Below are 72,089 nucleotides of genomic sequence, written 5' to 3'. Positions count from 1 at the left end.
ACTGATGAAGTGGGAAACCTGGAACCCAAGATGGTGCATTTGAAGTAGATCCGACATAGAAGCATGAATCAACCTTTCTTTCCACCACATGTGGAACCCTGTTTCCTTGAACAATCATACCCTCGGGGGTGAACAAAATCACTTTTGAATCAATGAGATCTTGAACTTGATGTTTCATCGCCTTACAATTCTCAATGTCATGGCCAGGTGCCCCAGAATGGAACTCGCATCGAGCATTGACATCAAAGTTGGGAGGAAGCTTTTCAGGCGTAGCCAAATCTCGTAGCTCAATCAACTGAAGTTCCAGCAAGTGAGGAAGTAACTGAGCATAAGGCAACGGGATAGGATTGATAACTCTCTGAGGTATCTTAGGCTTTTTCCCACACATTTGGCCTCCTTGAAGAACAGATTGGCATGGAGGTAATGGCACATGGAATTGAGGAGGAACTTCCTGAGGCATTCCATGAGTGGGAAGGGATCCTACTGAAGAGAAGGGATCAACAACTTCTGTTGCAGCAGTAGGAACAACATCACCTTCCTTCCTTAATACTGTCTTCAGAACTTCCATGACCAAGCTCAATTGAGTCTTCAACTGACTATTCTCCTCTTTTAGTGCATCCTGATTACGGACCAAGTCTCGCATCTCCAACATAAGATGACCCATTTGTTCCTTCATCTCATCCATTTCCTCACGGAGTTGTTCCATAGTTGATCTTGGAGTTGTGGCAGTGAGAAGTCAAATCTGTTGTTGATCTTGAAATCTGGATAGAAATGGTCCCATAAGTCTTTGAAAGAACCATGAAATGCATGATGATATGAATGCATGTTTCATTTATGAGAGATCCTAAAGTCTTTTCACACACTTTCATTCTTCTTTTTTTTGAATTAAAGCTTCCTTTTTTGTATAGAATATCTTTTCTTTCCTTTTTTGCTTTTCTATTTCCTTTTCTTTTACATACCTTTTCTTTTCTTTTCTTTTCTCTTTTTTTTGGAAATAGACTTTAGGATCTTTCATAAATGGAGTGGACAAAGCAATGATGTTATGCAATGCAAAAGCATGGGATCAACGGTCCATATAATCTTAGTAACCACTGTACAATCCGCTGAATAACTGATACAGGTCAAATGTCACAGGATCAAAGGTCCGACACCTTTTTGAATACCAGGAAAACCAATAGTCACCAACATAACAGAATAGTCACCAACGGTACCTGTCATGTATATCCCACCCCACTCAGAGGTGAATCTAGGTCAAGGTAGGTCAATGGCTTCCAGCGTTATCAGTTCTCCTGAAACACCATCATTGTCGCAAATACATGCCAACAACGGTATCTCATTTGAACCTCGGCTGGTCGTGGGTCTCATGATCGCAATCAACAGAACCTGACATTCTATTGGCGTCATGACTATCCACTCTATCCTAGGTATCCTATGTGTCAACTCTGGCCTGGGTATTGGACCTTTTACCTCATAGAACATCCCACCCAACCTGCAAAACAAAACAGAAAAATATGTGGCCCCCACGGGGACCCATAATATAGTCCAGATGCATGCGGAAAGTAAACATGATATGCAAACAGGAAATAGACATGATATACAAACATATATACAAAGTATAAACACATAAACGAATAAATAAACACCCAATAAAAGAAACAAACAAAGGCTAGGATTGACTTGCTTAGGTAATCCCCAGCAGAGTCGCCAGCTGTCGCACGCTCGCGAAAAATGAACAGAGTCGCCACCAATATATTTATCCCATAAGGGAAAGGAATATCAGAAAACCTAACAAAGGAAGGAACAAGGTCTTGCGACCAGAGAATCTAGGTACGGGAGTCGGTTACGCAAGGGGAAGGTATTAGCACCCCTCGCGCCCATCGTACTCGATGGTATCCACCTATGTTTGTTTCTATCTAAAGGGTGTGTACTATGTCTATGTCTAAATGCGAAATGAGTGCAGAATGTAGGGAAAATAAAGAATTGTACTCGCACGGGCCCTACCCCGCTGCCTACGTATCCTTTTCAGGAATCAGAGTTACCGTAGCTCGGCTAAAGATTTTCTGTTTGTTTTTGTGTTTTTTAGTTGGGCGGCGTTAACGCTCGCGCTCTTGCATAAGGGACAGCCTAGGATGCAATGGAGCGGAGATAACGGTGCCCTTAGGCAAAAGAAATGATTGGTTTGTGTCTTTTAGGGTAGATGAGTGATGAACAGTTCCCAATACCGGGCCACTCACCACTTTCTCTACTTTGCTTTAGTCTGAACCATTGTTAGATGTTTTAAAGTATTTTTGGTTGTGTATTTTTTAAGGGAATTTACTTCACGATTCGAATCACATAAAATGTATAATGATCGAGAAGCAGATTAGGGAATGAATCCCACTCACTTCCATCCCATTATGTAATGTTTGAGAAACAGATTAGAGAATGAATCTCACTCATTTCTCTCCCATTAATTAATGTTTGAGAAACAGATTAGGGAATGAATCCCACTCGTTTCTCTCCCATTAAGTAGCGACCGAGAAACAGATTAGGGAATGAATCCCACTCGTTTCTATGTCACTAAGTGATCGAGAAATAGATTAGGGAATGAATCCCACTCATTTCTCTATCACTTGCTTAAGGTGATTCGCATCTTCCTTTTATTAATGTTTTGAAAGTTGAAAAGAAAAAGAATGCAATAGGGAACTAGATCTAACATTCTAATCTATGTCATTCTAATCTACAAATGGCCCTAAGGTCGGGGATAACTATCCTATCTCAATTCCTCTTAACAAAGGAGGAAGAGTCTAAGGGAACATGGCAAGCAATAGTAAGGAATAAGCAACATCAAAGCAAGAAATGAGAGGCTAAGCATGGAAACAAGAGAGAGAAGCCTCAAGTCAGTAGCGAAACAAGGGATTGAGTGTCCCAAATCAAATACAAAAGCATCACGGTATCACACAAAAGTATTCACAAAAAGTTACCAAAGTATCGCATGAATCGTTACTTACCAATTAGCGGACAAACATCAATTAATCAAAACAAAAACAAGTGAACACATGGTCTAAGCTTGAAGTCAGTAGCAAACTCATTCATTTAGTTCTGATACCCTATGTTAATCTATATTAGTCAATTAGCATGAAACAATACAAAACTCTAACCAAAACTAGACAACACTAGGTTAATACTAGCTAAACGGTTTCAAATTGCGAATGAAGTTAGAAACATGCAATCAAATGGTACAAGTCAGTAGCAAATAGCCTATACTAGGTGCCTAAACAACCACAAAGTCATGCCAAGAAGTTCCACACAAAATTACGGGTCATTTGTACAAGTTACGGTGCAATTGTCAACAAAAAACAAGTTATTTACATGTGCGAAAGAAAAATCGAGTAAAATAGGAAAACATGATTTAAAATTTTCAATTCCAGGTTTTAGGACCTCTAAACGTCCCTAATCATATGTACAAAAAGGAATCGACGCCATTGCATAAATGCATTTCAATTTGAGAGCACAACGTCACAAACATCTATTAAAAACGCATGTTAATCGAGTCGAACAACACTAACCAAATACCAATCAAAACAAAGAATTAGGAATTCATTTTTTTTACACATTATCATGGATTAGCCTACTGAAGCTATACAAAAATTGGTGGTTAAATTCTGTTCCTAAAGTGTTAAACGAAATTAATTTGCAAAATCTATCAAAACCGAAAGAAACATGAGCATACCAAAGTAAATGATTTATTTAAAATAGCAAACTAGTTTCTAAAAATCTACAAAAAATATCACAATTATGTACACACATAAAACTATCTAAAACATATTTTTATTGGTTTTTTATTGCATGGAAAAAAAGATTTAGTGAGCAAAAATTGGAGAAACAAAGCAATTGAAAACGAAACTAAAAATCTGTCAGCCAGGGGTGCATTAGCAAAAAGGATTTGAACTGAATTCAGTGTTATTGGCGCATTTGGGCCCAGAAGAAGGGGGTGCAGAAAGCGAAGATGCTGAGGCCCATCATATTGCCATTTTATTCTCACTTTTATTCAGCTTTAATATGCAGCATATTATTTTATCATATAGTCCTTTTTTAACGTGACATGTAAACACACACATATCAATTGGTCAGCTATTACTTAAGTCACTAAAGACAAAACAAGCCACGAGCCAATCACAAGCCACCACCTCACATGCCAATTGTTATCACAAAGCAACAGAAAGAAAAATAAACTCAGCATGCAACTCACGTGAACAGTACCTTGGGGGTACTGTTAGTCGTCTCCCCCTACAAACCACCGCCATCCTCGGCGGCGCCGGCGGCGGCCGGTCCCCTGAAAGCGATAAGCGAGACCACCCTCACCCTCGTTTTTTCGCGTAGAATTCGATTATGACCTTAGATTTCATGCTTGATTCCTCTAATATCATCACTGAACACAAATACAGAAACCAATTCTACATAGACTTCAATCTGAACGCACACTAAAAGCAACCACTACAGTCATGCGCGCAAAGTGAATTCACGATCAAGATTTACACTCATGGAAGCTCGAGTTTGTGTCATGAAATCATGTATTCAGATCCATGCAAAATACAACACGTACCACCATAACTACATGATTCTACCATGGTATCTAAAATTATGATAGAGTTCGAGAAGCTTACTTGAATAAATCTTGGATCGAAAGGACCAGAAAACTCGCTGCTACTTCCTTCTTCAATTCTTGGAAGTGATGCTGATACGAGTCGTTCTTGCCGGTGGTGACTATGAAGATCGAAAGGAGACTATGAGGTTGATTGCTATGCTGAGAAGATGACGATGGCGACAGCAGTGCTTGCGTAATGATGCCGGTTATGAAGCATGAAGGAGATTGTGAGGTTGGATGGAAATGGTGGCGGTTAGAAAGTGGTTGTGGTTGAGAGGTTGATGAGGATGATGATGATGTTATGGATCCGTGGCAGTGGTGTAGAGAATTGATGGAAGATTGAAGTTGTGGTGGTGGTTGTTACGGTTGTTGAAGTTTGGTGAAGATGATGGAGGATGCGGCTATGGTGGTGGCGAGTGAAGGGGTGGTGGCCGGAGTTTGTTAGAGATGTAACAAACTCTCACTTTGGAGAGTGAGAGAGAGGAGGACCAGAAGGTTTCCGGGAACGAGCAATGTGAAGTGTGGGAGAGTTTGAATGAGTGTGTGGTGAGGTTTATATATGGAGATGCATTTGAGTTATGGTGGGGTGAATGTAGTGGATGATTGCTCCACTTAATGCACAAGTTTTGTACGATTGGAGAAAGTTCTGTGTAAACTTTTATTCTCAGGATATTGCAAGGCTATTTGGAGAGAAATGCATGTTGCAAGTCGATACCATGTGTGGTGTGGTTCGTGCTACAGCAAATTCAAAAGGACCTTGCCGTGACCGAAATGCCCGAGGTGATGACTTTAAAGCTCCCTATTTTGACAAGCACATGACCAAAATTAATGATCCTTAGTTCAACGGGTAGAGGACATGGAGTAGAAGAGTATTGATGTTGAGGGTTGCCTAAAATAAAACTTGGAGGTGGGAGAAAGAATGATTGAAACATGGTGGAGTAAGGCTACATGAGGCGTGCGCGTGACTTATCTCTGGCCTGGTGTCTTGGTCAAGATGCAACTTGGCAAAGGATATAACTTTGGGCATTTATCTCAGCAACCACGTGACCAAACTTAGAGATTTTCAGTTCATTGGATAGGGGGTATGGAGGAGAATACGTTGACATTATGTTTGAGTTAAAAACGTGTTCGTAATTCTCTAAAATCAACCTTGAAAATGTCCCACCACATGCTCGATAAAATGCTTGCTGATTGCCCAGAAATTGTCCAGCAATATGACTTGTGCTTCAGTGAAAATCCTCAACTTCGAACTCAATAGCTCTTGATCCAAGCCTCCACAGAGGAAGATGCCAACTACAAAGTTGTTCACTTACATGAGGTGGACAATATCGATGTAGAACTCTCCATGAAATAATTCCTCTAAACACGTGTGATCAAGGCTTGAAACTGACTGCTCATCAAATTTGAAAAGTTACAAAAATATTCTAAGTGTGGAGAATTCATCATTTGAAACCATAAACTTTGATGATTTATAACTTTTGATCCAAGCATCTTTTGAAGATGACTTCAACTACAAACTTGTAGCATGCCATGATCTGAACATTTTTTATGTTGGGGATTTTCTACAAAAGAGTCTTTTGACACGTGTAAATCAGAGCTGAAGTGGACTGTTCATCATGCTTTTAGAAGCCAAAATATTTTCTAAGTATGAGAATTTCCATTTTTAGCCATATTTCCCAAAATGGAAACCTTGACCAATCTTCCTGATTTTATTATTCCTTTGACTTTTCTCGACTGATTTCCACCAAAAGTCAATATTTGAATAATTTTCCTGATTTTGACCCGAAAGTCAACTGTTCTGATTTTTCCGACTATTGATGAAATTCCCGATTAAATCTCTTCCACTCACATCCAGTCAAACAAACACATCCACACAGTCAGTATGAGAATTTTTCCACACATAGAAGCCACTTCTGATTAAATGTTGACCAGAAAGTCAACTGGTTGACTTTGGTCAAAGAAACCCTGATTTAAAGAACCAGATGATTTGCAAGCTTGTACCCTCTAATCGATGCCCTGATTTGAAGCAGAGAGACACCCCAATCCAGGAGGACTTCAATGAACATAGAGCCACATGATTATACCTCGGTTTTCTCATTCTCTGATCATACTTCTTTGCAATGGAGCTTTTTCTTGCTGGCCCTTGAATAACACCTATGATATGAATGCATGGGTATGGATTATGACCTAAGTGATGTATGTACATGAATGCAAAGCCTAAGCCAGTTAGAAGTTAAAGGGTAGGACAAATTTGGGGTATGACAGACCCGACATAGCATATGTAGTAAGTCTTGCAAGCAGGTACATGGAAAATCTTGGAAAGGCTCACTGGCAAGCATTGAAGTGGATTTTAAGGTACATAAATTGGTCTCTGAATAGAGTCCTAATTTATGGTGGAGCCTTGGGTGAAGATAGTAAAGCAGTAATCGAAGGATATGTCGACTCTGATTATGCAGGTTGTATGGATGCCAAAAAATCTATTTCTGGATATGTTTTCACTATGTTTGGCACATCAATTATTTGGAAGGCAACACTTCAGAAGGTTGTTTCTCTATCAACCACTGAAGCAGAGTATATTGCCTTAATCGAAGTTGTGAAAGAAGCACTGTGGTTTGAAGGTTTTGCAAAGGAGATGAAACTTCAAGGTCGAGGTATCACTGTTAAATGTGATAGTCAAAATGCAATACACCTGTCGATGAATTCAGCCTATCATGAGCGAACTAAGCACATTGATTTGAGGCTGCATTTCGTCAAAGGATTAATCGAGCATGGAGAAGTCCAAGTGCTGAAGGTTTCGACTGAGGACAATGTTGTTGATATGATCACCAAGACATTGCCGAGTTGCAAGTTTTTCCACTGTATGCAGTTGATAAAGTTGCATGAAGAAAGCTAGTTTGTTCCCTTGATGTTGTAGAGTTAGGTCCAAGGTGGATATTTGTGAGATATTGGATCAAACTCTAGTATGATCGAAGGGTAGCTTCTTGGTTCGACAGGTTTAAGCATTAAGTCGAAGGCTGCTCACATGCTTGTGTCGAAGATGCTAAGGTTGTTAGCATACTAAATTAGATTTTAGTGTTTAAACCCTAATTTGTTAAGTTAGCTTGTTTATTAAGTTGGCTTGTGTAATGGGCCTTGTGGAAAAATACCATTAGTTAGTATGTTAGGTTTTATTATAAATAGCATACTAGTCCCTCATCATTGCAACGCTGCTGTCGCTACCGCGAAAAATGGCTCAGAGTCGCCACTAATATATTCATCCCATCGCGGGAAAGGAATATCAGAAACCTAACTCGAAATAAGAACAAGGTCTTTCGACCAGAGAACAGGGCACGGGAGTCGGTTACGCGAGGGGAAGGTGCTAGCACCCCTCACGCCCATCGTACTCGATGGTATCCACCTATGTTTGTTTCTATCTAAAGGGTGTATAACTATGTCTAAACCTAAATGCGAATGAATGCAAAAGAAATACGGGGAAAAGAAGGAATTATTTACAAGTGTGCTCGCTTAGGCCCCGCGACCCAATGCCTACGTATCCCTTACCAGGAATCAGAGCGACCGTAGTTCGGCTCCATAGTTTCCATTTGTTTTGTGTTTTTTAGTTGAACAGCGGTTAAGGTCACAATCCACGATGCTCGACCTTTGGAGACTTATACGCCTACTTTTGGAAAGGACTTAACTTGTACTTAAGCGCCTAACAAGGCAAAAGAATGAACTTGGGTTTGTGTTTTTTATGTAACTACATGATGAACAAAACCCAATACAAGGTTTCGCACCACTTCGTCACTTTGTTTTAATTCGAGCCATTATTAAGTATTTTAAGTGTTTTTTGTTGGGTATTTTTTAAGGGAATTTACTTTGCGATTCGAATCACATAAAATGTATAATGATCGAGAAGCAGATTAGGGAATGAATCCCACTCACTTCTATCCCATTATATAATGTTCAAGAAACAGATTAGGGAATGAATCCCACTCATTTCTATCCCATTAATTAATGTTTGAGAAACAGATTAGGGAATGAATCCCACTCATTTCTCTCCCATTAAATAGTGACCGAGAAACAGATTAGGGAATGAATCCCACTCATTTCTATGCCACTAAGTGATTGAGAAACAGATTAGGGAATGAATCCCACTCATTTCTCTATCACTTTCTTAATGTGATTCGTATCTTTATTTGTTAATGTTTTAAAGTTGAAAAGAAAAAGAAAAATGAAAAAGGGAGACTAACCTATTTCTCTAACCTAAGTGTCATTCTATTCTAAGTCTAATATTAACATGGTGACTAATGAGATATATTCTAAAAGGAGCATTAAAATGGTATTAACAAAATAGGCCCAAGATATGGCCAAAAGCTAGCAACAAAATCACACAACAATTATACAAAAATAACATGGAAATGGTACAAAGAACAATTCAAGCATTAGTGCAAAATTAAACTAAAAAAATACTACTATTTTTATGGGTTTTTTTCATGAAGGAGAATTGAAAGGATTAATGTCAAAATTAACCAAAAAAAATCTACTAGTTTTATGAGTTTTTAATGTATTCTAACTCAAGCCTAAATTGTACTAAAATCTATTACCTAAAACTAACATCTTTATGTCATTTTTTTTTTTATGGGAAAATTCTAAAGACTAAAATTTCCCTAAAACCTAATTAGAATTAGCAAATTTTATGGTTTTATGTGTCAACAATTACCTAAAAAAAAGGGAAGATCTATGTGAAAAAAGGCTAAGTTCTATCATGAATTAATGGACTCAGGGGGTGTTAATTGGTGAGATTATGGTGCAGGAAGAAATTGAGGCGCTGAGCCCAAAGGAAACAGGCCCAGCATAGTTTTTATTTTCAGATTTTTGGCAAGAGGAAAATACCGGAATGGGCCAAAGGGGTGCAGTAGCAAATTCGGCCCATAGTGTTTTTGGTAACAGATTTTCTTGTATGCAAAAATGGTGTGTTGTATTGGGCTCAAGGGGCATGGATCTAGCAATTCGTACACAGCCCAAAGCATTGTTTGATTTCAGATATTAGATTCAGAATTAGTTAACAAAATTTAATTAAATAAAGTTAATAATAAAAAAATGAAATAGAAAGGGGAATTAGGTCAAGAAGTTGTGACCTTTAAGCTGCCCTTCAGAATCAATCTCTCCCTCTCTCACAAACGGCGGCGCCGATGTCACCCTCTCCGGCGAGGTTCCTCTCTTCTCCTCCGTCGATTTCAAGTCAGCTTCACCGTTAGACCACCACAAAGACCGCCTCCAGATGATACTTTCTTCATCTCGCTACCTCTCATCTCGTTCCGATCTTAAACGCCAGATTCGTAAAGCCTCGAATTTGGAACTCAGAGATGGTAAGTTCTTGCTTCTTCAACCTCTTCTTCTATCCTTCTTCTTGAATTCTTCTGTTGGATGACTCCTCGTGAACTAATGTGATGTGGTTGCTCTGCGAAATTGCTGAAGGTTACGAAGAGGATGATGCAATTGTGGCTCTGAAATGGTGAAGGTAGATGTCTTTGCAGAAGTATGAACACAGTTCAGAGGGACTCTTGAAAACCTTAGGGATATTGTGATGAAGAGAGTATTGAGGATTGAGGATATGGTGCGAAGTGGAGATCCATGGTGAAGTTGCGGTTAAAGGATGAAGATGATGGCTCGCAAGTTTGTTACGATTTGTTATCCGATTGAATAAAGAGAGAGAGAATTGAAGAGTGTGTGAAGGTTGTGAATGGGTGAAGGAGAGTGGTGTGAAGATGATTGGAAGAATGGTGGAGTGATGAATTGCAGAATCTGCGGAGGATTGAAGATTGGAAGAAGAAGGTGATGAAGAAGAATGGTGGAGAGGAAGAATGTGAAGGGTGAAGAAGAAGAGAGTGATTGTGATGATCTATGGAGAAGTGAGTGAAGAATGAATCGGGAGCCTCCATGAGAATGATGGAGAAGCTCTTATATAGAGGTTGAAAGAGGCTTGAGGTTAGTTCATCTCTGATTTTCTGTTATGGGTTGTAATTGAATCAGTTAGGTTTCTGTTAGGTGGTTAAGAGAAGTTTTGGAAGTTATGATTCTGTTAGGAGAGTTAGTTAGAAGGTAGTTACTGATTTGGTTGAGGTTAGTTATTCTGTAACTGAATTTTGAAGTTAGTTAGGTTGTTAGTTGTGAAGTTGTTTGGTGGTTAGATTTAGTTTGCGAACTGTTGTATGCTTATAACTGATTTTTTTCATGGTGGGAAGGTAATTGTGTGTGTGGCTGAACTGGTTTTGTTGTAGATGTGTAAGCTTGGAAGGTGTTAAGCTCGGTTAGTTTATGTGGATGATAGGATGTAAGCAGCATAATGTCTTGTATCTGTGAGCTTTGTTTTAATTTTCTGTATGGTGTTCAAGGTTCTAACAGGTGCTGGAATATGGAGCTGAGTTAGCAGGGACTTGTTTATCCTCTGATTTTTATTTGGACAATGGTAGATTTCTTGTGAGATCATTTCTGAACTGTAGTGAATTAGAACTTGTCTGAATAAACCTGAATGTGAATGTCATGCTATGAACTGAACCTCCCAGGATCATGAATCTGGATGTGAATATGGACTGCTTTGAGTTGTACGAACATGTATGCCCTTCCCTTTTTTTGAATTATGCTGAAGTTAGTAGCTTGTCTTGAATGCAGTATGTAGTTTATATGGTGTTATGCACTTATGTCTTAGCTTGAAATAATGTACACTTGATGTGAAAGCTTTAAGTATGACCTGATGCCTTATGTACTTTGGCTTATTCCGTCGATTAATTTCTCTTATGCATACTGACATGGAAAATTTGGTGCCATTGGTTACAGGCCCGATATAGGTACCTGCAGATACAAATGAAGGTACACTTTGGCCTTCATGGAGATCTTGACACGGATTGGAACTTGAAAACACAACCTGTGGACTTGCTGCCAATTAATTCGCAGAAGTCAGAAATGAAGATGACATGGAATTGGGATTCAAAATGAAGATGACATTTGACATGGAATAGGAATTCAGGTGGCACGGCCAAAGGATAGCACTTTGACTTTGGTCAAAAATGAGTTTTTTTCTTGTAATGATGTATTGATTTTCTTTTAGATTTTGTAATGGACTTTTGAATGGTGATGAATTGTATGAATTGGTTTGATAAATGGTGAATTTGACTTGATGAATGAAATCGGTGAAAGACCTTGAATGACTTTGTGTTCTCGTCTTAATTCTCAAATGAACGTGAATTCAATTTCCGAACGATTCACCTATGTATTGCAATCAACAAATCAATGAGGGAAATGATAAAACTTTGATCATCAGCAATCCATTCTTGCATCATGAATCTTAGCTTGAATTAAATTCTCGATGAACAAAATGCCTTGAACAAAGTTTGAATAACAAGGCCAATCAAATCATCAAATTCATCCTCAAATTATCGCGACCTTAATTCAATCTCAATCCCTCAATTCAAATCAAACCAACAACTCATTACGCATAGCTGCACCTTGAACACAATGGACCCATAAGTCTAACTCTCACATCATGACATGCATTGTACTTCAATCCGACATAACAACAAATCTTTGGGGCATCCTTGATGAAGATAAGGATTGAAGCATAGGAGACCATCTTAGCATGAAATCCAGTGAACCTCCACAAATAAACCTTAACAAGCTCGAACACCCTGAACGACAAACCACATCTCAATGGTCTTCAGTCGAAACCTTGAATGACGCACACCTTGTGACTTGGTGAAGAATAAGTCCCTGAATCAACCTTAATACACGTCATAGTGCATACATAAGAACCAATTGACACAAGCTTATCTGAGGTAGGAATCTCGAAACCATAGAGGGACCTTAGCACTAGAAACCCTTGATCCCATGTCGAATTATTGGTTAATAATGCATGAATTATGTTAATGACCTAATGGATGGTATGCAGATGAAATGAGAAACTTAAGCCAGTTAGAAATAGATTAGATGGGCAAATTTTGGGGTGCAACAGCTGCCCCTATTTAATCGTCTTAAACCTGAAGGTGAGATTGGCGTTAGCCTTTCGAACATTCGAGGTAGAAGAAGATTAAATATCAAAGTACCAGAAAATTTGCGCTCCAGGTGACAAATGGTTGTATTATTTCTTTTTCTTTTTGGATGCCTTCGCTTAACAAGCTTCAGCAAGTAACTGTGTGATATTCCCGTAGGATTTCCTCGAAGGAAAGAAGCAGCCTTGTAATGCCTATTTGCAACAGGCAAGTGCAAGAAATTGGTTTGCCATGACACTTTTTGGGAGTATACGACAAACGTCCACAACTCGAAGGTTAGGACAACCACGACTCGAAGTCGGAAACTCAGAACTCACAACTCAAAGATTGAAAGACTCACGACTCGAGGTCGGAAACCCCAAAACTCACAACTCAACGGTTGGAATCTCAGAACTCTCAAATCAACGGTTGGACAACAAAGGACTCACAACTCGACGGTTGGAATCTTCACGACAAAAAGTCGGAAACTCACGACTCGAGGTCGGAAAACAAAGGACTCACAACACGAGGGTTGGAAAACTGATGACTCGAAGGTAGGACAGCAAAGGATTCGCAACACGAGGGTTGAAAGGCTGACGACTCGAGGGTCGGAAAGCATAGGATTCACAACTCGAGGGTTGAAAAAGCTGACGACTCGAGGGTCGGAAAGCAAAGGATTCGCAACACGAGGGTTGGAAAACTCAACTGGATCTGAAGGGGTATGCCGATAACCACCGGACTTGAATGGGGAGGACTAATCAAAATTAGACCTGACCGAAGGATGCCCATAACCACGGGACTTGAAAGGGATGCCAATAATCATTGGACTTGACCAAAGAAGGCCCGCAGTGGCTAGTCGCCAGCTGTCGCTACCGCGAAAAATGGCTCAGAGTCGCCACTAATATATTCATCCCATCGCGGGAAAGGAATATCAGAAACCTAACTCGAAATAAGAACAAGGTCTTTCGACTAGAGAACAGGGCACGGGAGTCGGTTACGCGAGGGGAAGGTGCTAGCACCCCTCACGCCCATCGTACTCGATGGTATCCACCTATGTTTGTTTCTATCTAAAGGGTGTATAACTATGTCTAAACCTAAATGCGAATGAATGCAAAAGAAATACGGGGAAAAGAAGGAATTATTTACAAGTGTGCTCGCTTAGGCCCCGCGACCCAATGCCTACGTATCCCTTACCAGGAATCAGAGCGACCGTAGTTCGGCTCCATAGTTTCCATTTGTTTTGTGTTTTTTAGTTGAACAGCGGTTAAGGTCACAATCCACGATGCTCGACCTTTGGAGACTTATACGCCTACTTTTGGAAAGGACTTAACTTGTTCTTAAGCGCCTAACAAGGCAAAAGAATGAACTTGGGTTTGTGTTTTTTATGTAACTACATGATGAACAAAACCCAATACAAGGTTTCGCACCACTTCGTCACTTTGTTTTAATTCGAGCCATTATTAAGTATTTTAAGTGTTTTTTGTTGGGTATTTTTTAAGGGAATTTACTTTGCGATTCGAATCACATAAAATGTATAATGATCGAGAAGCAGATTAGGGAATGAATCCCACTCACTTCTATCCCATTATATAATGTTCAAGAAACAGATTAGGGAATGAATCCCACTCATTTCTATCCCATTAATTAATGTTTGAGAAACAGATTAGGGAATGAATCCCACTCATTTCTCTCCCATTAAATAGTGACCGAGAAACAGATTAGGGAATGAATCCCACTCATTTCTATGCCACTAAGTGATTGAGAAACAGATTAGGGAATGAATCCCACTCATTTCTCTATCACTTTCTTAATGTGATTCGTATCTTTATTTGTTAATGTTTTAAAGTTGAAAAGAAAAAGAAAAATGAAAAAGGGAGACTAACCTATTTCTCTAACCTAAGTGTCATTCTATTCTAAGTCTAATATTAACATGGTGACTAATGAGATATATTCTAAAAGGAGCATTAAAATGGTATTAACAAAATAGGCCCAAGATATGGCCAAAAGCTAGCAACAAAATCACACAACAATTATACAAAAATAACATGGAAATGGTACAAAGAACAATTCAAGCATTAGTGCAAAATTAAACTAAAAAAATACTACTATTTTTATGGGTTTTTTTCATGAAGGAGAATTGAAAGGATTAATGTCAAAATTAACCAAAAAAAATCTACTAGTTTTATGAGTTTTTAATGTATTCTAACTCAAGCCTAAATTGTACTAAAATCTATTACCTAAAACTAACATCTTTATGTCATTTTTTTTTATGGGAAAATTCTAAAGACTAAAATTTCCCTAAAACCTAATTAGAATTAGCAAATTTTATGGTTTTATGTGTCAACAATTACCTAAAAAAAAGGGAAGATCTATGTGAAAAAAGGCTAAGTTCTATCATGAATTAATGGACTCAGGGGGTGTTAATTGGTGAGATTATGGTGCAGGAAGAAATTGAGGCGCTGAGCCCAAAGGAAACAGGCCCAGCATAGTTTTTATTTTCAGATTTTTGGCAAGAGGAAAATACCGGAATGGGCCAAAGGGGGTGCAGTAGCAAATTCGGCCCATAGTGTTTTTGGTAACAGATTTTCTTGTATGCAAAAATGGTGTGTTGTATTGGGCTCAAGGGGCATGGATCTAGCAATTCGTACACAGCCCAAAGCATTGTTTGATTTCAGATATTAGATTCAGAATTAGTTAACAAAATTTAATTAAATAAAGTTAATAATAAAAAAATGAAATAGAAAGGGGAATTAGGTCAAGAAGTTGTGACCTTTAAGCTGCCCTTCAGAATCAATCTCTCCCTCTCTCACAAACGGCGGCGCCGATGTCACCCTCTCCGGCGAGGTTCCTCTCTTCTCCTCCGTCGATTTCAAGTCAGCTTCACCGTTAGACCACCACAAAGACCGCCTCCAGATGATACTTTCTTCATCTCGCTACCTCTCATCTCGTTCCGATCTTAAACGCCAGATTCGTAAAGCCTCGAATTTGGAACTCAGAGATGGTAAGTTCTTGCTTCTTCAACCTCTTCTTCTATCCTTCTTCTTGAATTCTTCTGTTGGATGACTCCTCGTGAACTAATGTGATGTGGTTGCTCTGCGAAATTGCTGAAGGTTACGAAGAGGATGATGCAATTGTGGCTCTGAAATGGTGAAGGTAGATGTCTTTGCAGAAGTATGAACACAGTTCAGAGGGACTCTTGAAAACCTTAGGGATATTGTGATGAAGAGAGTATTGAGGATTGAGGATATGGTGCGAAGTGGAGATCCATGGTGAAGTTGCGGTTAAAGGATGAAGATGATGGCTCGCAAGTTTGTTACGATTTGTTATCCGATTGAATAAAGAGAGAGAGAATTGAAGAGTGTGTGAAGGTTGTGAATGGGTGAAGGAGAGTGGTGTGAAGATGATTGGAAGAATGGTGGAGTGATGAATTGCAGAATCTGCGGAGGATTGAAGATTGGAAGAAGAAGGTGATGAAGAAGAATGGTGGAGAGGAAGAATGTGAAGGGTGAAGAAGAAGAGAGTGATTGTGATGATCTATGGAGAAGTGAGTGAAGAATGAATCGGGAGCCTCCATGAGAATGATGGAGAAGCTCTTATATAGAGGTTGAAAGAGGCTTGAGGTTAGTTCATCTCTGATTTTCTGTTATGGGTTGTAATTGAATCAGTTAGGTTTCTGTTAGGTGGTTAAGAGAAGTTTTGGAAGTTATGATTTTGTTAGGAGAGTTAGTTAGAAGGTACTTACTGATTTGGTTGAGGTTAGTTATTCTGTAACTGAATTTTGAAGTTAGTTAGGTTGTTAGTTGTGAAGTTGTTTGGTGGTTAGATTTAGTTTGCGAACTGTTGTATGCTTATAACTGATTTTTTTCATGGTGGGAAGGTAATTGTGTGTGTGGCTGAACTGGTTTTGTTGTAGATGTGTAAGCTTGGAAGGTGTTAAGCTCGGTTAGTTTATGTGGATGATAGGATGTAAGCAGCATAATGTCTTGTATCTGTGAGCTTTGTTTTAATTTTCTGTATGGTGTTCAAGGTTCTAACAGGTGCTGGAATATGGAGCTGAGTTAGCAGGGACTTGTTTATCCTCTGATTTTTATTTGGACAATGGTAGATTTCTTGTGAGATCATTTCTGAACTGTAGTGAATTAGAACTTGTCTGAATAAACCTGAATGTGAATGTCATGCTATGAACTGAACCTCCCAGGATCATGAATCTGGATGTGAATATGGACTGCTTTGAGTTGTACGAACATGTATGCCCTTCCCTTTTTTTGAATTATGCTGAAGTTAGTAGCTTGTCTTGAATGCAGTATGTAGTTTATATGGTGTTATGCACTTATGTCTTAGCTTGAAATAATGTACACTTGATGTGAAAGCTTTAAGTATGACCTGATGCCTTATGTACTTTGGCTTATTCCGTCGATTAATTTCTCTTATGCATGCTGACATGGAAAATTTGGTGCCATTGGTTACAGGCCCGATATAGGTACCTGCAGATACAAATGAAGGTACACTTTGGCCTTCATGGAGATCTTGACACGGATTGGAACTTGAAAACACAACCTGTGGACTTGCTGCCAATTAATTCGCAGAAGTCAGAAATGAAGATGACATGGAATTGGGATTCAAAATGAAGATGACATTTGACATGGAATAGGAATTCAGGTGGCACGGCCAAAGGATAGCACTTTGACTTTGGTCAAAAATGAGTTTTTTTCTTGTAATGATGTATTGATTTTCTTTTAGATTTTGTAATGGACTTTTGAATGGTGATGAATTGTATGAATTGGTTTGATAAATGGTGAATTTGACTTGATGAATGAAATCGGTGAAAGACCTTGAATGACTTTGTGTTCTCGTCTTAATTCTCAAATGAACGTGAATTCAATTTCCGAACGATTCACCTATGTATTGCAATCAACAAATCAATGAGGGAAATGATAAAACTTTGATCATCAGCAATCCATTCTTGCATCATGAATCTTAGCTTGAATTAAATTCTCGATGAACAAAATGCCTTGAACAAAGTTTGAATAACAAGGCCAATCAAATCATCAAATTCATCCTCAAATTATCGCGACCTTAATTCAATCTCAATCCCTCAATTCAAATCAAACCAACAACTCATTACGCATAGCTGCACCTTGAACACAATGGACCCATAAGTCTAACTCTCACATCATGACATGCATTGTACTTCAATCCGACATAACAACAAATCTTTGGGGCATCCTTGATGAAGATAAGGATTGAAGCATAGGAGACCATCTTAGCATGAAATCCAGTGAACCTCCACAAATAAACCTTAACAAGCTCGAACACCCTGAACGACAAACCACATCTCAATGGTCTTCAGTCGAAACCTTGAATGACGCACACCTTGTGACTTGGTGAAGAATAAGTCCCTGAATCAACCTTAATACACGTCATAGTGCATACATAAGAACCAATTGACACAAGCTTATCTGAGGTAGGAATCTCGAAACCATAGAGGGACCTTAGCACTAGAAACCCTTGATCCCATGTCGAATTATTGGTTAATAATGCATGAATTATGTTAATGACCTAATGGATGGTATGCAGATGAAATGAGAAACTTAAGCCAGTTAGAAATAGATTAGATGGGCAAATTTTGGGGTGCAACAGCTGCAAATCCTGATTTAGGGTGAGAGAGGTTATTTGGTATTCTTGTAAACTTGTAATCTTGTTTTCTAAGAGAAAGTGAAAGAGTAGCAGTATAACCAATTCTTGTGTTCTTCTTCCTCCTTGTTCCTCATTCTTCCCTTGCATTATACTTTGTTCTTGGCATTGAATTCACAACAGAGAAGAATTGATCTTGCTTTACATATTGTTTATGATTTATAGCACGTGAAGGTTGATCTTCAAATAGATACAATGAGGTTTATAAATATATCAACAAGAATGATTTTAAATTAAAGTCGGACAAGGCCACATTTCAACAGATTATTTTACTCCTCAATAGGGACAGCGAGGTTGGAATTTAACACATTAACAAAGAAGTCGATAGAAGGGTCAATGCATTGGAAAATATGAGCATCCATCATAATACCAAAACAATGATTTATGAAATATGTCCATTGGAGATTCTTGCAATCCATAATTCTTGTTTATATGGTGAAACTATCCCCGAGTTTTCATGTTTAATTTGTTTGTTTTTTTAGCTTTTACAACCCGCCTTTGTATCAAAATACATAACAATTATTAATAGTAAATTAATAATATTTTAAACTATTTTTATTCAAAAAGATAATAGTATTCTAAATTTTATTATATTAATTGTTAAGTTTTGAGAACAAGATAACTATTTTTTTTCAAGTTGTGTAGGGACTGAAATTCTTTTAAAGATGAATATGTTGGATCTCGCAGATTTGAATCCACAGTCATATATTTGATTTTATAATATATATTTTATAATTTAAATATAAATTATAATATATTATCAATTTATAAGATATCTTTTAATTTTTATTTAAAAATAAGAGCCCCCAAACTGTTTGATTTGATGAAAGAAAATACACTAATTTGATACAATTTATTTAGAGGGAGATACATATTTAAAAATAAACTTCATAAATATTTTTAAAAAATAAAATAAATTTTTTTCGATAACTTTTTTTAAAAACTTTTATATAATGACGTGTATTGAGTTAAAAAAGTGCTATATAATATTTTAACAATGTATATGAAATTAAAACAATTTGAATGAAATATTTAAGTTTTTAATGTTTCTTACAAAAAAAATTATATTTAAATATAATATAGAGAAGGTATTAATTAGTAATTTTTAGATAAATTTGTTTTTTATTTTATTTTATAATTATTGGATGAAAATTGACTACCAATACTTTTTGGATCATGTTAATTCAAAACTAGTGACATGAAAAAAAAAAATCATTTGAAAGGTAGAGTTATTGTATCAAAAACCAGTGATTGAAGTCAATCCAACTTTTTCCATGATGACATGTGCTCTTCCTAAATAAAGCCTTAAAGATATTCAGAAGGTTCCAAGATACTTCATATGATATGGGGTCATTTGGATGCAAGTAAGAAAGCTCGTACAGTTAATTGATATGGATAAAAAGCTTGCTTTCTTAAACTAGAATGGAACTTGTAGTGTGAAGTCAATCTCTATGGAGTTAAGTTTTACAAGGAAAATATGACAGGAAACAGAAGGATCTTATTGTAAATATCTGGCCCATCATGAATGACATGGTATAGTAGAACGTTGGAAAACGTGCCAAAATTAAATTGTGGAAAGATAATTGGCTGCAACCTGACCTCAATCTTGGGCATTTGAGAATTGGTCCCATTAAAGAACCTTAATTAGAGAGAATCATCGATATATTGGATGATATTGGTGATTTGAATTTGGATGTTATAAATAATTTTTTTCTTTATAACATTGTTGAGAAGTTAATAGCTACGCACCCCTTAATGTTGATAATGTTAAAGACACTTTTATGTGGAAGCAAACAAGGACAAGTATTTTCACTCTCTCTAGCAATTATGATATTCTTAAATGCACTAACAATAATGATAACTCAAAAGTGTGGACCGAAAGTTGGAGTTCAGGGTACTTGAAAGAATTAGAACATTTATGTGGATGGTGTACTCAAACAAAGAAGAACCAGTCACTCATGTTTTGCGAGATTACACTAATGCTAAACAAATTTGGAATTATTAGATGAAACAAAATAGGAAAAAAAATTTACTATGATTTACAGGAACGGGTTGAGCTCAATTTGAATGCTACAAATGGTCAAGACTGCACCGAGATTTGGGCTTCTACCTGACATATGTTATGGACTTATGGTAATGAAGAAATCAAATAAAACACAACGAAGATAATGTCATGCCAACAAACCTCGTGAATGAAATTCGAAAGAAATTAAGCATTTAAAAAGACAGCACCAAACTTGCTCAGAAGGCTCATATGAAACAGAAAATTACTAAACTCATCTGTTGGTCTCCACCTAATGAAATTTGGATCACACTCAATAAGAATTGAGTGGTTAAAGGAAACTTGAAAGGAGGTTGTGATGGAGTTCTAAGGGATAACAATGGAGTGTGTTGTGGAGGTTTCTCCAACAAAATGAGAACTTGCACGGAGACTGAGGTGGAATTGAGAAGCATTCTCTTTGTTTACACATTGCTTATGACTGAGGACACATGAAGATTGATCTTCAAATAGATAACAATGAGGTTTATAAAGATATCAACAAGAATGATACCAAATTAAAGTTGGACAAGGCCACCCTTCAAGAGATTATTTTACTCCTCAATAGGGACATGAAGGTTTGAATTTAATATTTTTACATCGAAATCAATAGAAGCGCTCATGCATTGGAATATCAGAGCCTCTATCATATTACAGGAAAAATGATTTTGGAAAAAATGTTCATGGGAGATTCTTCCAATCTATAATTATGATTTATATGGGGAGACTATCCCCGAGTTTTTCTTGTTTAGTTAGTTTTTTTTTTGAGCTTTTATAACCCCCTCTTTAAAAAAAACATCACAATTGTTCTTAAAAAATTAACATTATTTTAAAATATTTTTATTAAAAAACATAATATTGTTCTTATTCTTATTATAATAATTTTTTAGTATAGATAATTAAGTTATTAATTTTAATTTGTCAAATTATTTACCTTTGAAAGGTGACTAAGAGGGATGTCGCAAATTCGAACCCGCATCCCCATATTTATATGAAAAATTATTATTTTTTAAATTAAATATAAATAAATAAATAATATTAATTTATAATATGTCTTTAAGTCTTTTAATTCTTTATTTAAAAATAAGAGCCGCAAAACTATGATTGATTTGATGTAAGAAAACCCACAAATTTTACACAATTTATTTAGACGGAGATAAATTGTTATAAATGTATTTTATGGATGTTTAAAAAAATCAAAATATATTTTTTTTGCGCTAAGTTTTTTAAAACTTTTATATACAATATGGAGAGAGTAATAAAAAAAATAAAAATGATTTGTATTGATTTAGAAAAAGGGTATTTAATATTGAAACAATAAATATTAAATTAAAATAATTTGAATAAAATATTATAATTTTTAATGTTTTTTGGAAAAAATAATTTTTAAATATAATATAGAGAAGGTATTAATTAGTATTTTCTAGACAAATTTATTTTTTATTTAATTTAATAAGCAGTGGATAAAAATGATAAAAAATGGTAATCCATAAATTTAACAATTAAAATTTATTATTAATATTTAATACCATATGTGATTAAATGATAAAATAGTAGAGGAATATAAAAAGAAGGATTTTCAATGGTTGTGATAAGAACATAGCATCTATTAAAAGTAAATTATTATTATTTTAAATATGTTTACTTAAAAACATAACAATTTTCTTATTCTATTTTATAATGATTTATATGCTTCATATATGGAGAATTTGGTAACTACTTCCTATTACTAGTTATAGAATTATTGGGTAAACATTGTATAGTAATATAGTTTATTAATATATTCTTTCCATAATAAATTATAAATAAATATAATTTTTTATATTTATTAAATATTAAATGTATTTGATTTATCAATCAAATACATTAATTATTCAATAAATATTAAAAATAATTTTTTTTATAATTTATTATGAAAAATATTAAATTATTCAATGGTTGTGATAAGAACATAGCATCTATTAAAAGTAAATTATTATTATTTTAAATATGTTTACTTAAAAACATAAAAATTTTCTTATTCTATTTTATAATGATTTATATGCTTCATATATGGAGAATTTGGTAACTATTTCCAATTACTAGTTATAGGATTATTGGGTAAACATTGTATAGTAATATAGTTTATTAATATATTCTTTCCATAATAAATTATAAATAAATATTATTTTTATATTTATTGAATATTAAATGTATTTGATTTATCAATCAAATACATTAATTATTCAATAAATATTAAAAATAATTTTTTTTATAATTTATTACAAAAAATATTATTTATAGATATAAGAGCATTATCACATCACAATATGCGTATATAAATAGACTCGTATAAAATATTATAGTATCTTATATGTAAAAGTTGAAAATGACAACTTTAAGGAGTTTTGCAGTTACAATGTTATTTCTATTGGCTTTTCTCATTTTAACAACAGGTATGAAACAAATGAACTAAGTGATTAAATTGTATATCCTCATGTTATAATTTTTAACTTTCATATATTAGTTTACACTTTAAATATTTCAGTTTTGCATTAAACACTAATATCATACCCACATATTTTGGTTGAAAATGTAGAAATTTCCTTGGCATTCGAAAACAAGTATCCGTGTAAAACCGATGAACATTGTCAGCAGTTCTGTGGTAAAGAGAAAGGACGATGTCTTGGCGGGACGTGTTGGTGTTTTTCTCCACCATCTTCCAATAGTATAATACCCCCAATTTTAAATTAAGTTGAATACTGAGATGTAATCAATATGTATGAATAAACTCATAATGTAAAAGAGTTTAATAACTATGTGCACTTTCGGCATAAAAAGTTTGACACTGGAAATTCATTATCATTATCAATTAATTATCATTATTTGTTTCTGTTTGTATTACTTTATAAATAGTTAAATTAAAATTTAAATTGATTATAACATCAAACGTTTATGAATAGTTAACTGTATAAAATTATTTTATACACTCAGTTTATTTCAATTAAATCCAACGCGTAAGATTATTTATAATTTTTTAAAATATTAAATTATTTTTTAATATTTCAATTTTATTTTTTTATTAAATATAACTACTTAAAATAACACGTGGTAACCACATCACTAAAAAAATTTAGAAGCCAATATATCTCTACCTTGTCATTAAATCTAGTGATTACTTTTCATGATTATTATAAACTACTACGTATGATGGATCATGATCCCCTGTTATTAAACTGCGTCCGCGGAACCTTTCTTTGAAAGTGATATGTTTTTAACAATGATATAAACTTTTGATGATGACAACTAATGTCCATTGACCAATCAAGCATAAGCGATTAAATGAATAAATATGCAAATTCAATCATTATTGTTTGATGGACTTGACTATCCGATAATGGAAATAAATAGGAATATAACTAAAGCATCCTCTCAAACACGGTGATTGGGGTGGAATTGAGAAGAATTGATCTTGCTTTACATATTGTTTATGATTGAGAACACATGAAGGTTAATCTTCAAATAGATACAAGGAGGTTTATAAAGACATCAACAAGAATGATTTTAAATTAAAGTTGGACAAGGCCACATTTCAACAGATTATTTTACTCCTCAATAGGGACAGCGAGGTTAGAATTTAACACATTTACAGAGAACTCGATAGAAGCGTCAATGCATTGGAAAGAATGAGAATCCATCATAATACCCGAACGATGATTTATGAAAGATGTCCATTGGAGATTCTTGCAATCCATAATTCTTGTTTATTTGGGGAACTATCCTCGAGTTTTCATGTTTAATTTGTTTGTTTTTTAGCTTTTACAACTCGCCTTTGTATCAAAATACATAACAATTATTTATAGTAAATTAACAATATTTTAAACTATTTTTATTCAAAAAGATAATAGTATCCTAATTTTTATTATAATAATTGTTAAGTATAGAGAACTAGATAACTATTTTTTTTCAAGTTGTCTAGGGACTGAAATTCACTTTTTAAAGATGAATAAGTGGGATCTCGTAGATTTGAATCCACACTCATATATTTGATTTAATAATATATATTTTATAATTTAAGTATAAATTATAATATATTATCAATTTATAAGATATCTTTTAATTTTTATTTAAAAGTAATAGCCCTAAATGTTACACCCCATACATAACTGACTAGTATATTATGCATGAAACGTTAAAATTGATATTGAGTATATACAAAAGCCAAAGTTACAAGATGATCCATATAAAATAAAACATGAAATTCTAATAAGAATTATAAAACATGTGTCTTGAATGAATCAGCACAGCGGAAAAAATAAGATCTGGTAAGGTCTTCGAGCCAACACCATTTCTAAATCTTCAATCCGAACCTGCTACGCTACTAAACTGCACCTGAAAAAGATAAGATGATTGGGGTGAGATTACTAAATCTCAGTGAGTTCTCATATCCTATGGGTTCACTCTCTTCTACAGGGTACATGAAATCAAACGGATTTACCAAGAATTTGGGTTTTCCTCACGGCCATGTACAAACACATAACAAGGAAACAATCCACATTGGAAGTCCCTTAACAAACCAATGGGATCAACAAACAATCACGAGTACCAATTTCCTCCAGAATAGATCTTCCGGGTTTACCTTCCTGCCTCCTTTCGAGCGCGACCCTCGAGGTCAGGTCTTATGGGTTTACCTACCTTTCTGCTCTCGGAAGCTGTCCTCAATTCACACAAAAAGTATGCTGACCCGTACCCGTGTACAAGGAATCCTGAAGTAGTAACAACCGGTCTACCTAGGCTGCACTACACACCCTCGGTGAGTCACCAAGTGCCTGTCGTCAAAAGACTCGCACAAGTCCATCGCAGATGAGTCGGATGAGTCCTACGTGGTGTTTCATCTGTGACGAGTACATCCGAACTAATTTGGGATCGAAGTGACATTGCTTATGTGGCGTTGTTGCACCCCAAAATTTAGCCCAAAGTTTGCTTCAACTAAAGTTCTCCAAGAACATGGATTAGGGTTTATTTCCCTATTCCGTGTGATGATAAAGAGGCCAAAGGAATATTGGAATGAAGCTTATTTATTCGATGAAAAGAAGGCGGTTTTTGGTTCTTAGTTAGATGGCTTTCATAGTTCATTGATTAAATAACCAAATGAAATTCATGGCTTAGAGTTTATTTCTCTAAATAATTAGTGAGCAATTGGTTTATTGAACTTATTTCATGGTTGGTAGTCAGATGTTCGAAGAGTTGATTCGTTCTTTAAAGATTTAAATTCATCCATAATCCCCATGACAAGTCTCAAAGCTACTTCAATATTCACTCATGAATCATTCAGACAATTCCCTTTCAAAAAACTCTACAACTCATCAAAATCCAAATGTCCGTCATAAAACAAAAGTATATTACAAAAAAAAAAGGCTTCATTCAAGTGTTCATCCAAATCCATTACAATACATGTCCATACAATTTGTCACAAAAATTGAATTACACAAAAATCCTAAACCTATTACATCATGTCTTCAAAACCATCTCACTTTCATCAAGCTCTAAGGGTGACCGTTGTAGCCCTTTACTCCAGCCGTCTTCACATCACGAACACCATCCTCCAACCATAATTCCACCTGCTGCAAAAAAAAACAAAAGCCATGAGCAATCCAGTTCAAAACTTCTGCAACATACAATCAGCAGCAACAATAACCAGTGTAGCAACCTGCCCTCAAAATGAAGGTTTAGAGTCGCCACCTATTCTGAAGGGCGAATAGGAAACCCTACGCAGTATAGAGATCAGGGTAAGATACTATATTCAGGTCGAGGGAAGGTGTTAGGCACCCTCAACCCTTTCCTAAAGGCTAATATTTCAAAGATAAAGGTTTATGGCAAGATTTATAGCTATGGAATTGAATAGGGGAAAAATTGAGATTTTAGGGAAGGGGACTCGCCTTGTTGCCAAGTGCCTATGTATCTCCTCATGGAGAATCAGAGTCAACGTAGTTCGGGGACAAGGTTGTACGCCTTAGAATTGAATTTGAATGTTTGAAGGCTTTTTGAATGGCCTATCGTAGTTTTGAATAAGGATGAAAATCCATAGTTTGAAATTTGTGGTTTTAAAAAGACAAGTGTTTTAAGAGTGGGCGTACAACCCTGATTTTAGTATGTCACCATTAACCGCAATAATCGATTGATTCAATTACCATAGTTAAAAGATTAGTAGTTGTATTGTTACCCCTCGTAATCGATTAATTCGATTAAAAAGAATAACGAATTAGAATGAGGAAAAAATAAAGGTTAATCATCGCAACTAATAAGATAGTTGAAACCGTTTAACCAAATAGAAATTAATTATATGATTTGAATTTAATTAATTTAAACAATTCGATTATTACCCACCGCGATTAATTAATTTAATCGAAGCGAATAAAATTCTAAGATTGTTTGGCTAAAAGCTAAGTTAGTTAGAAAACCCTAATCCTAATAAATTATTGAATTAAACCTAATTAAAATATCAATTTAATCTAATATTAATAATTAAGTAAATAAATAAATATATAGAAACCTGGATAGAAATCCTGTGTGGCATGCTCTTGTAGTCCCATGGTAAGGATGCAGCTGCTGTACGTTAGATTTGAGTCATAGGAGATCTTATGGTGATAACTGAGTGTGTATGGTGTGCATGAGAGGTCTGGATGCGCTGAATCTTATAGAAATTAACATATTAAAAACAAAATCTCCACCAGGAATCGAACCCTGATTTCAAAGGATGCAGCGTGTTTCCCATGGCCAAGTGAACTACATTGGTTAGTCGTACATAAAGTCAAATGAAACAAAGAAATAGGAAAACGGCACCCAAGTGGCAAATTCCACGCAGGTCAAACTGTGGGTCCCAGTAGCCTTTAGTGTGGCCACTCACGAAGGAGGTAAGTGGAGAGACCTTTTGACCGCCCAGTATATGCCAGCCACGCGTATCAAGAGAGATGAAGGAGTTTTGACCACCCAATGGGAGATTCTGAATGGGCCACGCGTGCATTGGCTGACCCTGCAACTCCATGCCGCCGCCGGTAGCGGCTCTTCCTTCTTCTCCGATGAGGAGACTTTGGCAATCCTATGATAATTGGCAAAAACAAAAAAACAAAGAACCCAGATATACTAATTTGATGGTTGCGGATGCAACGGTGGGGTTAGTTTCGACTAAAAAGCTTTGTATCGGCGGGTTCGACCATGACAACTCCTTGAGGTCCTTTAATGGTGTATTGCGGTCTAAGTCTCTAAACTTGCATATTGCACGTTGCATCTGGCCCAAATATGACCCTGATCATGAACAAACACACAAAACACGTTAATAATGCATGGAAATCGGAAAATGAATTCAAGAATTTTACCAACACCGGAGCCTTTGAAGGGAATGATTCAGTGACATTTTATGCTGATGTAAAGGCTTGGGATCGTTCCTCCCAACCTCCAGAAGATGAGTGCAGGCTTTAAATTCGCTCCAAGCAGCTATACATCAAGAAACCTTATGCCCTAGTTTTGGAGAAAATTTTGAATGTAGAAACCCTAGCTTTTTTCTCTCCAACTTTCGCCCCCTCTTGATCTTTAGGTCTTCTCCTTTTATATGAGAGTGAAATTAGGTTTTAATCTTGGTTTGAGATTGGATTATTTGATGACATGGAAATTTGAAAGGATTTGCATACAATCTTTCTTAATTTAGTCACAACACTATTTTATGCATATTTTCCTTTTAATCTCAGCCATTGGATTGGTTTAAATCAAGGGACAAATTTGGTGTATCAATCATATAATTATTTTATGATTTTTATTTGATTTTATTTGAATTTTAAATTATAAAAATCAAATATAAATAAATAAATATCATAATAATATATATTGATCATTGGGCCTCTTTTGGACTTAATATCACGTGGTCAAAACAAACATTAAGGCCCATTACTAAAAAATATCAAACTCTTCACTTGTTTTTCATGCATCTTCTCAAAATCGTCTAACTTTAACCATGCGTATCTCCCTCAATTTTAAACATATGAATGCATTCTAGGACTTTTTAGAAAGCCCTAAGAGTCCTCTAAATGCCCTTTTTGATTTCATCTTGATTGAACCTTCCATGCTCAAGTTATGAGCTTTGACCCAAAAGGTGTTTTTATTGACTTTTAAAAGGGACATGTAAATGTTTTTGTCCATACCTCCCAAATGGTGCATTTCTTGATTTTGGGCCCAACATCAAAGTTGTAGAGGATGAAATTTCCTTGAGAATAGGCTTTGGTTGGGGAATTTTTTATGCTCCATGTGGGAGTTATGCCCAGTCAAAGTTGTGTTGACTTTCTCCTATAAAAAACCCTAATTTGAGCCTTTAAATTTGTTCATCTCTGAGTTTTTATTAATGGATCATGATCAACCTTCGATAAATTGATGGATATAGCCTCACATACCTGATGTTGACCAAAAATCTTGATGCTTGACTGTATTTTGACTATAGTTGACTTTTAGGTCAACATAGTCGATCATTGATCATCTGAGCCATTGAATGAGCAATTCTTGGAATATAAGCTTGAATTTTGACATGGAGGTCCCTTGATACATGTGAGCCACATTGGGATCCATTTGAGACTTTAGACACTCAAATTCCTCTGATAACCTGCAAGCCCTAATTTTGAGACCCTCGGTTAGGAGAGAGTTGCTTGAGAAGAACCCCTGAGCCTTGAGTTATTGGAAATGAAAAGAGGAGGGCAAATTTTAGGGTATGACAACCAGATCAATCCACATATCAGCCCCTGCATAAATCACCCCAAACTCCAAACAGTTTCAAACCTACAAAAAATCCAGCAAAGTCATAAACCACATAACCACCAAAACAGGATTCATAACTGTCTCAACCAAAAAACAGAACTCTAACTGAATCCCTAACTTCCTAACTAACTTATAACAGTTTTCTAACTAACCAATAACTACCTCTTAACCTCCTAACCGATTCTATTACTGTCATAACATCCCTAACTAACAAAAACCTAATAGAAAATAACAGATTGGTAACAGAATTATCTCACTAACCGATTCAGTTGTAAGCATAACAGAAGAGCAATTGCAAGAGATTGATAACAGAGATCAGAAGAGTTCAACAGAAATTAGAAGAAAACTCACTTCTATAAATCAGAATCTCTTCCACCATTGTTGCTCTCTTCACTTCATCACTCTCTTCACTTCATCACTCTCTTCTCTTCATCACCCCCTTCACTTCCATTCCTCCACCATTTCCATCTTCACCATTCATCTTCATAACACTTCTCCCTCCATCTTCAATCTTCTTCTTCAATTCATCATTCTCCTTCTCCAATTATCTCCACCATCTTCCACAATCCATAATCTATCTTATTCTTCCTCAACCCTTGATTCAACCATCAAACAGAACCTCTCTCTCTTCCATATCCATCGATTTCACTCACTCTTCAATCACCTTCTTCAATTTCCAACAGAATCGGCAATCTCTCCAATCCTCTCTTCAACAAAATCAGGAAATCATCGTCCAATCTTGACCCCAACACAAACTTCCGCAACTTCAACATTATTCACCATCATCAAAGCTTCAATACACATCTTCATAAATCGCCAATCATTCATCATCAACAACAGAAAAGAAGAGAGTCAGAAGAGAAGAATAAGGGCCTCAGAACAGGAAACAAAAAGGAAATTTGAAAGGATCGGGACTCACCAAGAATTCATAACAAACTTCAATCATCATCATTATCACTCCAATCGCGGTGCTTCACTATAATCGTCTCCAATCATTCAATCTCCAAAAGAACTCACTTTTTTCCAATCGATCTTCAATCCATAATCAAAGAAGGTTTTCTCCAAATTGCGTTCAATCACTATCGTAATCAACAACTTTGATGTCGCATCGACCTCCACACAAACTGCAACCATTCCACAGTGAGTTCATGAGCGTCGGGCAGATTCGAAAGCGAGAGAAGGAGACGAAGAGGTGAGCAGAGAGGTAAACAGAGGGATCAATTGGAATGGTTTCGCCGCCGTTGCTATGAGCGAGGTTGAGAAGAAAATCCCAATCGCCACAACCATGTACGAACCCTAATCCCTTTCAATATTCTTCCTTTTTGTTTTTTTGATTAATTGTTTTTTATTTTAATTCTTATTCTGAAAGAACATTTAATTGGATCAGTACACAAAACCTGTTGGGCCTTCCACCAAATTTTCTATTGACCACACTCCCCCATCGAGGCCCATGCACCACCTGTTTTTGGGTGCTAGTGCTGAATGCAAAAACACCACCCCTGGGCCTGATCACTAATCACACACCCCCACATCCCATAGTTCCTTTTTGTAAATAATTTATGAAACAATAAGAAAAAAACCTTGTTGGGCCAACACCCTGGGCCCAGTGCTTGCTTACTTCACCATTTGATTCAATTCACACCCCCTGGTTCTATATTTTTATTAGTGAAATCTAGATTTTTACTTAGTTTTTTTTTACCTTTTCTCTTATTAAATAAAATGCTAATTTTCTTCCTTTTATTTTTAGACCTTTAAATACAAATTTTTGACACATAAAAATGGTTACTAAAAAATATTAGTTTTAGACTAATTGTTTTAGTCTTTTCGCTTTCATGAAAATCAATAAAAATAATAGTATCTTTAGCCCATTTTTGTTCTATATTTTTGACTTGTTATTTCATGCTTGTGTGTAATTTTGTATCATTGCCTATATTGATTTTTGCTTGTGGTTATGATTTCATTTGTATATTCCTTTAAATCTTAGGACCTATAATTTTCACATAACCTTTAGGTTAGCCTTTTCCCTTAAAAACCCTAACACTTTAGGTAGAAACCATGATAACATTAGGATCTAGAAATTCCCTTTTAAACACTTAGGCTAGTTACTTCATTTTAGGCTAGTTTTCTTTTCCTTTTTTCTTTTCAACTTTAAAACATTTAATAAAGGAAGAGGCAGATCATACTTCACTAAAAGTGGGAGAGAAATGAGTGGGATTTATTCCCTAATCTGTTTCTCAATCACTTAGTGAGAGAGAAATGAGTGGGATTTATTCCCTAATCTGTTTCTCAATCACTATATGATGGGAGAGAAATGAGTGGGATTCATTCCCTAATCTGTTTCTCTACCATTATACACTCTTATGTGATTCAACTCGCAGATTAATTCCCCTTAAAAAACATCTATCAAAAACATTTAAAATACTTAATAAAGGCTCAGACCTAAAATGAGTAATGAAGTGGTGCGAACCCTTGTATTGGGTTTTGTTCATCATGAAGTTACATAAAAAACACAAACCAATCTTCTCTCTTCTCTCTCTTGCCTTCAGGGCATTCATTCCCTTAATCGGACACGTTATTTCCGCTCCATTCCCAGCTTAAGACTCCAGAGGTCGAGCAGCGGAGTGCGAATGTAACCGTCACTAAAAAACACAAAAACAAACAAAAACTATTGAGCCGAACTACGGCGCTCTGATTCCTGAAAAGGATACGTAGGCATTAGGTCGCGGGGCCTAAGCGAGCACAATTATTTATAAACCTTTTTTTCCCCGTGTTTCTTTTTCTTTCATTTGCATGCATTCCCTTAGTAATTAAGCTTTAGATTTATACACCCTTAGAATAGAATAAACATAAGTGGATCCTGTGGAGTACCACAGACGTGAGGGGTGTTAATACCTTTCCCTTGCGTAACCGACTTCTTACCTGATCTTTGGTCGCAAGACCTTTTCTTATCCTTTATTTATTCTAGGTTTTCTAATATTCCTTTCCCTCTTTGGGATAAATATATTGGTGGCGACTCTATTCATTTTCGCGAGTGTGCGAGAGGCGTCACAACCACGTCAATTATCTATACGCAGATGGGCTCGCAAGTGTGAAAATGCCTGATGACTGAACAAGCCCATTCGGTTAGGAGCCTAGAGATGTAGCCTACGTGGCACCACTAGAGGTGAGTTATCCAAGTGATATGGCCTAAATGGAATCACTACTCCACCATACCAAGAACGCCAGGTGTATTCTGCAAGTGAGACACGCCTCAAGGACTCTCACAAGTACACGTGAAATGGTAGCTCAGGTGTGTTAGTTGTACCAAGAACGCCAATATGTATCGCCAAGTGGGAAACACCTTTTATAGGCCTTCACAAGCATATCGTAATGGTAGCGTTGGAAACAAATCTGTCCACAATGGTGCCTTACCACCTAGTAATTTGGCCTACTTCGATTCTAGCATACTATACACATTCCATACGCAATAATATACACAACTGAATGTTCAACCTGAACGAACAGAGAAAACAAGTCAATGATCAATCATGGTATTATATGTATCATCCAAGTATACATAAGTCTTAACCATAAACATACTTGTAATCCCATTATCATACCATGTGCTCCATCTTATAAAAGCATTAGCCAAGCAAAATAAGATAGTCATATATAATTTGTACAAAAACCCATTATCATGGATTACATGCATACATAATTATATAAGATCTATTTCGGTATCACACATATTGTTTTACCCTTCAAAAAAGCATCTGATTTATTAACAACAGTCGGGGAGGAGTTTGGTTCTCACTACGAAACAAAACTGCACTCAAGGGAAGAAAAACAACATTATGCATCAAACAGCATCCGCTAAGCAACCATAGTCCGCTTAGCGGGCTCGCGATATTTTTGAATTTGCAAACACCATTCGCTAAGCGACTTGGATCCGCTTAGCGAGCTAACAATATTGCAGAAAAATGTAGGACGTATCAGAGCTATAATGGGGTACTCTAACCCCTCCAATACCACCTGCATGTGACGATTAGAGCAAATATATCCAGCAATAACATGGAGTGACCGTTCAAGACAGTCACTAGATCTTATAGCCATTGAGAGGCCAATCGAACGCATGCTACTGAAGTTGTCCTTCGTATGAGGGATGTGATTTTAGAAATATAATCCCTACAGGCTAGGGAACGCGTAGATGTAAGCACATGGTGACTATTCAAGGTAGTCACTGGATCGCATGGCCATCGAGAGGCCAATCGACGTGCGTAAACGAAGATGTCCTTCGTGGGAAAGACACGTAGTTGTAAAAAAAAAGATATAAAAGGAAACTCCCTACAGGTTAGGGAGTGCGTAGATGCAAGCGCGGAGTGACCGTTCATGACAGTCATTAGGTCTCATGGCCATCGAGAGACCAATCAACGTGCATAAATGGAGGTGTCCTTCGTGGGAAGGACATGGTCTTAGAAATGGGGTCCCTGCAGACCAGGGAACGCGTAGGAATACCTGCAAAATTAAAACGCAAGACATTCATAGTATATAAATTGAAAACATATGATAATAAGCACATAAGCACATAAGCCCTAGGTTCATAGGTCCGACGCAACGGCTTAGGGTGCCTACCCTTCCCATTGGTATGTTCTAGAAGGTCTCATGGGGTCGTTCGTAGCCGCCGAGACTTTTTGTCTCTTTGGATTTTAGAACAACTCATTTTATCCATGAGGTTCGAATTTTAGGGGTAGGTTCCTAGAGAGATCAGCTAAATACCCAGTCCAGCCCTCAACAAGGTCGAGCCTCGTATCAGACCTTTCCGAATACTTAACCGATTCTGAGTAGAATTATAACAAGACTCGTAGGCGATGTAGTTCCCCTCTGGTCTTAATTATAATTCCCACGCTTAGGTTTAACAACAATTTATATACAACCCAAGAAGTGCAGTAAAATAGCAAATATTCACGTAAACAAATATTTAATTAAATTATTGTAAATAAATGTAATTGCTGTGAATAATTGAAATTGCAAGTAAATAATTGAAATTGCAAGCAAATAAATAAATAAATAAAATTTAAATATTTACAATAAACCATAAACCCTAAAATGGCGAATTAGCCAAACCCTAAAATTTTTGCCGAAAACCTAAATGATTCGCCAAAACCTAAACCCTGCCAAAACCTCGGAGCATAATAATTCACCATTAATGATTAGTCCCTAGCAAGGTCGCCAGCTGTAGCAACCTGCCCTAAAAATTAAGTTTTAGAGTCGCCACCTATTCTGATGGGCGAATAGGAAACCCTACGCAGATATGAGATTCGGGGTAAGTTATTATAATCAGGTCGAGGGAAGGTGTTAGGCACCCTCAACCCTTTCCTAAGGTTTGATCTTAACATAAAGGTTTATGGCTAAAATTATAGAGGTTAATAGCTAAGGAAATGAATAGGGTGAAAATTGAGATTTGAACTAAATTGAGGTTTTGAGGGAGGGGGACTCGCCTTGGTTATCCAAGTGCCTACGTATCTCCTTAGCGAGAATCAGAGTCAACGTAGTTCGGGCACAAGATTGTACGCCTTTAAATTAGTATGAGGTTGTTTGAAGGCTTTTTGAATGGCCTATCGTAGTTTTAGAAGTTGTGGTTTGAAAGACATTTTGAATTGCCTGATTGAAAAGGATGAAAATCCGTAGTTTTATTTGAAGTATTTTGAATGTTTTAGATTTGAGCGTACAACCCTGATTCGATATGTCACCGTTAGATGCGATGACCAATAGATTTGGTCAGTATAGCTAACGGATTATGGGGCATTGCTGGTTACTCAGATCGATAGATTGATCGTCGCGGGCAGCAAATTCGATGTGTTTTAGATTTTGTATATTTTTTATGTTTTATTCTTTTATCTCTCGTCTAATGCGACTAATAGCTTTAGTCGGGTCGAGGAGAGAATTATTCAAGAATTACTTAAATTAATATTTTTACCCAAATGGTCATGGGATTGGGCAACCCCTAATTTCTTACCCCTTTATAGGGCTTTACAGGGTTTTTTTGTGGTTTTTTTGTAATTAAAACTAATTAAATAATTAAGTCGAATAATCAGGGGAAAACAATCGAGAGAATAATCCTAAGTAATTAATCCTAATTATATACCTAATCCTAATTAAAATAAACTAATTGAAATAAATATATTAATTAGTATTTAATCTAACTAAATAAATAGTACATAAATAAATATATTATATAGAAAACCTAGATTTTAACCTGGATTTTCATCCTGTGTGGCAGCTCTGTGATGGTGTACCATGGGTATGCATATTCTGAGCTCTCAGATCCAGGTTTGTGACGATCCAACGGTATGGATCTGAGGATGCGTGATGAGCGTACGCGCGCCTAGTGTATTGGATTGGTGGATGCGTAATTTGTAAAAAAACGTACCTTGGCCAGGATCGAACTGGCGTTTTGGAGGCCATTATCATACTTCGCCATTGAACCAAACGCTTCAAGTTGTCAGTTAGTGGAATCAAATTAAATATGAATAGAAAACGATTTTTAAATGTTGAAATCAAGAAGCAAGCATGCGCCCCCTTCTCTTCTTCTTCCTCGCGATTTTTCTGGAAACACAGAACCATTAGGCAACGCTTCTCACACGTTGCCGTAGGCCTGCAAAACATCCATGTCGTCACATATGTTAAATAAACACCAATTAAAAGCCCAGACTAACCATACGTAACCTCACGAATTCAGTAGCGTCAATATTTTAGACCGATTTCGTCCCAAATAAAATTCATCCACTTCGTCCCAAATAAAATTCGTCCCAAATAAAATTCGTCCCAAATAATATTTTAGAATACAAAAGCACGAATTTAATTTAATGAAGACAAATAAAAATTTTGATAATTTTTTTGGAATTTTCTGACACTATGAAAATAGTAAAATATTAATTTAAAATAGAAAAAAAGAGGAATTTGCGATTTTTAGGGAAAAAATCGGAGCAAATCGAAACAATAGGTTTCAAAACTTACCTGATAGGCTGGAAAACTTACCGCTGTTTGTAACTGGTATTGCAACCCTGAAAATCAACAAACACAACAAAAAACAAGAAAATGCTAGCAAGAACCCTATACCTATGACTCTAAAATTAGTTAATAACAACAAGAATCCCCGACAACAGTGCCAATTTAATCCGCTGTCGCACACGGATCAAAACGAGTAACTTTTGAAAATATAGTGTAACGGTAACGACAACTCGGATATCATTCTCACAAGGATTCTTGTAATATTATCATCCAATAGAAGTTTCAATTGGGGGGGTTTTAAGATTCGATTTAGGAATTTAAAACAAAATAAGCGAATAAATTAAGTGATTATAAAATAAGCTGAAACGACAATTTGCTGATTCGGTTCCTATCTATCATTGATTATTGTAATTCCAACCTCCTAAGCGGATTAGCTATTCATATTCGATTATAATATCCATTGACAAGCGCAATTGATAATATAAGTTGTATGTTCCTATTATCCGAATTAAGCTAACGTGATTAAGTTTCATGAATTAAGGAAACATGAATTAAACGGACACGATAATGAATTAAGCATGAAGGTGTTTTGCATGTTGGCTGCATTATTGGTAAAACATACTTGGTTAATTGTGTTTATGAAGGTTGCATATATGTGTGGAGCTAATACATGTTTTGTAAGGAATGTCATGATCGATGTCATGACATCCATGTGTGACAGCAGGAGCCGTTATTATATGTTAATTGTGTTTCCTGATTTATCCTTTTTATCAGTTTAGGAAACTTTTTATTGAGTGCTGTATATTTGGTTAAGAAGATCCTATTGACAGCACATTGTGTAAAAGACAGTTGACGTGTGAATTAGGTTAACTTTGTTAACCCTAATGTGTTACTAAAAAACCCAAGGCCCAAGATTGCTTATAAAAAGACCTGCAATCCTAATTTGGAACGCAGACAGAAGATTGTATTTGTGAAGAACGGCTGTTTTGTAACTGTCTCTTGTGAACCAAACAATTATCATGTTGATAATTGTTGTGGAGTATTTTATTCGTGACTGTGTATTGTGAAGAACTATTAATTTGTTTCTTGTGATACACGCTATTATCTTTGATGATTGCGTTGGAGTTAGTTTATGTATAGTTGTGTCACTCTAAGCTTTTAAGCATGAGTGTGTGTCTCTTGATTGGAGCTTTTAAGCAGATCAAGGTGTGTTTTTGAAGTGTGTCTTCTATCTGTAATTGTTTATTGTGTATGTGTATCACTGCTGTGATTGAGGGGGAGTGGAATGGAGATATTCCATATCTAGGTAGAACCTAGGTAGAATGGTCATTGGGTAGTGATTAAGTGAGAAGTTGTAAACTGGGAGTTTAACTCTGAATTAATACTGCTAATAGTGGACTTCATCCCTGACTTGGTAGCCCCCATAGTAGGTTGTTTGAACCAAACCGGGTAAAAAAATTTGTGTGTTCTTTATTGTTTTATGTTGTTTATTATTATTGTCTGTGCTGCGTAATTGTGGATGTCATAACATCCAGTTTGACATCGAGCGTGTATTACTAGAATTTTCAATTGGCATCAGGGCAGGCACCCTGGCTGTTTACATCTAGGTAAGATATAGGGATAACAAAATTCTGGTACTATGGAGAAGGAACTGTTAGTGTTTGGAAACAGACCACCTATCCTGGATGGCTCTAACTATGACTACTGGAAACCTCATATGGTAGCAGTCATTAAGTCAGTGGACAGCAAGGCCTGGAGAGCTGTTGAAAGTGGATGGAAACATCCTGAGAAAACTCTGGAAGATGGAACAACTGTTCTAATTCCTGAAACACAATGGAGCAAATCTGAAGAAGAATTAGCGTTGGGAAATTCCAAGGCTCTGAGTGATTTGTTCAATGGTATTGACAAAAACATCTTCAGACTTGTACAACACTGTGAGCTGGCTTAAGAAGCTTGGGATATTCTCAAAACAACACATGAAGGTACGTCCAAGGTAAAGATGTCGAAACTTCAAACACTTACCACTAAGTTTGAAATCTCAAGATGAAAGAGGATGAAACCTGTCATACCCCAAATTTGTCCTACCCTTTTCAATATTAACTGGCTTAGACTTTGCATTCATGTACATACCTCCATTAGGTCATCATCATATTGTACATAACTCATGCATTCATTGATCAAAAAAAATTTGCATTGGAACAAGGATCTTGGAAGCTAGGGTTTTTTATGGTCGTTCATTGTGGGTTTCTTTCTCTTAAAGCTACAGGGTTTCTTTTCTATGAAGATTCATCAAGGGCAAGAGGACTATGGTTCTTATGCACAGTGTCTACAACTGTTAATTCAATTGAGATTCAATGATTTTCAGGTCAAGGCGTTCTTATGTGCTTCAATTCTTATCTTCCTCAAGATTTCCTCAAAGAATTGTTGTTATGCTAGATTGAAGTACAATGCACGTCATGGTGTGAGAGTTAGACCTGTGGGTTCATTGTGTCCAATGCTCCGTTATACTTGCAATTTGTTGGTGGCTTATCGTACAAGTTTGGTTTGAATTAAGGAATTAAAGTCCAAATGATGTGATGGTGAATTCGATTTGATGATCTAATTGTTCCTATTATTCATATTTTGCTCAATACGTTTGTTCCTTAAGGACTCAAGTCAATTTAAGATCTGTGAGTGCTATCCGAAGTTCATCCAAGTTTGTTATCATTTTAAAGTGCCACGCTTCATCTATCATTCAAGAATAAGGGAATTCATGTGCATGGGTTATTTTGAGTTCAAACTGTCAACTTTTGGATAATTTCAAATATTCCTTGTTGGCAATGCAATTTAACATGGATTTGAGAATTGAAGATTGAATTTCCTTATGGGGGAAGAAGCATTAAAATGGGCAGAAGTTACTGATTCAATGAATTACAAAAGTTCTAAGTCTAAGAGATTACAGTCACAATACAAATCCAAATCCATTACAAAATTACACAAAAACAAATCATAAACTAATCCCCATGTTGTTTAAGCTCCACACCCACCACCCTCTACAAGAACTTCCACACCTGCAATAGAAATCTTCCATTTAATAAACTTCCTTCTTTCTCATTGTGCCAGCCGGTGGAAAGCTCCTAATGGTCAGATTGGATTGCTTGTGCTTAAATCATTATCCCTTCATGGTCACTTTGCATTGCTTCATCCTGGAAATCGAGCTGTCTTTCGATGAGGAAAGAGTCCCACACCAAAGCATGCTGCTTCCTGCAAATTAAAACAAGACCAGCATGAATCAAAAAGCAGTCCAGACATGGTATTATCATACAAAATCAATGTGCATATTTCTACACTCTACATGAAAACAGTTTCAGCACTATTCAGTCCAAGCTCACAAATTTCAACCATACCTACATAAAAGGAAACCATCTCAAAACAGTACCTAACAACCATGCCATTCAGTTTACAGTTCCTGACAGTTCCGACCTTTCCAATCTTCACTAACAGGTTTCTACGAAAAAACCTCATGATAGACAGATTAGTCCATTTGACATTGCAGTTCCTAATGTTTACCAAGCAATTAACTTCAATTCAAACGAATCTCAAACTATAGCAGAGTCTAACAGAAGATAACTAACATATAACCAAAAAATAGAAAAAATTCCCTAACTGTCCTATAACCTCATAACAGAATTCACTAAAAATAATAACCATAACATAAACTTCTAACATTCATACCTATTCAATTACTAACAGTAGCAGAAATCAATATACAACCCCCGCATCATACAAATCCATCAGTTCAAATTCAAAACACAGTTCACATATTCAAATAACTCCTAACAGTGTGTAACCAACTTTCAAAACCAATTTCAAACCTATATCTAACTAACAAAACCTATCCTAACAACCTCCCAACCAATTCTCAAACTGTCAAAACAGAATTACAACATCCCAATCAACCCTACTTCTCTCCATCAAGTCTCAAAATAACAGAAAACTGAACTTAACTAACTTCACTCACTGAGTTGGGCTGAGTCAACAAACTGAGTCAAACCTAACCGAATCCGAGCCTGTCAATAACTAACTCCGACCCTGACTCCAAACCAAGCTCTATCCGAACCTCACTCTCTCTGCAACCTATATAAACTGCTTCACCTCTCAGATTCAAATACACGCCATTCTCACACTTCACTCATCATCATCTTCATCTCTCAATCATCTTCTTCATCACTCTTCACGTACATACACCTTCATTCCACAGACGCCACTTTCCATCACCTTCATACTTCAACCTTCACCTTCATGACCTTCATCATCATCATCTTCTTCTCTCTGCACTCTCTTCCCCTCTCAGATTTCACACTCTCTCTGCAACAAAACCTTCTTCACCCTCCTTCTCACAAAAGCTCCTTCGATATACCTCTCAGAGCTTCGCACTGAAGCTCCGACGAGGTAGAGCTAGACCTCACTCATAGCCTTCATTGAATCTCTCTGCGCTCAACAATTCATCGGCAACAATGCCACACGCACTCACGAAGAAAAACGCAGAAAATAAAACAGATAGAAGAAGAAGAGCAAATCAAGAAAACAGAAGAAGAAGAAGAGTAGAGGAAAAAGAAGCGAACAAAAAGAAAAGAACAGAGTCCTTACCTGGATTTCGCGGTGGTCGGGAATCTCCGCCATCGCACCGGAAACTCAGGCCGCCTTAAACAGGTTCCTTACATGTTTTATAGTTCTTAAGCTTCGCATTTTCATCAGCTCATAAGTCACGTTGCTTCAATTTTACGAATCCGTGCATAAATCTTCGAATTTAGCTTTTAGGGTTCCCAACTTGAACTCCTTGATCCCGCTTCCTGAGTAAGAATCTTTGAAATCTAAGTTCATATTGGTGTTTAGGGTTAGAATTGAAGTAGGATTGATGTATGAATTTCGTTGATTAAAGGTTAGGGATGGTGGTTTGCGGTGGCACTTCGTTGCCGGAAATCGCATCGAAAGAGAGAGAGGGATAAGGATAAGAGAGACGTGAGGATCTAACAGGAGATGAAGGGTCACACGCGTTTAGCCACAAAACGCACCGTTTGATTAATTTTCTTATTAATTTCTTTTTTTACCTTAATTCAATAACTGAAAAAGATACAAAAAATCTGAATTTTGATCATGCCCTGGGCCCATCACCATCTCTTGCCACAAAAAAAAACTGAAACGAATTGTAACGAGCTTTTGGGTCCGTCATGAATCGCTGCTGGTACCCCCAGGCCCAATCATACGAATTTTTCTGGCCATGATTGAAACTGAAAAAAAAAAAAGATCATCATGGGCCTCTCTGTGTGGGCCTGCGCCTTCATCACTCTCTGCACCACCATAATTCAATTTACACCCCTCTGAAGTTGTATTTTTGCAAGTATTAGGTCCTTTTCTTTAGTTTTTTTTAAAGTTTTTTAGGTTGTAAAAACAATAAAAAACATGCTTTCCTAAATAGATTTTAGTTGATTTTTAGAGTTAATTACTAGATACTTTTAGGTCCGTTAACACTCTTTTAACAATAAAATCAATAAAACTTGTTAGATTTTTAGGTCACTTTTAAGTTTAATTTTAGTCTTGGAATTTCCTCATAAAAATAGTAGTTAGTTTAATTTTGACATAATTGATAGAATTTACTTCATAAAAACCATATAAAAAATAGTTGTATTTTTTAGCTTAATTTTGCACTAATGCTTGAATTGCTTTTACACTATTTCCATGTTCCCTTTAGAATTTAGTTATCATAATTTTAGGCTAGATTTGTACATAAACAATAATGACAATTAGGCTAATAATTAGGCTAGTCTCCCCATTTTCATTCTTTTTCTTTTACAACATTAAAACATCTAATAAATACTCAAATAAAATCCCTCTAAAAAATACAAAGAAAACACTTTAAAAAACATTAATAAAAAAGTGAAAATCATTAAAAAGGGAATGGAAGCTTGAATCACCCTTGCTTTAGGGAATCATTCAAGTGCTTGGATCTCCCTTGCTTTAGGGTTCCATTCGGGCGTAAGTTCCCAAATTCTAAAAGACACAAACCAAAGAGTAACTCGTGTTTCCCTTGCTTTAGGGATTTCCTCGAAACACTCAAACTCTCTCTTTCTCTCCTTTCTTAAGGGCATTGTTATCTCCGCTCTATTGCATCCTAGGTCGATCCCTTATGCAAGAGCGCGAGCGTTAACTCCGCCCAACTAAAAAACACAAAAACAAACAAAACTATGGAGCCGAACTACGACGCTCTGATTCCTGAAAAGGATACGTAGGCATCAAGTCGCGGGGCTTGAACGAACACAATTGTAAATATTCCTTCGTTTCCCCGTATTTCTTTTTGCATTCATTCGCATGTAGACATAGACATAGTACACACCCTTTAGATAGAAACAAACATAGGTGGATACCATCGAGTACGATGGGCGCGAGGGGTGCTAATACCTTCCCCTTGCGTAACCGACTCCCGTACCTAGATTCTCTGGTCGCAAGACCCTGTTCCTTCCCTTGTTAGGTTTTCTGATATTCCTTTCCCTTATGGGATAAATATATTGGTGGCGACTCTGTTCATTTTTCGCGAGCGTGCGACAGCTGGCGACTCTGTTGGGGACTACCTAAGCGAGTCGATCCTAGCCTTTGTTTGTTTATTTTATTGGGTGTTTATTTGTTTTTTTATGTCTATATATTGTATATATGTTTGCATGTCTATTTTCTGCTTGCATATCATGTTTATTTCTGCTTGCACATCATGCATCTGGACTATATTATGGGTCCCCGTGGGGGCCACATATTTTTCTGCTTTGTTTTGCAGGTGGGGGGTTTGTCTGAGGTAAAAGGCCCACTACCAAGGCCAGTGACACATAGGATTAGCGTGGATGCTCATGTTGACTCCCGTGGCTCTTGCTACGATCGAGCTTGATATGGGGTACCACAACTGGGTGAGATTCTTTCATGGAACACTGTGTCTGGAACGCTTGTTGCCTCAAACACTTTGTACCCCGTGGGAACTGTAGACCCTGGTGACCATTAGGGACCACTTGTCCGTGTCTAGACTTCATACCTGTGAGATTGAGGTGGGGCAGGAAACCTTGGCTCCTACATACCTTTGGCTCTTCACATTTGAGGTCGGACCTTTATTTGGTCTGTTCTCATGGTGCTTGATATTCTGGTATTCAAAAAAGGCGTCGAACCTTTGATCCTGTGACATTTGGCCTGCAAGGAGGTTTTATATCAGTCATTCAGAGGATTGTACATATGCTACTAAGATTATATGGACCTCGATTCCGCGCTTTTTGCATTGCATAACATCATTAATTTATCCACTTCACTTGTGGGGGATCCTAAAGTCTATTTCCAAAAAAAAAAAGAGAAAAAGAAAAAAGGAAATAGAAAATCAGAAAAAGAAGAGAAAAGATACTCCATACAAAAAAAGGGCTTTGATTCCAAAAGAAAAAAAGAAAAATAAAAGTGTGTGAAAGGACTTTAGGATCCCTTGGAAATGAAACATTGCATTCATATCATCACGCATTCCATGGTTCCGTATCAGAAGCTAATTGGGGTCCCTTTCAATTCAGATTTCTGCTTCATCAACGAAACTGACTTCCCTACATCTGTATCATACAAGGATTAATCAGAGGAGAATCATGGACCGTCTTGAACAAAATCAGGCTGAACTTCGTAAGGACATGGATGCTATGAGTGAGAGGATGACCCAACTCTTGGAGACTCTCCAAGCTGTTATTCAGGGGAAAGAAGAGCTCAGACAAAGCGTTGTTAAGTTGACTAATGGTACTCCAACTACTGTTGCTAATGGGGGACCAAAACCCGTGCATGTGGAAATTCCTAATAAGGAGGATTCACACCATGAGAACGATTCTGAACTTGAAGCTTTCAAGTTCCCGATCGAGGAAAATGAGAGAAAATTCCATCTCCTGGAAGAAAGATTGAATGCTTTAGAAGGTCGAAGCTCCTCTGATTTGAATGCTATTGATTTGTGCCTAGTGCCTGATATCAAGATTCCTGCTAAGTTCAAAGTCCCCAGTTTTGAGAAATACAAGGGTACCACTTGTCCGATGAGTCACATCAAGGTATTTTGCAATAAGATGGCTCCGTATGCAGAAAATGATAAGCTTCTAATGCACCTCTTTCAGGATAGCCTAAGTGGGGCATCCCTTGAGTGGTATACACAACTTGAACGAACCCATGTCCGCACTTGGGATGAACTAGCAGAAGCTTTTCTCAAGCATTACAAGTACAACAGTGACATGGCTCCTACTAGACTACAACTCCAAAGTTTAACTCAGAAGGTTGATGAGTCTTTTAAAGAGTATGCACAGAGATGGAGAGAATTAGCTTCCAGAGTCCAACCTCCACTCTTGGAAAGAGAGCTTGTAGACATGTTCATGAATACTCTGAAAGATCCTTATCTGAACATGATGATTGGATGTGCCTCCTCCGAATTTTCAAATTTGGTTGTCGTGGGAGAACGAATTGAAAACGCCTTAAAGATGGGTAAAATCCAAGATATGGCCCATGCTTCCGAATTCACAGAAGAAGAGAAAAGTGAAACAAATGCAATTTCAGAGAATAGAGAAGAAGAACTCCCTGCTTATCCTCAGGTTCATGTTCTTAACTATCACCAAAATTACCAACAACAAGGTTCACGAAGGCCGAGAAGACCACCAAGAAAGATTGACCCGATTCCTATGACTTATAGTCAACTGCTCTCTCATTTACTCAATGAATCTTTGGTCGAACTAAGGGAGGCTAAGCCCCCTCCAACACCGATTCCTCAAGGATATGACTTAAATGCAAAGTGTGAGTACCATTCTGGAGCATCTGGACATTCAACTGAGGATTGTAATATTTTGAGACACAAAGTCCAAGATCTCATTGACTCCAAAGAGATATCATTCACTCCAAATGGTCTTCACATAAATTGAAAGGTTCATGGGGCTCTCGATTGAGGGATAAGCAAGACGTACTCTTATCTTGAGCATTGCATCACTCGCATTGCTCGAACCCCTAAAGTGAGGCAAAAATTTACAAATCCTGGGTGACTTTGTTGGAGTTTTCTTTTAAAGTAATATGAAGAGTTTAGAAGGAACTGCAAAAAGTAGTCAAGATCAACAAGTCCAGACGGAGTCAAGCCTCCTCAACAATGGCAATCATCAATTCATTTCTGCATTCTCATTTGTAGTTTTCCTTGTTTTGTTAAATGTTTCTTTCATGTAAAGCTTGTTTGTTTTTAAATAATAATAAAAATGCATTGCATATGCTAGTTTCGAATCAATCCATTCGTGTTCACTCATATCTTTCTGTCTATCGATATCAAACTCTTGATTAAGCAAAAAATATCAAAAGGAGAATGATGAAAAATAATAAAAACGCAAAATCCCTAATTGTATGCTTTTGAATAAAACCCCGCTGAGGATGTACAGGCATTGTTTCAAATCCCCAAACACCGGAGATATAAGGGAGATAAACCCTCTTTAACCCCTTTGAGCCTTGAAGTAGAAGTTTCTTTTCTATACAAAAAAAAAACCCTCACATTTAACCCAGGGGCAGGATAGCGTTCAATTAACCTGATCGAGCAATCAGAATTCATCAGGAGTGTGCACTCAAGGATACAACAATGGTTGTCTTTAAAAAGGTTGAGGAAATTCAATACCACAATGGTAATCCCCCATCAATCAAAGAATGAGGCAGTTACAGTCACCCCCCGCAAATCAAAGATTCAGGATCACACAACTTGTTCAAAAAAAGGTGAATCAAAAAAAAAAAGAAAAGAAAAATAATAAAAAATAAAAAAAGAGAAGAGCCCGCTAAGTCAACAACTTGAAAGCAAGTGACTTAGGCAAAAATTAGGGCATCCCGCTGGACTTCAGAAGAGAATTCAAAAATAATGTGTCCAGGCAAAAGTTAGGGAAACAAAGAAGGCAGAAGCGAAAAACGAGGATTACAAAACAAAGATCCTTATCAAAAGAACAAAGTCGTGTGATCGGACACCAAATTGAAAGGTAAAGTGACCGCCACGTCCAGAAGGCCTCATTGGTTCCTCAATCATCTCAAACTCCTATTGAAGGACGAATGCTCGTATCAGGTTAAGTTGAACTTAGGACTGGAGATCATCACGAAGAATGGGTGGGTTAGGTTAGATTTTGAGCCTTAAATCCTTTCTTTCTAAAACTATGAACCAGGCCACGTTACAACCCTTAAAAGACCTAATTGAAGCTGGGTTTATTTCAAAAGCATACTACACAAAGTTGCGTAAAACTGACTCCTAGATGTTTGCTTACCATTTATGTTGATATCGATATGACAAATAATTCAAACACTGAATTTCACAACATCGTTTCAATAAAATTTGATTTCGAAGCTAGCATAAGCATTGCATTAGGATTATCATCTTCAAAACAAATATCTTTTACTTGTGAATAAATACTTGACATCAAGGAAGACCAAACAATGAACAACTGCAGAAAAAGTTGATCGATTTCATGAGCCATTCACTTCAAAGGCTGATTACTCCAAAGGGCAAGTTGTGTGAAGACTCTGTCAACTGAGGCATCCATTCAAGCTTCCATTAATTCGGGGAAGTTGAGTCGAGGAATCTCTCTTGGGTTCAACCAATCTGGGGCAGTTACGTCGAGATTTGACAAATCTCTCCAAGGATCCTTTGGGGCAAATTCCTTCGTAGTCCGTGAATCTTGGGGCACAATCTTCTGAGTTTTATTGCCTTCTCCACGATCATAGGAGTTTATTTCTCCTGGAACTTTGGCTTCTCCCCAAGCATATGAGATTATTTCTCATAAGAGTTGTTCCATTTATCCAACCTGGTCTCCTTATCTGAATCTCTCATCCCCAACATGGTGAATCGAGGGAATCTCCTCAAACTCACCATCCCCAAGCAGTTCAAAGTGTAGGGAAAGTCAAATAAAGTCACTTCCTCCCCAACAAAGCCACATTCCAATCCTCAATGCGGTTGCTAAAGATCTTTGGTACTGTAGGGTTTCCAATACCGATTCATATTGGTAGCTCAAGACAACAAGCAAGGGACTCCAACAATCATGCTTCTCTATCACTCTAATGCCTTTATTTGGCACTCTGCATATAGTTTCCATTGCATATAGCATTGCATCCTCAAGAGCGTAGCATATCCGTCAAAGCGGAACATTACGCCATAAAAAAATTCAAAAATGCATACAAAGCATAAGCCAGATAATACAAATCAGCACTCAATCAAGCCGACGATACTTCCCCACATAAAATGTTGTCCTTACAAACTCCGATTGATATCTGTTACTACATCACAAATCTCCTCAAACCATGGTGCCAATACCTGGTATCCTCAATCCCCAAAAAGAAGTCTCATGTTCTCTCCCCAATGTGGATCGGATACAATGTCTTTCTTCGTCAGAATTGTTATCTCCGAGGTTATTTCCCGTGTGCTGCGTGAAGATTAGAGTGTGAATGAGGGTGGGCATTCAACCAATCTCATTTTTTCAATCATTTGAATAACCATACTTGGTGTGTGGCAATTCGAACGATTGCCGTTCTTGAAGAGTTAAACCCCGCCTTTGGCCTGAGGGATTAATGTAATTCTTATGCTCCGCCAGCATCAGCATCTCCGTGAATCTCCAATGTTTACCGATGTCTTTTGATCGAGTCTAGTCGTCACTAGTCTCTGTGATCCCTTCCCTCGTACGGGAAAACTTTTTAGATCCAACCCCCGTGTTGTGTATCCTTTGTCTTCCGTCCTGGCAAACCGTTTCAAAACTAATCCCTCCGTTCCTTTTTAAGTGTCGTTTTAGCAAAAAGCTCTTCCACCAAGATAGTGGATTCTTAGAGTTGCTTTTTCCATTATACCCTTATTTATTTTTCTCTTTCTAAATAAATTCAATCATATACTCTCTTTTTCCAATAATTAATTGAAAATTTTGAGGTGGAGTTATTGAAAAAATAAGGGTATAAATGACAAATTATAACATTAAATTATAAAATGACACTTAAATAGGAACACAAAAATTCTTCTAAAACGACACTTAAAAAGGAACGGAGGGAGTAATTCCCAATCCCCAACCTCAGTGTTGATATTAATTCTTTCTTCCCTTGACCTCAGTGTCGATACCTTTCTTTTCCAACCTCAGTGTTGATGTCTATCCTTTTCTTGTCCAACCCCAGTGTTGATGCCTATCATTCCTTCACCGACCTCCGTGTCGATGCCGATCGTCATTCACAACCTCAGTGTTGATGTTTATCCTTTCTCGTCCCAACCTCAGTGTTGATGTCCTCGACCTCAGTGTCGACGCCTTTCCTTTCACAAATTCAGTGTTGATGTCCCCCAACCTCAGTGTTGATATGCTCCAACCTCAGCGTTGATGTCCTCCAACCCCAGTGTTGATGCTTATCCTCGTATTTTTCAATTCTTGTGGGTCGTAGGTCCGTTGATCTTACCCTAGTTTCGAGTCATGGATCGTAGGTTTGTCGACCTTATCCTCGTATTTTTCAATTCTTGTGGGTCGTAGGTCCGTTGATCTTACCCTAATTTCGAGTCATGGATCGTAGGTCTGTCGACCTTATCCTCGTCTTTTTCAATTCTCTTGAGTCGTGAGTTTGTTATTCTCACCCCGATGTTGAGTCATAGGTCGCACGAGATCTTTTCCTTTCAGTCCTGAAGATCGTACGAGATCCTCTCCTGATGTCGAGTCGTTGTTGAGTCGTAGATCGCACGAGATCTGTAACACCCTTCTAAACCCCCACGGAAAATATAATAATAATAATAATAATAATAATAATAATAATAATAATCATCAGAGTAAACATGAACTACAAGGGTATCACAATTTCTTTAATATAAAATATCTTAGTCAATTGTCATGCCACACAGGAAACCATTTAATATAAAACACAATTCATGTTCAACGCAGCGGATCACAACTCATGACATTGCATATTCATCATCTATGCAAGTTACTGCAACACAATTATAAAACAACAAAACCAATAAGATAATTCGTCCCTAAACTAGCGTTTCCCAGTGTTACAATCAGAGCATGACACGACACGACTACGGACTAGCCTATGAGCTATCCTCACCCATTCTGATGCCGCTACTCCTTAATCTGTAATCATTAAAGTAAGGGTGAGTTTCATTCGAATTAATAAGCATTATGCAATCATAAGCAATAAAATCTCATAGTAATTATCATCCACTCAATCATACATATAATCAGAATTATTACAACAAGTAAGCATCAATCCAACAATATTGGCCATCGGCCCACAACTCATCAATTATACCAATGATCAAGTTATATTAACAACATATTCTTAATACATCAATCATATAAACACACCAAGGCATAACACTGAATTCCATCCAATCATGTTATAACCAATGCATATGATTAAACTGACACTATGCATGTGGTACCATACATGGGATATACCCATCCAACTGATATCCTCATCACTGAGATACAGTTTAACCAGCACCGATTCCACACACAGGGAATCATGCTCACCAAATATCCAGCACCGATTCCACACACTGGGAATCATGCTCACCAAAATATCCAGCACCGATTCCACACACTGGGAATCATGCCCACCAAAATATCCAGCACCGATTCCACACACTGGGAATCATGCTCACCATTTTGATCCACTTTCATCACCGGGATCCATCACCAAAAATGTATGCCAATGAATGCAACATATAACATGCTTACAACATCACCAATCCGATGTAACACATCGTCTCATTATCATCACCAAATCATCACCAATAAGCATGTATATATTCTTAGCATTCATACAAACATATCACACATACATTCACCACAGTTCACATGTTAATATTAACAGTATATTAACATTCATAAATCATCAATCATCACCACGTTCATACATCGTTACATCTAACATCATTGCACACAATGTAACCAATTATCAAAACAACCCAACAACATAATCACAAAACATGTATTCATTTACGACATGTTATAAACCAACATCACCCAATGAATATCACAATCTCATCACCAATACAGAACATGCATCAATAGTCATATATATAAGCACATATACATATACTATCTTTCAATTCATTAATAATTAAATCGAGTTTAAAAAGTAAAGTTGGCTATTGCCCATTTTATCAATTCATCAGATAAAGCATCTCATTAGCTTCGCAACGCCCAAAACGGCACATAAATCGGATACTCAGATCAAAAGTTATGAGTTTTCAAAGATAAAACATTTTTAGAAAAAGTGCTGCAGGAACGGGGTTGTCCCTACGTGGGAACCGGTTCCTGGCAGTCTCAAAAGTCACGTCTCTGATTTTTACTATGGGGAACCGGGTTGTCCCTACATGGGAACGGGTTCCCAGCTACCCAGAATCCATATTTCTCTGTTTTTACAAGGGGGAACCGGTTCGTCCCACATGGGAACCGGTTCCTACGTACCTGTACAGCCAAATTCATCATTTTGACAGCATTTACCCTATCCCATTTCCCCAATTTCAGGTACATACGAACATAGCACACAAAAATCATCAATTTTCACATCATAACATATTTCAGACAAGTTTTATACAAGTATTAACAGCATATATCATGGTTATTAACAGAACCATGTAATTCATACAATTTCATCAAAACCTAACAAATTCCCAAACCCGACACGTACGATTGAAAAAGACAACAATCCTAATCAATTCTACCACCCATAATCACATAAGGAATACTAACCCGAAGAATCCCCCCTTACCTCAGAGTCGAATCTTCGAAGTTCTCCTTCCCTTCAGGCTCTTCTCACTTTCACGTGTTCTTCAGTTCCAAAATCTGCTTCTACTGCTTCTACTTCTCTTTCCCCAATTCCTTTATTTTATGAAAAATAAAATAAAATATTCTAATGGGCTTGCTTAGTTAACACCCCCTTACTGCTAACCACCACTCTAGGCCCAATGCCAATATTTCATCATTTTCCAAATAATTCCAAATAAAAATACTAAAATTCCAATTATTTAATTTAAATCCAAATTAAATTAATAAACTGAAATTATGGGGTGTTACAACTCTCCCCCACTAAAAGAGTTTTCGTCCTCGAAAACATATTTCTAGTGAAAGGTTCCAAATAGGAGTCCTCCATCTGACTCTCCTGTTCTCAGTTAACACTTTCTTAGTCGAACCTCAAAACTCATCTGACATAACCAACATAAACATGTCTCATGCATTCCATCTCAGCTCTTACGTCGCAGTCGACCATCCCAAGGTGTACCACTTGCTATATCTCCAAAAGGTTAACAACAATGAAACGTCGGGGTGCGATCCATACAACACGCCCAATAACTAAGTAATCTAATTACACAACCCTGGTATGACCACACCCGATCAACACTGTAGTAAAGCATTCCATCTACAGAACGTACCAACCTTAGACACACTTTTCCATCTGAGCGATGAAATATCACTTACACTTTTCGCCAACTGCTTCCTTCAAGATCTCGATAATAACATTCCTATGCCATTGAATTTCAACTATCTGAATCCTCTCAAGTCATACCAGCAATTATCCAACACGTTATATTCCGCTTTTTCTGCACTATTTTGATTACTCATTACAATCGTCATTACCAATAAGATTCCTCAGTTTTACCCAATTCCGACTCTCTTTACTCATTCGTTCCATAATCCTTCTTTATCATACATGGTACTAATATACCATTTAGCAACACTTACTCGCACTCAAAAACAAAGTCCTAATTTACATCCTCTATTTAAACATTCTAACCATCAGAACGAGTACACACAAGTAATTATAATCACACTCATCATCCTTAATATACCATTGCTTATAAAATAGCTCAAACTGAAGTCTGCTCTCCTCCAATAATTAAATCAACTTCGTTCTTCATAGAGTATAATTCTTCATTATATCTGGAATCTACAATAACACCTTACAACAGTACAGAATTATCATAGCATCATATAGTATCAACTCATCGCCTTAACTTCGGTGTATACATACTCGTTAACTAAGTACATCAACAATAACATACTCTTCATCTCGGCAATTATTCAAAAGAATTCTAATTCTCCGAAATGACATCCTTTCATCCACTAGATTATAAATCCAACATATAGATCAATACACATCCTCTATGTAGGCTCCTGACATATTAGTTCTTCACTGCCCACGAGTAATTACTCGCACACTAATCTGCATCACACTTTCGCTGTACGACTTCGACTACTCGTCTTAAGTCACCGTCCAATGCTTTGCACCCCTTCATATTCACTTTCTCATAAGTTCCCACAATATGGTGAGTGGTTATTCTCACATCTCAGCATTCATCACATCTTATACCATTAAGGTAACAAGCAACCTTATACCATCTATATGATTCCGCCTATTATCAACAAGAGATTAAGGGTGATCAAGTCCTCAATTTGTCAATAGGTAGCCGACAATCATATTTAAGCATAAACCGTTGTTACTACATAATAGTGTCTTTTCCGAGTTTGCACCCAAACTCATTAACATTGTCATAGTCTAATAAATCTCTATGGTGTCCTTCTTCTAGAATATTCCTTTTCAGCTCAGTAACATCTGGAACACAACTGCAACTTCTAGACCTCATTACACCATCCTCGTCAATTCTGAATTCATTGTCTTTACCTTTGTAATTCAAGGTCGACTCATCGATCAACTCAACATCAGCTTTCTGACTTTCTCTAATCTCGTCTAAAATACCATTAGTCAGTCTCCGCATACCCAATCCAACATTAGTAGGAACACCTTCACATACCAAACTTAATTCTCTGAATTGTTCAATTAAATCCAACTCTTTCACCATCAGCATCGACATTTTTAGAGGCAACCTCGAACCATACAAATAATGTCACTGCAACATCAAAACAAAACCATGGCTGCCAATTCTAAATCATGAGTCAGATAATTCCTTTCCTGCGCTTTCAATCGTCCCGACGCATAAGTTACTACTTACTGGTTTTACATCAATACACCATCCAAACCCATCAACGACGCATCACAATATACCACAAACAATTTCAAGTCCTTTTTCACCTTCTCTACTACTCCACTCATCACTCAAATCCATCAATATTTAAATCATCTTTATCCGCTTATTTATTAAGGACATATTCTACTCGACTTCGTTCCGAACAATCGCGGTAATAAGCATTCCTATTTCAACACTGGTCTAGGCCTCTTTATCCAACATCATAATATCTCCTCATAGGACCACTCTACTGTATTTATAACTCTTCCACAAGTTATAACATAATCTCACCTCTTCGTAGTCTCAAACGACACCCTAATCCGATACTCGGAGTTCAAGATATGAATGTTTCCAACCGTTACCCAAGATACAATACCGATACCATGCAACGAAACTCTATACGATATCTCCAAAACTTCTCAATTGGCACATTTAATCTCTAAGATTGCTTATCAACAAGCCTCCTCATTATTCCTTTATTCTGTTTAACTCTGACACTGACATCCCATGCCGCACCAACGAACAATCTAATCCTAAGGACAAGTGTAACCGTAACTTCACCTCTTTCTAACATCATCCTGACACAACTAAATATGTTACAGCTGCTGCAACCATTTTTATAACAAATTTCATCTCGTTAGCTTTCCGACGCTTCAAACGGAACTCAAATCGGATGTCCAGAACTTCAGTTATGAATTTTCGAAATTTCATATCGATTCAGCAATCCTCCTGCGATTTGCTTACGGAAATTCTGCTCCAAAACTCATCCTTTTCGAATTAATCTCATTATTAACATCATCTTATCACATCTCTTCGCTTCCAAACTTCTTATAACTTAAACAACACATTTCATCGCTGAAGTTCGATTTCTGCAACATCCTGAAACCAAATTCATGTACGCCATCATCAACCTTCTTATCCTTGAGATCGTACTCGTCTCTTCGCATTACTCGTACTTCAGAACGTTCTCAACAACATCTATAACCTCTACCATCATCTCAATTACTTACTAGTAATCCTACGACAAGGTCTACGACAATACTTCTTTTAATCAGTGCTTCAACAACGACCTTTCAAATAGGGCTACTCACACAACAACATCACAGTCCATCAGTAGCACTTGAAGCATCACAACTTCAAAATTCCATTTCTCAGAAATAACCATTATCTACTCCGAGACACTCCAACTGAATAACAACCACAGTCTTCAGTCCATGTCACCTTCACTTCAGAAAACAATAACTCCACACTCTTGTACTGCAGCCCTACGCATCACTCTAACATCTTGCATCTGAGACATATCCGAGAAGCATGACTTCTCCCCCACTTCGCTCAAACCAACCCCTGCAACAAAAGAAACAAGTACCGACAGTGATCCACTCACATGTCGCGTACCAAGGGATAATATGCCGACAGTAATCAACTGTCGTGCAACTCAACTGACTCAACAATTGGCCTGACGGACCGACCTGCTCTGATACCACTATTGTAACACCCTTCTAAACCCCCACGGAAAATATAATAATAATAATAATAATAATAATAATAATAATAATCATCAGAGTAAACATGAACTACAAGGGTATCACAATTTCTTTAATATAAAATATCTTAGTCAATTGTCATGCCACACAGGAAACCATTTAATATAAAACACAATTCATGTTCAACGCAGCGGATCACAACTCATGACATTGCATATTCATCATCTATGCAAGTTACTGCAACACAATTATAAAACAACAAAACCAATAAGATAATTCGTCCCTAAACTAGCGTTTCCCAGTGTTACAATCAGAGCATGACACGACACGACTACGGACTAGCCTATGAGCTATCCTCACCCATTCTGATGCCGCTACTCCTTAATCTGTAATCATTAAAGTAAGGGTGAGTTTCATTCGAATTAATAAGCATTATGCAATCATAAGCAATAAAATCTCATAGTAATTATCATCCACTCAATCATACATATAATCAGAATTATTACAACAAGTAAGCATCAATCCAACAATATTGGCCATCGGCCCACAACTCATCAATTATACCAATGATCAAGTTATATTAACAACATATTCTTAATACATCAATCATATAAACACACCAAGGCATAACACTGAATTCCATCCAATCATGTTATAACCAATGCATATGATTAAACTGACACTATGCATGTGGTACCATACATGGGATATACCCATCCAACTGATATCCTCATCACTGAGATACAGTTTAACCAGCACCGATTCCACACACAGGGAATCATGCTCACCAAATATCCAGCACCGATTCCACACACTGGGAATCATGCTCACCAAAATATCCAGCACCGATTCCACACACTGGGAATCATGCCCACCAAAATATCCAGCACCGATTCCACACACTGGGAATCATGCTCACCATTTTGATCCACTTTCATCACCGGGATCCATCACCAAAAATGTATGCCAATGAATGCAACATATAACATGCTTACAACATCACCAATCCGATGTAACACATCGTCTCATTATCATCACCAAATCATCACCAATAAGCATGTATATATTCTTAGCATTCATACAAACATATCACACATACATTCACCACAGTTCACATGTTAATATTAACAGTATATTAACATTCATAAATCATCAATCATCACCACGTTCATACATCGTTACATCTAACATCATTGCACACAATGTAACCAATTATCAAAACAACCCAACAACATAATCACAAAACATGTATTCATTTACGACATGTTATAAACCAACATCACCCAATGAATATCACAATCTCATCACCAATACAGAACATGCATCAATAGTCATATATATAAGCACATATACATATACTATCTTTCAATTCATTAATAATTAAATCGAGTTTAAAAAGTAAAGTTGGCTATTGCCCATTTTATCAATTCATCAGATAAAGCATCTCATTAGCTTCGCAACGCCCAAAACGGCACATAAATCGGATACTCAGATCAAAAGTTATGAGTTTTCAAAGATAAAACATTTTTAGAAAAAGTGCTGCAGGAACGGGGTTGTCCCTACGTGGGAACCGGTTCCTGGCAGTCTCAAAAGTCACGTCTCTGATTTTTACTATGGGGAACCGGGTTGTCCCTACATGGGAACGGGTTCCCAGCTACCCAGAATCCATATTTCTCTGTTTTTACAAGGGGGAACCGGTTCGTCCCACATGGGAACCGGTTCCTACGTACCTGTACAGCCAAATTCATCATTTTGACAGCATTTACCCTATCCCATTTCCCCAATTTCAGGTACATACGAACATAGCACACAAAAATCATCAATTTTCACATCATAACATATTTCAGACAAGTTTTATACAAGTATTAACAGCATATATCATGGTTATTAACAGAACCATGTAATTCATACAATTTCATCAAAACCTAACAAATTCCCAAACCCGACACGTACGATTGAAAAAGACAACAATCCTAATCAATTCTACCACCCATAATCACATAAGGAATACTAACCCGAAGAATCCCCCCTTACCTCAGAGTCGAATCTTCGAAGTTCTCCTTCCCTTCAGGCTCTTCTCACTTTCACGTGTTCTTCAGTTCCAAAATCTGCTTCTACTGCTTCTACTTCTCTTTCCCCAATTCCTTTATTTTATGAAAAATAAAATAAAATATTCTAATGGGCTTGCTTAGTTAACACCCCCTTACTGCTAACCACCACTCTAGGCCCAATGCCAATATTTCATCATTTTCCAAATAATTCCAAATAAAAATACTAAAATTCCAATTATTTAATTTAAATCCAAATTAAATTAATAAACTGAAATTATGGGGTGTTACAAGATCTTATCTTTTCAGTCATTGTTTCATGCAACCGCTTCCTTTGAGAACCTTGTATTGGCACCTAGGCTACGTTACAAGCTATCAACGTTCATCCAATTACTCACTGTAAATATTTCCACCAGAAAAAAGAAAAATTCTCTTTCCCCAGCAGATATAAAAAAAAAATAAGGATAACACTTACACCATCTTCTCTTCAGGATAAATTTCTGGTACTTTGATATTTAATCTTCTTCCACCTCGAATGTTCGAAAGGCTAGCGCCAATCTCACCTTCAGGTTTAAGATGATTAAATAGGGGCAGCTGTCATACCCCAAATTTGTCCTACCCTTTTCAATATTAACTGGCTTAGACTTTGCATTCATGTACATACCTTTGTTAGGTCATCATCATATTGTACATAACTCATGCATTCATTGATCAAAAAAAAATTTTGCATTGGAACAAGGATCTTGGAAGCTAGGGTTTTTTATGGTCGTTCATTGTGGGTTTCTTTCTCTTAAAGCTACAGGGTTTCTTTTCTATGAAGATTCATCAAGGGCAAGAGGATTATGGTTCTTATGCACAGTGTCTACAACTGTTAATTCAATTGAGATTCAATGATTTTCAGGTCAAGGCGTTCTTATGTGCTTCAATTCTTATCTTCCTCAAGATTTCCTCAAAGAATTGTTGTTATGCTGGATTGAAGTACAATGCACGTCATGGTGTGAGAGTTAGACCTGTGGGTTCATTGTGTCCAAGGCGCCATTATACTTGTGAATTGTTGGTGGCTTATCGTACAAGTTTGGTTTGAATTAAGGAATTAAAGTCCAAATGATGTGATGGTGAATTCGATTTGATGATCTAATTGTTCCTATTATTCATATTTTGCTCAATACGTTTGTTCCTTAAGGACTCAAGTCAATTTAAGATCTGTGAGTGCTATCCGAAGTTCATCCAAGTTTGTTATCATTTTAAAGTGCCACGCTTCATCTATCATTCAAGAATAAGGGAATTCATGTGCATGGGTTATTTTGAGTTACTGATTCAAATGGGGGAAGATGCATTCAAATGGGCAGAAGTTACTGATTCAATGAATCACAAAAGTTCTAAGTCTAAGAGATTACAGTCACAATACAAATCCAAATCCATTACAAAATTACACAAAAACAAATCATAAACTAATTCCCATGCTGCTTAAGCTCCACACCCACCACCCTCTACAAGAACTTCCACACCTGCAATAGAAATCTTCCATTTGATAAACTTCCTTCTTTCTCATTGTGCCAGCCGGTGGAAAGCTCCTAATGGTCAGATTGGATTGCTTGTGCTTAAATCATTATCCCTTCATGGTCACTTTGCATTACTTCATCCTGGAAATCGAGCTGTCTTTCGATGAGGAAAAAGTCCCACACCAAAGCATGCTGCTTCCTGCAAATTAAAACAAGACCAACATGAATCAAAAAGCAGTCCAGCCATGGTATTATCATACAAAATCAATGTGCCTATTTCTACACTCTACATGAAAACAGTTTCAGCACTATTCAGTCCAAGCTCACAAATTTCAACCATACCTACATAAAAGGAAACCATCTCAAAACAGTACCTAACAACCATGCCATTCAGTTTACAGTTCCTGACAGTTCCAACCTTTCCAATCTTCACTAACAGGTTTCTACGAAAAAACCTCATGATAGACAGATTAGTCCATTTGACATTGCAGTTCCTAATGGTTACCAAGCAATTAACTTCAAATCAAACGAATCTCAAACTATAGCAGAGTCTAACAGAAGATAACTAACATATAACCGAAAAATAGAAAAAATTCCCTAACTGTCCTATTACCTCATAACAGAATTCACTAACAATACTAACCATAACATAAACTTCTAACGTTCATACCTATTCAATTACTAACAGTAGCAGAAATCAATATACAACCCCCGCATCATACAAATCCATCAGTTCAAATTCAGAACACAGTTCACATATTCAAATAACTCCTAACAGTGTGTAACCTGAAGGATAGAAAAACACTTAGAAAGGGGGGGTTTGAATAAGTGTAGCTTTAAAAACTTGACAGATAAAAATAAATTGCACAGTTATTTTTATCCTGGTTCGTTGTTAACTAAACTACTCCAGTCCACCCCCGCAGAGATGATTTATCTCAACTGAGGATTTAATCCACTAATCGCACGGATTACAATGGTTCTCCACTTAGTCAGCAACTAAGTCTTCCAGAGTCTTCTGATCACACACTGATCACTCCAGGAACAACTGCTTAGATACCCTCTAAGACTTTTCTAGAGTATACTGATCCACACGATCACTCTAGTTACAACCTGCTTAGATAACCTCTAAGACTTCCTAGAGTATTCTGATCCACACGATCACTCTAGTTACTTACAACTTAATGTAATCAATTCTAAGAGTATTACAATTGCTTCTTAAAAGCGATAATCACACACTGTGATATTTCTCTTAACGTTTAAGCTTAATCTCACTAATATATTACAACAGCAAGTTAATAGGCGTTGTTTTGTTCAGGATCGTTAACCTTGCTTCTCATCAGAACTTCATATTTATAGGCGTTGGAGAAGATGACCGTTGAGTGCATTTAATGCTTTGCGTGTTCCGTACAGCATCGCATTTAATGTTATACGCTTTTGTCAACTACCTCGAGCCTTGTTCACGCTGTGTCTACTGACGTAGCCTTTAGTAGCTTTTAACGTTCCTTTTGTCAGTCAGCGTAGCTTGCCACTTGTACTTCCTTCTGATCTGATGTTTGTGAATACAACGTTTGAATATCATCAGAGTCAAACAGCTTGGTGCATAGCATCTTCTGATCTTCTGACCTTGAAGTGCTTCTGAGCGTGATACCATCACAACTTCAGTGCTTCTGTTCTCTTGTTCTTCTGATGCTTCCATAGACCCATGTTCTGATTCTGCTTCGACCATCTTCTGATGTCTTGCCAGACCATGTTCTGATGTTGCATGCTGAACCCTTTGAGACAAAGCTTCTGAGCGCTGAATTATGCATACTCTTTATATATTTCCTGAAAAGGAAATTGCATTGGATTAGAGTACCATATTATCTTAAGCAAAATTCATATTATTGTTATCATCAAAACTAAGATAATTGATCAGAACAAATCTTGTTCTAACAATCTCCCCCTTTTTGATGATGACAAAAACATATATAAATGATATGAATTTGCGATCAGAAAGAACAGACGGCAAAAGACAAATTACACAGCTATAGCATAAGCATATGAATATGTCTCCCCCTGAGATTAACAATCTCCCCCTGAGATAAATAATCTCCCCCTGAAATAAATACTCGAAGAACTTTAATAAAAGACTTCCCTGATTATTTCGGTAGAGACGATCATATAAGCTTCTGTCTTTAGAGAATTCATAGCTTCTGACTTCTGCTTCCATTGGACAGCTTCAGAACTAGAATTTCCTTAGATCCCTAGAACACTCACAGCTTCTGATTCCTGCTTCCATCTAGGACAACTTCAGAACTTGAATTTCTTTGATCTTCTGAACATTCACAGCTTCTGATTTCTGCTTCCATTCAGGACAGCTTCAGAACTTGAATTTCTTTGATTCTTCAGAACATTCACAGCTTCTGATTTCTGCTTCCATCTAGGACAGCTTCAGAACTTGAGTTTTCTGGATCTTTAGAACATTAACAACTTTGAATTTCTGCTTCCCTCGGATAGCTTCAGAGCTTTGAATTTCTACCAACATCACTTCATGCTAGATTTGTATCAGAACATTGTTGAATGTACCAGAGCATCATCAGAGCATCTCTACATCCTGAAATGTTACAGAACAAAAACTAAACGACAAAAGTCAGCATGAACGAGTCAGAACATAAAATGTATATTCGAACACATTATATGTATCAGAGCCATATAGGCTAAAATAATGTATCAGAGCAAATAGACAAATATGGATCAAATTCTATTATCAGTGCTTCTGATCTCTGAAGCTTGACAGCACTCAGCTTGCTTCAGTTTCCATGGTTTTGCTTCTTGTGTTTGCTTTGAAGATTCTCTTTACTTCTTTATACCTGCAAAACACTTAAACCATATAGAACTTGCAGTTCTTGTTAGTGAATGTGTGGGAGCTTTACCCAGCAACTGATAGATTAATCAAATCATTTATCATTTATCTTCTCCCCCTTTTTGTCATAACATCAAAAAGAATATTTCAAAAGATTCAGATGCAAAGCAAGAGACAAATAAAATCACTGGAATGTAAAAACAAAGAAACTTTTCATTGATAATCAAAAGATATTACAAAAGGTTCCTATGTTTAACAAGATGAGAAACATTCCTAGCAAATACATAAAAAGTCATCCCAAGAGGAAATGACTACAAAAATTAAAAACAGCACCCTAGCAGGACACGCTCTGTGTCAACCCATCAAGAATCCCTGAGGACTCTTGTCTTCCAGACTAGAACCTCCACTGTAGGAGAGATCCAAGTGACCAAAGAGGAAGAGAGGGACAGTTCACAGACAGAGAGCTAATGTTGCAAACGGGGCTTTCCCTTAACATAGAAGTTAAGAATATCATTCTTAACCTCCTCCCATAACTCAAGAAAGTCTTCTGTCTTTGGGTGAAAGTTGATAACAACATCAAAGAAGAGGTCTGACTTGAGAGGTATTAGGAGAGCCATCCCGAGATATGCAGAGATCTGTCGCCCTTGAGTCATAGATCTTCAACAGGCTTAGGGTGAACGCTAGGTTTGAGCTAGGATTTTTAAAAGAAAGAGAAAACTAGTTTGAGCAAGAGACGAAAACGGAAGAGAGAGAGAGAGAAAAACTTGATGAGGAATGCAAAGAGATAGAGAAAGAGAACACAGATAGAGTGTAAAAAAGAGAACATATATGAGGGAAGGAGAAGCGTTTGAAGGGTATTTAAAAAAAATAAAATGAAACGAATGATGAATAGCATTTAATGTTACATGACATGAGGAGAGATAATAAAGACAAATGAGGTGACTAGCACAGTTACCTATGGTCGGCGTCCCTTCAACTGCACGCGCGCTTATCCATGAATAGTAACGACAGGTTTACCATCCCGAGATAAAACGTTACAGCTGTTTTGCTTTAAAAGAGGTTCTGAATCAACTTAGACAATGAAACGTTAGTAATAACAGAATCATAATTTCTAAAAGATTTCAATCAGAACTTCTGATTAACAAAAAAATTCACAATCAATTCAGAAGATACTCATACATAAGAACTTCTCATCTTCTCATTCTGGGCATAAATCCATACTGATGTTCTTCAGAATGAACTTAAACCTATCTTCAGCCAGGGGTTTTGTAAAGATATCAGCCCATTGATGGTCTGTATCCACAAAGTTTAAAGATATAACACCCTTCTGAACATAGTCCCTTATGAAATGATGTTTAATCTCAATATGTTTAGCTTTTGAATGAAGAATAGGATTCTTAGATAAACATATAGCAGAAGTATTATCACAGAATATAGGAATGTTACTCTCAAATATCTGATAATCTTCCAGCTGACTCTTCATCCAGAGCATCTGTGTACTGCAACCAGCAGCAGCGACATATTCTGCTTCTGTCGTTGATAGAGCAATAGTTGCTTGCTTCTTGCTATACCAAGAGATCAAATGACTTCCAAGAAATTGGCAACTTCCTGAAGTACTTTTTCTTTCAATTCTGTCTCCAGCATAGTCAGCATCGCAGAATCCTACTAAGTTGTATTCTTTAGATTTTCTGTAAACTAAGCCAACATTAGTAGTACCTTTCAGATACCTTGGAATTCTCTTAACAGCAGTTAAATGAGATTCTCTAGGATCTGATTGGAATCTAGCACACAAACAAACACTGAACAGAATGTCAGGTCTAGAAGCAGTCAGATATAGAAGAGATCCAATCATACCTCTGTATAACTTCTGATCTACCTTCTTACTTACCTCATCCTTACCTAGGATGCATGTTGGATGCATAGGAGTTTTGGCTTCTTTGCAGTCTAGAAGATTAAACTTCTTCAGAAGTTCCTTCACATACTTGGTTTGGTGAACATACGTTCCTTCTGATGTTTGATTTATTTGTATTCCAAGGAAATACTTGAGTTCTCCCATCATGCTCATTTCAAACTCAGCCTGCATAGACTCAGCAAACTCCTTTCCAAGTGTAGCATTAGATGTTCCAAAAATAATATCATCTACATATATTTGACAAATTAAAATATCCCTTTTAAAGGTTTTACAAAAGAGAGTAGTGTCCACTTTTCCTCTAGTGAAACCATTATCCAGAAGGAAAGAACTTAAGCGTTCATACCAAGCTCTGGGAGCCTGTTTCAATCCATACAATGATTTCTTAAGTTTAAAAACATGATTAGGAGACATAGAGTCTTCAAAACCAGGAGGTTGATGGACATAAACTTCTTCATCTATATAACCATTTAAGAAGGCACTCTTAACATCCATCTGATAGAGAGTGATGTTATGTTGAGTGGCAAATGAAATTAATAGACGAATAGATTCTAACCTGGCCACTGGTGCAAAGGTTTCTGTATAGTCAATCCCTTCTTGCTGACTATAACCCTGAGCCACCAGTCTGGCTTTGTTCCTTACCACTTCACCTTTCTCACTGAGCTTGTTTCTGAAGACCCATTTTGTACCGATTATATTGAATCCATCTGGTCTAGGAACAAGATCCCAAACATCATTCCTTGTAAACTGATTTAGTTCTTCTTGCATAGCAATTATCCAGTCTGGATCTTCTAGAGCATGATCAACAGAAGTTGGCTCGATCAAAGATACAAGAACTAATTGACAGTCTGCATTGTTCTTAAGGAATGCTCTTGTTCTGATTGGATCATCCTTCTTTCCAAGAATGACATCTTCTGAATGACCAGAGATGAGTCTGGATGATCTTCTGACAGATGGTTCTTCAGAAATGCTTAGATTCTCCAGAGAAGCTGATACTTGATCTTCAGATTCTTTGCTTCTGAGAAGCTCTGCTTCTGATGCGTTGCTTCTTGGCTCAACAACTTCTGATATATCAATATCCCAATCTGCAAAATTATCAAACTGCTTTGGTTTTTCAGAACCAAGCTTATCATCAAACCTGATATTGATTGATTCTTCTACAATCAATGTTTCAGTATTGTATACTCTGTAGCCTTTTGAGCGTTCAGAATATCCAAGAAGGAAACATTTTTGTGCTTTGGAATCAAACTTACCAAGATGATCTTTAGTGTTCAGAATAAAGCATACACATCCAAAAGGATGGAAATATGAAATGTTGGGCTTTCTATTCTTCCACAATTCATAAGGAGTCTTATTTAGAATAGGTCTGATAGAGATTCTATTCTGAATATAGCATGCAGTGTTTATGCTTCTGCCCAGAAATGCTTAGCCATATTGGTTTCATTGATCATGGTTCTGGCCATTTCTTGCAGAGTCCTATTCTTTCGTTCTACAACCCCATTTTGCTGTGGAGTTCTAGGACAAGAGAAATCATGGGCAATACCATTTTCTTTGAAGAATTCTTCAAAGGATCTGTTCTCAAATTCACCACCATGATCACTTCTGACCTTTATGATTTTACACTCTTTTTCAGATTGAATCTGAATGCAGAAATCAAAGAACACTGAATGAGTCTCATCCTTGTGTTTCAAGAATTTTACCCAAGTCCAGCGGCTATAATCATCTACGATGACTAATCCATATTTCTTTCCTCTGACAGATGCTGTTTTGACTGGGCCAAACAGATCAATGTGCAAGAGTTCTAATGGCCTTGAGGTAGAAACAACATTCTTGGACTTGAATGCAGGTTTGGAGAACTTGCCCTTCTGACATGCTTCACAAAGAGCATCCGATTTGAATTTCAGATTAGGGAGTCCTCTGACCAGATTCAGTTTGTTAATCTGAGAAATCTTTCTCAAACTAGCATGACCTAATCTTCTGTGCCAGACCCACTGCTCTTCAGAAACAGACATAAGACAAGTCACCTTCTGACTCATAAGATCTTGCAGATCTGTCTTATAAATGTTGTTCTTCCTCTTGCCTGTAAATAGGATTGAGCCATCCTTCTGATTTACAGCCTTGCAAGACTCTTGATTAAAGATTATATCATAACCATTGTCACTCAATTGACTGATAGATAAGAGGTTATGTGTTAAACCTTCTACAAGAAGTACATTAGAAATGGAAGGAGAGTTACCAGACTTTATAGTTCCAGAGCCAATTATCTTGCCCTTCTGATCTCCTCCAAACTTGACTTCTCCTCCAGACTTAAGCACCAGGTCTTGGAACATAGACCTTCTTCCTGTCATGTGTCGTGAGCATCCAGAGTCCAGGTACCATGACATGTTGTGCTTTGTCCTTTTTGCAGTCAAGGATATCTGCAATAGGAATAATCTTATCCTTAGGTACCCACATTTTCTTGGGTCCTTTCTTGTTAGATTTTCTCAAGTTCTGATTGAACTTGGGTTTAACATTGTAAGCAATAGGAGGAACAGCATGATAATTTTTAATGTGAGTTTCATGATATTTCCTAGGTTGTGTCACATGCCTTTTGGTGTGTGTTATGTGAAAACTTTGAGCATGTGAAGTGTGCCTAATATCATGGGAGTGGCCATACTTGAACTGATCATACAATGGCTTGTATGTGAATTTCATTTCATCAACAGGTTCAAGTTTGTATGGGGTTTCACCCTCAAAACCAATGCCAACTCTTTTGTTTCCAGACACAGCATATATCATAGAAGCTAGCTGACTTCTGCCAATACTTCTAGATAAGAACTTTCTGAAACTTAAATCATATTCTTTCAGAATATGGTTTAGACTAGGAGTGGATTTTTCTGAATCAGAAGAAGATCTAACATTATTGGATAATTTTAAAAGTTTTTCTTTTAATTCAGAATTCTCCAACTCAAGCTTCTTTGTTTCAAATTCAAATAGCTTTTTCAGCTTTTTGTATTTGAGACTAATCTGAGACTTGAGTTCCAGAAGTTCAGTTAGACCGGAAACTAACTCATCTCTAGTAAGTTCAGAAAATACCTCTTCAGAATCTGATTCTGATGTAGATTCTGATCCGTCATCTTCTGTCGCCATCAGCGCACAATTAGCCTGCTCATCTTCAGAGTCTGAATCATCTTCTGACTCATCCCAGGTTGCCATAAGACCTTTCTTCTTATGAAACTTCTTCTTGGGATTTTCCTTCTGAAGATTTGGACATTCATTCTTGAAGTGTCCAGGCTCATTGCATTCATAGCACATGACCTTCTTCTTGTCAAATCTTCTGTCATCAGAAGATTCTCCACGTTCAAATTTCTTTGAACTTCTGAAGCCTCTGAACTTCCTTTGCTTGGTCTTCCAGAGTTGATTTAGCCTTCTGGAGATCAAAGACAGTTCATCTTCTTCTTCAGATTCTGATTCTTCAGGATCTTCTTCTCTAGCCTGAAAAGCGTTAGTGCATTTCTTGATATTGGATTTTAATGCAATAGACTTACCTTTCTTTTGAGGCTCATTTGCGTCCAGCTCTATTTCATGACTTCTCAAGGCACTGATAAGCTCTTCAAGAGAAACTTCATTCAGATTCTTTGCAATCTTGAATGCAGTCACCATAGGGCCCCATCTTCTGGGTAAGCTTCTGATGATCTTCTTTACGTGATCAGCCTTGGTGTATCCCTTGTCAAGAACTCTCAATCCAGCAGTAAGAGTTTGAAATCTTGAAAACATCTTTTCAATGTCTTCATCATCCTCCATCTTGAAGGCTTCATACTTCTGGATTAAAGCTAGAGCTTTAGTCTCCTTGACTTGAGCATTTCCTTCATGAGTCATTTTCAAGGACTCATATATGTCATAGGCCGTTTCCCTGTTAGATATCTTCTCATACTCAGCATGAGAGATAGCATTCAGCAAAACAGTTCTGCATTTATGATGATTCCTGAAAAGCTTCTTCTGATCATCATTCATTTCTTGCCTTGTCAGCTTTACGCCTCTGGCATTTACTGGATGTTTGTAACCATCCATCAGAAGATCCCATAGATCACCATCTAGACCAAGAAAGTAACTTTCCAGTTTATCTTTCCAGTATTCAAAGTTTTCACCATCAAATACCGGCGGTCTAGTATAACCATTGTTACCGTTGTATTGCTCAGCAGAGCCAGATGTAGATGCAGGTGTAGACTTTTCACTTTCATCAACCATCTTTTACTGAAGCGTTTTTCTCTTCCTGAATCTTTTCTAAACACGGTTAAGTGTTTGCACCTTAGAACCGGCGCTCTGATGCCAATTGAAGGATAGAAAAACACTTAGAAAGGGGGGGTTTGAATAAGTGTAGCTTTAAAAACTTGACAGATAAAAATAAATTGCACAGTTATTTTTATCCTGGTTCGTTGTTAACTAAACTACTCCAGTCCACCCCCGCAGAGATGATTTACCTCAACTGAGGATTTAATCCACTAATCGCACGGATTACAATGGTTCTCCACTTAGTCAGCAACTAAGTCTTCCAGAGTCTTCTGATCACACACTGATCACTCCAGGAACAACTGCTTAGATACCCTCTAAGACTTTTCTAGAGTATACTGATCCACACGATCACTCTAGTTACAACCTGCTTAGATAACCTCTAAGACTTCCTAGAGTATTCTGATCCACACGATCACTCTAGTTACTTACAACTTAATGTAATCAATTCTAAGAGTATTACAATTGCTTCTTAAAAGCGATAATCACACACTGTGATATTTCTCTTAACGTTTAAGCTTAATCTCACTAATATATTACAACAGCAATGTAGTGAGCTTTGATGAAGATGAAGATTCTGAGTTTTGATTTGAACAGAGTTTCAGCAAGTTAATAGGCGTTGTTTTGTTCAGGATCGTTAACCTTGCTTCTCATCAGAACTTCATATTTATAGGCGTTGGAGAAGATGACCGTTGAGTGCATTTAATGCTTTGCGTGTTCCGTACAGCATCGCATTTAATGTTATACGCTTTTGTCAACTACCTCGAGCCTTGTTCACGCTGTGTCTACTGACGTAGCCTTTAGTAGCTTTTAACGTTCCTTTTGTCAGTCAGCGTAGCTTGCCACTTGTACTTCCTTCTGATCTGATGTTTGTGAATACAACGTTTGAATATCATCAGAGTCAAACAGCTTGGTGCATAGCATCTTCTGATCTTCTGACCTTGAAGTGCTTCTGAGCGTGATACCATCACAACTTCAGTGCTTCTGTTCTCTTGTTCTTCTGATGCTTCCATAGACCCATGTTCTGATTCTGCTTCGACCATCTTCTGATGTCTTGCCAGACCATGTTCTGATGTTGCATGATGAACCCTTTGAGACAAAGCTTCTGAGCGCTGAATTATGCATACTCTTTATATATTTCCTGAAAAGGAAATTGCATTGGATTAGAGTACCATATTATCTTAAGCAAAATTCATATTATTGTTATCATCAAAACTAAGTTAATTGATCAGAACAAATCTTGTTCTAACATAACCAACTTTCAAAACCAATTTCAAACCTATATCTAACTAACAAAACCTATCCTAACAACCTCCCAACCAATTCTCAAACTGTCAAAACAGAATTACAACATCCCAATCAACCTCACTTCTCTCCATCAAGTCTCAAAATAACAGAAAACTGAACTTAACTAACTTCACTCACTGAGTTGGGCTGAGTCAACAAACTGAGTCAAACCTAACCGAATCTGAGCCTGTCAATAACTAACTCCGACCCTGACTCTAAACCAAGCTCTATCCGAACCTCACTCTCTCTGCAACCTATATAAACTGCTTCACCTCTGAGATTCAAATACACGCCATTCTCACACTTCACTCATCATCATCTTCATCTCTCAATCATCTTCTTCATCACTCTTCACGTACATACACCTTCATTCCACATACGCCACTTTCCATCTCCTTCATACTTCAACCTTCACCTTCATGACCTTCATAATCATCATCATCATCTTCTTCTCTTTGCACTCTCTTCCTCCTCAGATTTCACACTCTCTCTGCAACAAAACCTTCTTCACCCTCCCTCTCACAAAAGCTCCTTCGACATACCTCTCAGAGCTTCCCACTGAAGCTCCGATGAGGTAGAGCTAGACCTCACTCATAGCCTTCATCGAATCTCTCTGCGCTCAACAATTCATCGGCAACAACGCCACACGCACTCACGAAGAAAAACGCAGAAAATAAAACAGAAAGAAGAAGAAGAGCAAATCAAGAAAACAGAAGAAGAAGAAGAAGAGTAGAGGAAAAAGAAGCGAACAAAAAGAAAAGAACAGAGTCCTTACCTGGATTTCGCGGTGGTCGGGAATCTCCGCCACCGCACCGGAATCTCAGGCCGCCTTAAACAGGTTCCTTACATGTTTTATAGTTTTTAAGCTTCGCATTTTCATCAGCTCATAAGTCACGTTACTTCAATTTTGCGAATCCGTGCATAAATCTTCGAATTTAGCTTTTAGGGTTCCCAACTTGAACTCCTTGATCCCGCTTCCTGAGTAAGAATCTTTGAAATCTAAGTTCATATTGGTGTTTAAGGTTAGAATTGAAGTAGGATTGATGTATGAATTTCATTGATTAAAGGTTAGGGATGGTGGTTTGCGGTGGCGCTTCGTCGCCGGAAATCGCATCGAAAGAGAGAGAGGGATAAGGATAAGAGAGGCGTGAGGATCTAACAGGAGATGAAGGGTCACACGCGTTTAGCCACAAAACGCACCGTTTGATTAATTTCCTTATTAATTTCTTTTTTTACCTTAATTCAATAACTGAAAAAGATACAAAAAATCTGAATTTTGATCATGCCCTGGGCCCATCACCATCTCTTGCCACAATAAAAAACTGAAACAAATTGTAATGAGCTTTTGGGTCCGTCATGAATCGCTGCTGGTACCCCCAGGCCCAATCATACGAATTTTTCTGGCCATGATTGAAACTGAAAAAAAAAAGATCATCATGGGCCTCTCTGTGTGGGCCTGCGCCTTCATCACTCTCTGCACCACCATAATTCAATTTACACCCCTCTGAAGTTGTATTTTTGCAAGTATTAGGTCCTTTTCTTTAGTTTTTTTTTAAGTTTTTTAGGTTGTAAAAACAATAAAAAACATGCTTTCCTAAATAGATTTTAGTTGATTTTTAGAGTTAATTACTAGATACTTTTAGGTCCGTTAACACTCTTTTATCAATAAAATCAATAAAACTTGTTAGATTTTTAGGCCACTTTTAGGTTTAATTTTAGTCTTGGAATTTCCTCATAAAATAGTAGTTAGTTTAATTTTGACATAATTGATAGAATTTCCTTCATAAAAACCATATAAAAAATAGTAGTATTTTTTAGCTTAATTTTGCACTAATGCTTGAATTGCTTTTACACTATTTCCATGTTCCCTTTAGAATTTAGTTATCATAATTTTAGGCTAGATTTGTACATAAACAATAATGACAATTAGGCTAATAATTAGGCTAGTCTCCCCATTTTCATTCTTTTTCTTTTACAACATTAAAACATCTAATAAATACTCAAATAAAATCCCTCTAAAAAATACAAAGAAAACACTTTAAAAAACATTAATAAAAAAGTGAAAATTATTAAAAAGGGAATGGAAGCTTGAATCTCCCTTGCTTTAGGGAATCATTCAAGTGCTTGGATCTCTCTTGCTTTAGGGTTCCATTCGGGCGTAAGTTCCCAAATTCTAAAAGACACAAACCAAAGAGTAACTCGAGTTTCCCTTGCTTTAGGGATTTCCTCGAAACACTCAAACTCTCTCTTTCTCTCCTTTCTTAAGGGCATTGTTATCTCCGCTCTATTGCATCCTAGGTCGATCCCTTATGCAAGAGCGTGAGCGTTAACTCCGCCCAACTAAAAAACACAAAAACAAACAAAACTATGGAGCCGAACTACGGCGCTCTGATTCCTGAAAAGGATACGTAGGCATCAAGTCGCGGGGCTTGAACGAGCACAATTGTAAATATTCCTTCTTTTCCCCGTATTTCTTTTTGCATTCATTCACATGTAGACATAGACATAGTACACACCCTTTAGATAGAAACAAACATAGGTGGATACCATCGAGTACGATGGGCGCGAGGGGTGCTAATACCTTCCCCTTGCGTAACCGACTCCCGTACCTAGATTCTCTGGTCGCAAGACCCTGTTCCTTCCCTTGTTAGGTTTTCTGATATTCCTTTCCCTTATGGGATAAATATATTGGTGGCGACTCCGTTCATTTTTCGCGAGCATGCGACAAAACCATTTATGAGTTTTACATGAATGTCCGAGAGATTTCAAACAAGTCTGCAGCTAGGGGTGTGCAAAATATCCGGTTTTGATGTCCAAATCCATAACCAAACCTAAACCACTTTTAAATATCCGGATATAATTGAATGGTTATTAACCGGTTTAGTTATTAATGGTTTGGTTATCCATTCATATAATCCGGATATAATTAAATGGTTATTAACCGGTTAAATTATTTTGGATTCGGTTATAATCCGGTTATTATCCAAATCCAAATATTTTAATTCTCAAAATAATAATTTTTTTTTTTGAAAAAAAATATTTTCGGAAAAAATAATTTTTAAAACTGGATTTAAAAAAAAAACCGGTTATATAATCATAACCAAATTTATAACCAGTTTTGATTAAAATGTGGTTATGGTTATAAATCCAAACCATTTAAATGGTTTTAAAATGGTTATGGTTTGGTTTTTGAAAATAACCAACCATGCACACCCCTATCTGCAGCCTTAGGTGAGAAAATAACTGAAGAAAAACTGGTAAGGAAGATTCTCATATCACTTCCTAAGAGATTTGATATGAAGGTAACTGCCATAGAGGAAGCTCAAGACATCAGCAACATGAAGCTGGATGAACTTCTTGTTTCTCTTCAAACCTTTGAGTCAAGCATCTGTGAGCCTGTTGAAAAGAGGAACAAAAGCACTGCGTTTGTCAAGAACACGGGTGATGATTCAAAATAAGGAAATGGTGTAAGTGATGATAATTTATCAGACGCCATATCCATGCTTGGAAAACAATTCAACTGACTTATTAAAAGGGTTGATCAGAAGTCCATACCCGATGTCAGGAACACTTCCTATGACATCAGTCAGACATATGA

General features: G+C 37.0%; 1 long non-coding RNA gene across 2 annotated transcripts; it reads right to left on the bottom strand.

Annotated features, from left to right (window-relative positions):
• Nucleotides 1-25,759: 25,759 nt before the first annotated feature.
• On the bottom strand, nucleotides 25,760-30,450 carry LOC131657089 (uncharacterized). 2 transcript variants are annotated; one of them, XR_009300469.1, is made up of 3 exons: nucleotides 30,060-30,450; nucleotides 29,492-29,944; nucleotides 25,760-25,965 (listed from the first exon to the last, which is right to left on the bottom strand). It is a non-coding gene; the product is annotated as an uncharacterized LOC131657089 (long non-coding RNA). The 2 variants fall into 2 exon arrangements; XR_009300470.1 differs by having other exon boundaries at nucleotides 25,760-25,962.
• Nucleotides 30,451-72,089: the final 41,639 nt, after the last annotated feature.

The sequence above is a fragment of the Vicia villosa genome, linkage group LG3 (genome assembly GCF_029867415.1).
Source record: "Vicia villosa cultivar HV-30 ecotype Madison, WI linkage group LG3, Vvil1.0, whole genome shotgun sequence".
In the NCBI taxonomy this organism is placed as follows: Eukaryota; Viridiplantae; Streptophyta; class Magnoliopsida; order Fabales; family Fabaceae; genus Vicia; species Vicia villosa.
Note: the sequence above shows the minus strand (reverse complement) of the source record. Positions and strands in the feature narration are given on the sequence as shown.